This window comes from Paroedura picta, chromosome 9 (assembly GCF_049243985.1).
Source record: "Paroedura picta isolate Pp20150507F chromosome 9, Ppicta_v3.0, whole genome shotgun sequence".
In the NCBI taxonomy this organism is placed as follows: Eukaryota; Metazoa; Chordata; class Lepidosauria; order Squamata; family Gekkonidae; genus Paroedura; species Paroedura picta.
The window spans coordinates 80,769,630-80,841,518 of NC_135377.1; the positions used below are offsets into that span (position 1 = coordinate 80,769,630).

The 71,889-nt window shown below is 48.0% G+C and overlaps 2 long non-coding RNA genes across 2 annotated transcripts; one reads left to right on the top strand and one right to left on the bottom strand.

Moving 5' to 3' along the window:
* Positions 1-19,734: 19,734 nt before the first annotated feature.
* On the bottom strand, positions 19,735-35,962 carry LOC143844298 (uncharacterized). Its single transcript, XR_013233937.1, has 4 exons — positions 35,544-35,962; positions 34,720-34,808; positions 22,693-22,751; positions 19,735-21,104 (listed from the first exon to the last, which is right to left on the bottom strand). It is a non-coding gene; the product is annotated as an uncharacterized LOC143844298 (long non-coding RNA).
* A 6,157-nt stretch (positions 35,963-42,119) lies between these two features.
* LOC143844299 (uncharacterized) lies at positions 42,120-56,819 on the top strand. Its single transcript, XR_013233938.1, has 4 exons — positions 42,120-42,290; positions 50,545-50,685; positions 51,859-51,910; positions 56,722-56,819. It is a non-coding gene; the product is annotated as an uncharacterized LOC143844299 (long non-coding RNA).
* Positions 56,820-71,889: the final 15,070 nt, after the last annotated feature.

The window sequence follows — 71,889 nt, forward strand, 5'->3', positions numbered from 1 at the left end:
AGCTATCTTCTCCAGGTGCCTGGAGTTCAGTTGTTATTCCTGAAGATCTCCAAGCCCCCACCTAGTAGTTGGCAACCCAGCTAGCTGCATATGGAGGAGGGCTGGGGGATCAATCTGGGCTCTTGAGATTAGAGTCTCCTACTGTTTAATCAAGATGCTGGATCTCAACCTCTAGCGGGGAACCGGGGGGTGGGGGGTGGGTCAGCACCCAGGAAAGCCACAGGGCAGACATGTCTGTTAGTGTCCGTTGTATTCCTGAGTACAAATGGCTTTGTCCCTAGTTTCTATCATATTTTAAATAATTTCTTTAAATATACAATCTCAATTTGATTCACTTAGGCCACCCTGTCATCTCAAAGGAGAGCAGGGGGCTTTGTCTTACTGCCTTTGTTATCTTCAGAGGCGAAATAGGGTATCAAAGAGAACGAAACCCCTGTTAGAGACCACCTGACGTGATTGAACAAGAGACCTCACAGGATATCCTTTCATCTGCCTACAATTGGCCCACTCTTTGGCATGGCTTCATTAAATGGCAGCGTTTGAAATTTAAATGCCTCCACCAACTCTATTTTATGGCATTTCTAAGGAGTCAAAACATTTGAGTCACTGTTTTTGAAAAAAAAAACATGAAATACCTCAAATCATAGATCAATAAGGGTACCCCAAATATTTCCTTGTTAAGATTTTCAGATTAAAACTTCAGTAGAAAGGAAAATGAAAAAATGTTCCCACATTAAGGCTGCTACCCTCCAGGTGAGACCTGAAGATCTGATGCTTTTACAAATGATTTCATTATTATGGATATCTTTTTCCCTGGAGAAAACGGATCTTTTGGTGGGTGAACACAATGGGGGGGGGGGCTGGACTGGAGGGCTCCTGTGATCTCTTCCAGCTCTGTATGGTTCTTGTTCTGACTTTATACCATGCTGCGGTTCCTCTTCTCTCCAAAACCTTCCCTCCTTAGATTCCACCCCCAGAAACCTTCTACCCGAAAAAGTCTCAGAGTGGCTTACAGTCGCCTTCCCTTTCCTCTCCCCACAACAGACACCCTGTGAGGTGGGTGAGGCTGAGAGAGCCTTTTTATCAGTACTGTGATGTCCAAGGTCACCCAGCTGGCTGCATGTGAGGGAGTGCAGATTCGAACCTGGCATGCCAGATTAGAAGTCCACACTCCTAACCACTATGCCAAACTGGCTCTCTACACCAAACTGGGGCTCTCTCAGCCTCCCCTCCTTCACAGGGTGTCTGTTGTGGGGAGAGGAAAGGGAAGGTGATTGTAAGCCCCTTTGAGGCTCTTTCAGGTAGAGAAAAGCAGCAAATAAGAACCAACTCTAATTTTCTTCTTCCTGTAATGTTTATGGTGGGAATGACCTGGAAGTGAGTGGGGGGAGGCCCCTACATTTTAGTGGCTGTATTAGCTGGTGACTTGTTCTGGCCTCAACCAAACGTCTGGCTGAAGGGCACTGCTTTGCCGGCCCTGAGAAACTTCATTAGTTTCAGCTGGCAGCTTGTTGCACAAGACACACTTGTTAGGGGCCAGGCATTTGACAATGTTTGCATCCTCTTGGGGTCATCCTGGGAGAGTCGGTCCTTTTGATATGCAGGGCCCAGACCATGTATGGCCTTGAAGGTTAAAACCAAAACCTTAAGCCTGATCCAGAATTCAAGTGGCAACCAGTGCAGCTGATGGAGGGTACGTGGCTGGTCTTTTAGTAATGTTAGAACTGCCACTGACCCTGGACTAGAGAGGAAGAAATTGGACCCACATCAAAATAATCTTTTCTTTTCTAGATAAGATGCGACGTGCCTCTTAATAAAGGAGGGGGATCAGAAAAAGTCGTGGACGATAGGTCTTTTTGCGTCTGCTACATGATGGCCACCAAACCTCCATTGTCAAATGCTGAATAACCGGGAATTGGTGGTGCTGGAGGGAGAGAAAAAAGGACAGGGCAGCACCCCCATTTGCATACCTTCTTTTAAAAATGCGTTTGACAGGCCCCTGCTGTCCCCCTGGCCTGATCCACAAGACGATTATGTTCCTGCTGTAGAGCACCATGAAGATGCATGGCAGGGGTAGTCAAACTGCGGCCCTCCAGATGTCCATGGACCACAATTCCCAGAAGCCCCTGCCAGCATTCGCTGGCAGGGGCTTCTGGGAGTTGTAGTCCATGGACATCTGGAGGGCCGCAGTTTGACTACCCCTGGTGCATAGCATCTGAAAGAAGTGCAGCCATCTTATGGGGACCCCCCTGGGGCTTTTGGGTCAAGGGACATTCTGAGATGGCTAGCCATTGGCCGGCCGATGTGCAGTGATCCTGGGCTCCCTTGGGTGCCTCCCATCCGAATCCTAAGCAGGGGTGACCCTGCTTAGCTCCTGAGGTCAGGTGGAACTGGGCTATGTGGGTCTGAGCTCTTTAAAGAGGAGGCAGGCCGTTGAGGGGTTCACATCTCTCAGTGGCATCTCTGGCTATCGCTGGAGGATTCGTGTTTCCAAGCTGAACGGCAGCGTTTCGAAGCGGAGAACAACTTGTCAAAGAAAAAGAAAAAAAAACAAAACTCCACACACATTGTTTCACACCAAATATAGCTCAGCAGCAATAATGATGCTGAAAACATCTGTTAACTTCTCTGTGTGCTCGTGTTCCAATATCTGCAAATAGCAGAAGGCTGGGAATACACATTGGCGTATTGATTAAACGTTGCATGAAAACAAAGCCAGTATTTCTGGTATCCTCCTTTGTCTGCTGTAAAATTAAAGGGGGAGGGGGGGGGGAAAAACAACCCTCCGATGTTTATGACTTGGGGGATCCACTCTGCAAAGTTTGCAATTAGCAGTTTCTTATTTTCCAACTTGGAAAGAATTGTGTCGATGTAAATACACCTGGCTCCAGTGTGCGCTCTGGGGCGGAGGATTTATTCCCTGCATGCAGCCATTCCCACTGATTGAGAGACAGTGGCTCCCACGCCGTCCTCAGCTGAACAGCAGCAATTGCTATTGAAAGCAGGCTTGGCTGGGTATGTTTGGCCCCCCCCCCACCCTCTACGAATTTATTTAAAATAGGGATATGCTTGCCTTTCTTCCACGCACCTCCAGAGAGATGCAGTTCTCCAAATTTGTGGGACTCAAGTTTTCTTTCAAGATTATCTCCAGACAGGGCTAGTTCCAGATCCTATGGGGCCTTGGTCAGAAAGTACCTACAGCCCCCACTACACAGGCCTTCCTTTCCCCCCCAGCAGCCCCCATGCCTGTGCTTCCTGCCCTGCACCTCTCAGTACCTGCGCTCACAGGCCTTCCCCCCACACAACCCCCTGTGCTTGCTGGCCCTGACAGGGCAAACTGCAGGGAGCAGCAATGGGCAAGTCTTTGTGATCAAGGAGGTGGGGGAAGGGAAGGCAGGTGGACAGCTGGGGAGGCAGTAGGGATGCCAGCCTCCAGGTGGGACCTGGACATCCTCTGGAGCTACAACTTATCTCCAGACTACAGAGATCAGTTCCCCTGGAGAAAAGGGAAGCTTTGGAGGGTGGGCACTGTGGCCTTGGACCCCACTGAGGTCCTCTCCAGACTCCGTCCCCAAATCTCCAGGAGTTTCTCAGCCTGAATCTGGCAACTGCCCTTTGCTGGAGAGACCCGATGACTCTGGTGGCAGCCACCAGAAAGAGCAGGCCACAACACTCCCCGCCTCCCCCCCCCCCCCATCTATGAGCATGATGTGCTGATATGGACCCAGCTTCCTAACAAAATGCAGTTGGGGAAAAGATAAAAGGTAAAGGTATCCCCTGTGCAAGTACCGAGTCATGTCTGACCCTTGGGGTGAGGCCCTTCAGTGTTTTCATGGCAGACTCAATACGGGGTGGTTTACCAGTGCCTTCCCCAGTCATTACAGTTTACCCCCCCAGCAAGCTGGGTCCTCATTTTACCGACCTTGGAAGGATGGAAGGCTGAGTCAACCTTGAGCCGGCTGCTGGGATCGAACTCCCAGCCTCATGGGCAGAGCTTTCAGACAACATTTCTGCTGCCTTACCACTCTGCACCACAAAAGGCTCTTGGGAAAAAGATACATTACTATATTTATTACAGAGGCCTTTACTATATTTCTTATAAAATGTCTCTGTTTGTTTGGATTGCCAAGAAGCTGCGGTCTAGTGAGGTCTCTTTGACTGTTTATGCACTGGAGGTTTCATGCCGGGCTGCAGGCTGGAGTTTTAGTTGCGGCAGGTTGTCCCACGTCTTCCTGCACCCACGTGGGGGAGAATTTGGCCCTGTGCACCTTATCAGCCCCCGATTTGTGCTCCTGCACCGGAGCTGGGGCAGTGAGGTTCCCAGTGCATAAACGGTCTTTGGGTGGTGTTTCCCAAGGTTAGCTCTATTTCTTGTGTTGTCTTATAGATCCTGTACTGTTTTGTATTTCATTTTAAACTGTGATATTTGTCATTGTTTTGCAATAGTCTATGGCTTTATGCACATAAATTTCCTTCCTTCCTTCCTTCCTTCCTTCCTTCCTTCCTTCCTTCCTTCCTTCCTTCCTTCCTTCCTTCCTTCCTTCCTTCCTTCCTTCCTTCCTTCCTTCCTTCCTTCCTTCCTTCCTTCCAGTAAGTCCTATAGAATAGCGATCCCCAACCTGTGGGCAGCGGACCACATGTGGTCCGACTAATTTGAGGTGGGTCCCGAAGGATGCCTACTTTCCCCCCCCCCGGCCCTTTACTTCATCCCCCCCAGTCCTTCACAATACACTTCATTGTTGTTGTGTGTCTGTATCTTATTTTGAAGGGAGGTTTAAACATTACCATAGCGATCAGAGAGCGTTAGGGCAGTGGTTGAGAGTAGAGGAGTAAACTATCCCCCTCCCACATACACACACACACACACACACCGGGCCTCAGTAAAAGGCATTGAGTGGTCCCCGGTGAGTGGTCCCCGGCGTTGAGTGGTCCCCAGTGATAAAAAGGTTGGGGACCACTGCTATAGAAAATCTAATGTGTCAAATGAAAAGAGAAATGTCCCCATGATGCCTGCATCATCTGCTCTAACTCCGAGTTGCAGAGCTCAGAGGCCAAGAAGGGGGGAGAACTATTTGCAAATCCAAAAATCCTACCACTACCATGTGCATTCAGGAGTCCAGATAACTGTCTGTCACATTAGTGTGCTTCAAGTAATTTGCCTCCAATTTGCCTCAGCATAGGGATTCATTGCCAGATTTGCCTCCTGCATGAAGGACGTGTGTGTGTGTGTGTGTGTGTGTGTGTGTGTTTGTGACCAAGAGCTTTTGTAGATTTATTTAAGAAGTGCTTGTGAAATATCCTCCACTCACTTTCAAATGCAGGCCATTCAAATACATAATCAGCCGTGTCCTCTATTTGACCTTCCCCACAGATACAGTGGAATGAATATTGCTTCCATCCAATATTGCTGCAGGCAGTTTCCTGAAACCTGAGAAGACTACATGTTCCACTCAGTGGAAAGGTACCTTGCAAAAGCGCACATGGAATGCTTTGTAGGATTCCTTTCTTTATCAGAACTCCTATGCGGAGAAAAGCATGGCTCTTCCGTGTGAAATCGCATCTGTCTGTAGAACTGAAGAGCTGTCTCCTCTTACCGAAAGGGTCATTGTGTAGGACAAGGCTCGTTTTCCATCCCCACCTCACCTGCATAAGAATGAGTATTTGCATAGCCAATCAAGAGGGGCTCATCAAGACAGAGTGTCAGGTACAAGGTGTTCCCAGCACCATCCAGCTGGCAGAAGTGAAAATCTATACTGGGACCCCTGGGACATAAGGAGAGAACAAAATTGCTCTGTGCTTCTGGTATGTGCTGATGAACGACAGAATAAGAGAGGAGGGGAATCTCTCCGATACCTAGATGCAAAGTGAATGAAGTCCTTTTGAGGGAGGGGAGCGGAGTCACATTATTTAAATCTCCCAAATATTCCATGGACACAGGAGTTATTCGCATCTAATAGTGTGACAAGGAAAGAGACACATTATTATTTCTCACAGGCCCACTAGCTGTCTGGAGAGATTCAGAAGTATTTCTGTACAAGAAAAGACAATCTGAAAGGGGGATTGCTGGTGCCAGTTACAGAAGATAAGATTGCTCAAAGATTTCTGCAGGCAACAAGTGGTGCCATTTTGAATCTTGAATCCTAAGTTCTCTAGAAAAATTATTGGGGGATTTAGAAAGAGATCAAAAGAATTCCTATGATCATTTAGAACAGGGGTCGTCAAACTGCGGCCCTCCAGATGTCCATGGACTACAACTCGCAGGAGCCCCTGCCAGCATTCACTGGCAGGGGCTCCTGGGAATTGTAGTCCATGGACATCTGGAGGGCCGCAGTTTGACTACCCCCAATTTAGAATAAAGTTTGAGGTCTTCAAGATGCCCCTGGACTCAAACGTTGATCTGCAGCTTCTGACCAACATGGCGACCCACTTGAATCCATGAACATTTTGCCATGCCCCCCCTGACCCCCAGCAGGGGGTGGGGGGTAGAGTTGCCAGATACAGGTGGGAAAACAACTGGGGATTGGGGGATGGAGCCTGGGGAGGACAAGGATCTCAGGTGGACGCAAAGTCATGGAGTCCACCCTCCACCCTCCATCCTTTTTCTCCAGGGAAACTCATGTCAGTTATCTGAAGACGAGCCGTCATTCCAGGGGATCCTCAGATCCACCTGGAGTCTGGCATTCCTACAAACTTTTCTTGGTAAGACACACGAGTCATCAAAGCAATCTTTAATGACTGATGAACCCAATTTTTTTCCTGATTTTTTACACCCAAATCCAAGTTAGGCTATTCCACCAAATTTTAGTTTTGTGTTTTCTGTTTGTTTTATAACTGTTTGCACCTATTATATTTAAATAATATTTTAGCACTTTCTGCTTGTAATTTCCCTAGTGTTAACAATTAAGTCGATTTTTCCATAATTAATGATGAAATCGTTTGGAAAAGAATGCATTTGAAAACCCCAAACTTATTGCACATAGATTTGAATCATTAACTTTCGAAAGCCAGCAAAGTTACCTGGTAAAAGCTACTTTTCAGTTACATATTTTTCTCATGGTTCAACTAATTCTAAAAGGCTAGTAAACACTAAAACTCTTTTTTTTTTCAATAGCAGTTTATCCCCTGCTATAAGGCTTGAGAGAAACAATTTATAAGGCTTGAGAGAAACAATGAGGTAGCAAATTTGCAGGTGACAGCACACGATTTCAGGGGCAGCAAGCTCCTAGATAATTGCAAAGGATTAGATACAATCAGCTTTTCTCATGGTAAAATACGGAGTTAGGAGTCTCCTTCGACCATCAAAAGAGCCTGGACATGCATGGGTTCAACACATGAGATGGGGGCAGTAGCAAAGGGCAGAATTTACTGAGAATGTATTTTAAAAATCCCTAAGTTCTTTCTTTAAACTAACAATTTCCCCTTTTTAAAAAAAATCCTTTCCCTTCTTGGAACTTCAAATACTCATCTTTCAACCCAGGAGTCAGCAGCTGCTGCTGTTCGCCATTCTCCTTTTAATTGCTTGTGCATCCCTCTTCCCTGTTTTGCAGGGAAATATGCCCAACATGGAGATATAATATCAAACTGACCACTCGAGGCAGCAAAACACATGTAGACAAGTAAAACAACAATAACATCAAAGCAATAGGAACACACAAGCCATGAAAATGAGAACACAGAAGAGACCTGAGCATTTCAGGCCATCGACAAGAACAAAAAGAATGACCAGCAGCAGAAATACAGTTAAGGAAAAAAGCAACCCATTCCCAAATGCCCTCAAAAGTAACTGCTCATCATAATTTTACTAGTATACTGGACTACACATAAGGAAAATGTAAGAGCTGCACCCTTTCTGGAAGAATAATGCCATAATTGTTCACATCTTAGTGATGCCCATTTCAGACAACTGTAAGGAATTATACATGGGGATTTCTTTGAAAAGTTTGGAAATGAAGACTAGTTCAAAGTACAACTGCCAGGCTGTGCAGCCGCTGGAATCGTCAATAGTTTCTGCCTTGGAGGGCAGCTTGGTGTCGTGGTTAAGAGTGGCAGCTTCTAATCGGGCAAATAGGGTTTGATTCCACACTCCTCCACATGCAGCCAGCTGGGTGACCTTGGGCTAGTCACAGCTCTGATAGTGCTGCTCTCACAGAGGCCTGTCAGGACCCTCTCAGCTCCACCTACCTCACAGGGTGCTTGTTGTGGGGGAAAAAAAGGGAAGGCGATTGGAAGCTGCCTTCAGACTCCTTTTGGCAGAGAAAAGCAAAGTATAAAAACCAACTCCTCCTTCTCGTTCTCCTCTTTCTTCATGGGCCCAATTCAAAGTGTTGGATTTCACTTTTAAATGGTTGATATATGATTGCCAGCTTTGTGCTGGGAAATGCCTGGAGATTTAGGGGTGGAGCTGTGAGTGGGTGGGATTTGGGGTGGGGTACCTCAGTTGAGTGTCATGCTCCAAGGAGGCATTTTCTCCAGAGCAACTGATCTCTGCTGCCTGGAGATGTGCTGTAAAACTGAGGGATCCTCAGGTCCTCCCTGAGAACTGGCATCTCTAGGATGAGATCTGGGATATTTTTGCAGGTGGCTCCTTTCCTTCAGTCTTACTCATATACCAAGTTCTCCAAAGTCCATGCGGTGTGCCTTTACCACACAATAGACAAACAGGACTAGTCTGTGGCATAATCCAAAGAGGAAGGCTGTGCAGGAAGAAGAGAACGGCATGATATATATTTGACTTCCAGACTTGTCCTGCCACTGACCAGGCTGAAGACAAGCTTCAGTGATCTTTTTAGCTTCCCTGAGATATGTCTTCCTCTGGTGGCAGCAGGGGAGGTAGCAGAGTCTTGGCATCTGTTTGCAGTAGCTCTTGGGCTCTTCTGGAGCACCTGCTATTCCAGGGCCTTTTCTGCATGGCAATGGCAGAGCTGGGACTCCACTTCCTGGGTCAGATTCAGATTACCTTTATTGGCATAAAATGGCAAAGCATAAAGCTAAAATTTTAAACAATTCCAGTTACAGATTCCATCTTGGAAAGATTTTCATTTAAAATTGCCAGCAAAGACTTAGCTACTTTTACAATAATTGCTGAGTCCCTCACAGATAACATCATTTTAATCCAGTGTTTCTCATCAATGCAACAGGATCTCAGTGTCTTCAAAGAGTTAGCTAAAGGGCAAACCTAGGACATACCAATAATAGGTGGTATAACGTGTCGGGGACACTACACTCATGCAAACAGTATTTCTCCTGAGGAGGGATCTTGGCTTCCCAGGTCTTCATGGGGGAAGATTTTCCCTTCTGGACCCAGTCTGTCCTAGATTACTGCCTCCACAGGAAGCAGCCAGAGCAGAGCGGCACTGCTGCACTTCATGATGGGTGGGTGGGTGGGAGGGGGCTATTTTCATGAAAGTGGGATTGCCTTGTCATCTTCCTGAAATTTTTTCAGGAGAGCCAGACTTCTAATCTGGCAATCGGGGTTTGATTCTGCATTCCCCCACATGCAGCCAGCTGGGTGACCTTGGGCTTGTCACAGCCCTGATAAAACTGTTCTGACCGAGCAGTGAGGTAGGATCCACTCAGGCCTGCCCTGAGAGAGGCCCCATTGGTGCCCGTGGTGAAAAAGGGAACCCAGAAATATCCATGTTCCCTTGCCTATGGTGGGCTATGGTGGCCCAGGGCCAGGGTGGGCTGGCAATGCCGTCATGTGGAAGCAGGAATTGGCACCACTGCCATATGAACACCGGCCCAGCCGTTCCTTCCCTGCAACAAAGGTCTAGGGGTGTTTTCTGCTCTGGCCTAGAAAATTTCTGAAGATTTATAGGTGATGCCTGGGACAGGATTTCCGCTTCCCTACAGTCTATGGTACACCACAGAGTCTGTCCTCAGAAGCTTATAGTTACTTTAAGGAACTAAGCTCACTGGTCAGGACAAAAATTTACAGAAGACACACCTTGGAGGGACATGGAAGTGAAAAACATAGCAGAAGCCTTACTGGCAGTGTTCCTCAGGCTAGGTTTCCACAGGAGATGGTCATGGATTTGGATGCTTTTGGATGCTTTAGGATGCTTAGGGCTGATCCTGCGTAGAGCAGGGGGTTGGACTAGATGGCCTGTGTGGCCCTTCCAACTCTATGACTCTATGATTCTATGATTTGGGAACCACATTCATGTCCCAAATGGTGAGGGAATTGTTGCGGGCTTGTGGAATCAAACACCTCACTGACATCACTTATGGCCTACAAGCAAATAGGCTAAAAGAAAGGTTCAATGGCACCTGGAACCACATGCTGAAGACCTCTGCAGGGAAACATTCTAAATCCATATCATGATAGAGGTCATTTGGTCCTTGTGGCCACAGAAGGTTGAAAAAGAGGAAATGGCTTTCATGGGTTGGGAGAGGATAACCAAGGGAAGCATGGTTAGTGAAGCAAACTGAGCATCAACCCTAACCCAACCCAAACAATTGCACATTAAGGCTGTCTTACCTGTGCATCTGTCCATCTTTCTGAATTTTCCAGGGAGAACCCAGTTAGCTCAGTACAACATCAATGCAGGAGTTACCAGACCTTTTGCTCTCTCTCCTTATAGAATAACCAGCTCAAATGCCATCAGTATCAAAAGGGAGGCTAAAGAAATGTTGAACCTTGTATCCATGTGCTAAGTTGCTCAGTTCCCACTTAGACGCAGAACTGAACTCCGCTGCCCTTGGGGGTTGTCCTTGGAGGAGTAACTTAGTTCTCATGTATGTTCAACTGTTGCATTTGTATACCAGTTTGAAGCCATCCACAGGTCTTAATGACTGCTTTAATCCAATCTTAGCTATACTTATTTCCCGCTTACATATGCATCTTGACACTAACTAGCCCTTCCTGGAAACTACACCTCATCCTATCTTCTATCTATCGGGAAGGCTACAGGAAAACTGTTTCGCCTGTACCCGAAGAAGTATGCGTGCACATGAAAGCTAATCCTCACAATTAAACTGTGTCTTAAAGGTACCCCTGGAGTTCAACCTTGTCCTGAATGAAAGTGTGCTTTATCACGCATCCGTATTATCATGACTGTATCTAAAGAGGTACGCTTGCACACAAAAGTTTCTACCTTGAATTTAAAAGAAACGTTGGTCTTAGTCGCCACTGGACTCAAACTTTGCCCCATGTCCCATTCCCGTGAAACCTCCATTTGTCAGAGAATGGCCGGGGAGTTAGATGAGAGGAGTGGTGGGTTAAAAATCATTATTCATGTCTCCTGGGAATCTGTGTGGCCACTCGAGTAGAACCTCCCCGAAAGGGCAGTGCTCCAAAGCTGTACAGTAACCTTTCCCCAGCATCAGCATCTGTAGATGGGAAAATCTGTGAACAGGCAAATTACAGTGTTTTTCCTGTGGGCACCTATTGATAAAAATAACTTCAACCCCCCCCCCCCGCCCCCTTCATGTTGAACAGCTGAGATTATTCTTTCGGGGACTGAAAATGGACGTCTGAGATTTTGCATAACCCCAAGTCTCTTCTCAGTGTGCGTTTTATGATGATTGCTGTTTAGCTAATTGTGTGGGCTTTTATCTCCACATGTAAAATGATTTTGTTTGCTTTCTTACCAGGAAAAGCTGGATGAAAGAAACTCACAGACAAATGATAATTCAATGCCAAGACTGATAATGCAATTATTTACAAGAAAAAAAAATTATTTTTAAAACTTTGCTTTATCTGGAGCTCATAAGTAGGAGCCTTGAAACAGATGTTATGAAAAAAATGAATACTGGCTCATAGAACAGAGGCAAGAGTCCAATAGCACCTTAAGGACTAGCAAAAATGGGTGGTAGCATAGGAGCATTTGTGAATCATGCTCACTTTTTCAGACAAGAAGGATCCTGTTTCTTCAGGCATTTGACAAGTCACCAGTGACTCATGAACGCTGTTACAGATGTGTTAGTCTTTAAGGGACTACCTAGACCAGGGGTAGTCAAACTGCGGCCCTCCAGATGTCCATGGACTACAATTCCCAGAAGCCCCTGCCAGTGAATGCTGGCAGGGGCTTCTGGGAATTGTAGTCCATGGACATCTGGAGGGCCACAGTTTGACTACCCCTGGCCTAGACATTTTCTCAGTTCTACTACTAGAGACAGACTGACCAGGCTATCGATCTTGATCTGGTTCACAGAACATTCAAGAAGATACATCAGCGATGTGTGCCAATGAAATATTCCAGATCAGTAGACAACATTTTCATTCACTTTTCAGGAGGTTGTGGCTCCTTTAAAAACCCTAAGAAGTCATATTACTTATTCCATAGCTCCCTTGATGAGCCTATAGGTACGTGTGGAATGTTGAAGGTTATTTCCTTACTTTATTTACATCCTGCCTTTCACCCCAATGGGGACCCAAAGCCACTGACATCATTTCCCTCTCTTCCATTTTATCCTCACAACAACCCTGCGAGACAGGTAAAGCTGAGAACATGTGACTGCCCCCAAGGTCACCCGGTGAGCTCCAGTTCCATGAGTGGGGATTCAGTCCTCCATTTCCCATCCCTTTGCTCAACACTTTAACTACCGGACAACACTGGCTCTCAAAAGAAAGAGGGAATTGGCACAGACTCAAAATGGCCGCCAGCGTATTGACAAGTGGATGGAAGCCTGTGAATCCAGGAAACCCTGGATTCTGGGCGGGTGAGCCCTTTCAGTGACTCTAATAAGGCCTGATGGAAGAAGACTGGGCCTGGCTGTTTGCTTTGGGGGTTAGGTGTTTTGTGGAAGGAGCAGATGTGAACCAGGAAGCCTCTTGATCAGGGGTAGTCAAACTGTGGCCCTCCAGATGTCCATGGACTACAATTCCCAGGAGCCCCTGCCAGCGAATGCTGGCAGGGGCTCCTGGGAATTGTAGTCCATGGACATCTGGAGGGCCGCAGTTTGACTACCCCTGCTCTTGATGGTTGACATGGTGGGGAATTACTGATCTCCTTTAATGCAGGCCTGTCTGATTATTACGTTTGTGGTTTGTCATAAGGTTAAGGACCACTTGGTAATCTGCCTACTTTAGTAATCTACCCAGTCATGAAGCTCGCCATCAGAGGTACCGCTTTGTATTTCCCTATCTTCAAGGGAAAGACAGGCAGCTCCTCGAAACAGGGCCTTTTCTGTGCCTATCCAGAGGGAACAAGAGAAAATTTACTTACAAAAATAGACGCCCGTCATACAGGCCTTATTCACGTAGGTTCATTTAATTTATCGTGAACAGATTAACTTAAAAAAGGCTAACTTGCTACAACTCCAAGCCCAGGTAAGAGAGACCCTACATCAGTGGTCCCCAACGCCCGGTCCAGGGACCGGTACCAGTCCATGGATCAGTTGGTACCGGTCCGCAGCTTTTCCCCGGCTGCTGCCTCAGGGGCTGCCCTGCCACTATGCCGCCAGCTCACCTTCGGTGCTCTCCAGTGGCCGCCATGGTTGGTGCTCTCCCTCGGCATGGCACTGTGCAGTTGCTGCTGACCCCAGCGGACGGCGGTAAGTCAGGGGCGCCAGCGGGAAAGCAAGTGGAGCAGGGGCTCAGGTGGCAGCGGCGACGTCCCTCGGCAAAAGACTACCCCCCCCCCCGGGCCTCAGTAAAATTGTCAAGCGTTGACCGGTCCCCAGTGATAAAAAGGTTGGGGACCACTGACCTACATAATATGAAAAACAGAATACAGGTGACAGCTAAAAAGGCACAAAGTCTAACCCCTGAGCGGGTGGGGTCAGCTGCCGAGTGTACCCAACTCTCTTACCCCTTTCCCTCCCGGATCCTCTTGTAAACAAAGTTGCAAGTTCCAGCAGGAAATGATGGAGAAGGGTTTGTTTAACAGGAATGAGAATTCCCTCTCCTTGCACCTTCTCAAGATCCCTAGGGGAACCGTACTTCTGTGGGGCAGGTGGGAAATTGTGACAGCAGACATCCATTTAAAAAATGCCATAGAGAAGACTTCTAGCCTTGTCCTCACCCAGACACGGTCACCTGTATTGCTGAGGGCTCTTTTGGCTCCGGGAGCCCCTCATATTTGCATAGTCCCTGCCTGCATTCTGGAGGACAAGACAGTCTACTGCTTTCAAAAATCTGCTCTCAGAAGCCCAGGCCCCCTTATCTGCAGGCCCTGTGCTCTTTTCTTGCTTGGGCTCCTCTAAGCAAACAACAGCAACAAAACCCCCTGACTTGAGGCAATTTAAATGATGTATCAGAACATTCCCTTGTATGAAGCCGCTGCAGTCTGCCAGTCAGATCAAAGGTTTGCTCTATGGGGTGCCGTCAAACTACATTAGTTCCTCCTCATTGCCTCCTCATTCCCTTTCTTCCTTTACCAGGATCTCATTTTTTACCAGTTAAGGCTGATCTTAAATCAAGAAGCATAGTTTATCTTTCATATTCCTAAACAATATCCTCTTTGCTGTACACCTGTCTTCAGTGCAATATCACAGATGTATCTGGCCCTTTACTGAGATATAAGCAAAAAGAGGCATTGCCATATTGTGGGCAATTGTGACCTTGTTGGCATTTCCTTATTTTCTGGTATAGTTCAGGGCTGGCTATTTGCTCTCCAGATGTCCATGGACTACAATTCCCCATAGTAATGGTAGGCAATGAACCTCTAGAGAGCCACAGTTTGGCCATTCCTGGTCTAGTCATTTTGCTTTAGTTTCACTTTTCACTTGTTGATGTGGGACACATCCTCTGGCACACCTCGTCAAACGGAAATGTACATGGACAAAGCACAGCAGAAAATGGAGAGTACAGCCAGGGGCCACACAGCCCTCTGGGGCCTGGGCAGCCGCTGTGTGACCTGTGGGGGCCGAGGCATCCCTGAGGTTGAGGCAGCAAATGCACTAGCCCTGGGGGCTGAGGCAGCCTCTGCATGACCTGCGGAGGCCAAGGTAGCAGCCGCCCCGCCCCAAGGTGTTTGCAGCTGCTGCTCGGCCCCTGGTGCTTCGGCAGGTGCTGCACAACCCGCGGGGGCCAAGGCAGTGGGGGAGGAGCAGGTAAGAAGGAGGGGGGAAGAGAAGTGAATGTACATGTGTGCATACTCATGCACATGCACATGAAGAAGAAGAAGAGGAGGAGGAGGAGGAGTTGGTTCTTATATGCTGCTTTCCCCTACCTGAAGGAGGCTCAAAGTAGCTTACAGTCGCCTTCCCATTCCTCTCCCCACAACAGACACCCTGTGAGGTGGGTGAGGCTGAGAGAGCCCTGATATTCCTGCTCAGTCAGATCAGTTTTATCAGTGCTGTGGCGAGCCCAAGGTCACCCAGCTGGTTGCATGTGGGGGAGCGCAGAATCAAACCCGGCATGCCAGATTACAAGTCCGCAGTCCCAAACACTACACCAAACTGGCTCTCAGAGGTCCATGAGTGGTTATTAGCTACAACGTATAGATGGAACCCTCTGTCTGGGGCAGAGATGCTCTGCCTTCCTGGTGCTTTCGGGTGGGGCAATATTGGAAGAAGAGAGCCCTGATATCACGGCTCAGTCAGAACAGTTTTATCAGTGCTGTGATGAGCCCAAGGTCACCCAGCTGGCTGCATGTGGGGGAGCACAGAATCGAACACGGCTTGCCAGATTAGAAGTCCACACTCCTAACCACTACACCAAACTGGTTCTACACATGCATGAGTGTGCGCATGTACTCTTGTGCGTGTGCATGCGTGCGTACTCACGCGTGTGCGACCCATGTTGATTGAGGCAGCAGGAAAACAGGAGAGGGGAAGGGAGTGAATGTGTGCGCATGTGCTTGTGTTTGTTTGCTTGGCGGGAAGGAGGTTGGGAGGTCATTAGGTAAGGGGAGAAATGGGAGGGGTAGGGAAGTGAGTCTTGTTCGTGTGTGTGTGTTTGGGAGGGAGGAAGGGAGGGAAGGAAGGCAGCAGGTTGGCTCTGACTAAGTTGCTCCAGACCAGGTATGTGTCCTATATACCTTCTGAGAGTCAGACTGTCAGGACAATTTTTTATTGTTGTTGGTTACACGCTGTGGCTTAGGGTTACCAGCCTGTAATTAAAACTGGGCTCCAGGTTACAGAGATCAGTTACTCTGGAGTAAATGGCTACTTTGCAAGGTGAACTCTATGGTCACTGAAGTCTCCCCAGAGTTCTATCCTATCCCTCCCCCCAAAACAGTTTCCCAGCCTAGAGCTGGCACCCCCCCCCCCCCCCATGTGGCTGATGATGCCCTAGCAGGGCCCAGGCCATGTTTTGCTTACGTTCTCTTTTCCTTGGTCTCTAGGTGCTGTGGAGTAGTTACGGAGAGTTTACAGTCCAAGCGAGGGAAGGGAGAGGGGGAAAGTAAAAGGGGGGGGGGACTTGGGGGAAGGGAAGAACACATGTGAATGAAGCTAATGTGCAGACTTGGGCTCAGTTCTGTAAGGGGGAGGAATTCTCAGGGAGGAGGGATCACAATTAATCAGTGCCTTCATTTCCACTGTAGGAAATTCCTGAGTTACTCTTGCCTCCTAATCATTTTATTTCAGAGCTAAGTTATTCTGTTATATGGTTACAACCACTGTTATTAATTACTGTATGTTTTAACGAAGACTGTTTCATGTATCGTTGACTAGTTTTAATGTAAACCGCCCTGAGCCTTCGGGGAGGGCGGTATATAAATCTAAATAAATAAATAAATAACATTTTGTCCAACTTAAGTCCAGGTTGGTGGATTCATTTGGTTGTTCTCAGACGGGAGGGGGGAAAGCTCTCTGTACTTTCCAAAGGGGCACCTGATCTTGGTCTTCACAAAAGGGCTTATTCTTGGCTCAGATTTATAGAGCTATCATTTATTTATTTGGAGAATTTATATGCCACTTCTCTAGAGATTTGCCTGAGGTGTCTCGCGGAATTAAATAATGCAGTGTAACCATAAAGTGGCATAAATTTAATTTTAAAAATCATAGTCTAGTCAGGGTGTTAAACATCCTAAAAGCATTGAAGCTAAAACATTCACAGCATTGAAGCCAGAGATAGATTTACTTGAGTGTCTCTTCAAATGAGGCACGAGGCTCCAGTTGGATGGTTGATTGGGAGGCTGTCCTGTAGGGAGGCACACTGGGAAGGGGCTATGTAGGCAAGTGTAGCCCCTAGTTCAGGGGTAGTCAAACTGCGGCCCTCCAGATGTCCATGGACTACAATTCCCAGGAGCCCCCTGCCAGCAAACGCTGGCAGGGGGCTCCTGGGAATTGTAGTCCATGGACATCTGGAGGGCCGCAGTTTGACTACCCCTGAGGGGTGGAGCCTCTAGCTGCAGAAGGGTGCACCAGGAGTGGAAAGCAGAGGGGGGAAAACAAGATGCCCCTGCTGAGGAGTTTCAACCTGGATCCGAGGCTCTTAGCATCTTGCTTAAGGTAAGTATGAGCTGAGAATGGGACCTGATAAGGGAGAGGGACTTTGGATCTGCCTTACAAATTATGAATGATTATTTCAGGGCTAAGTTATCTAACGGGGAGTTCATTTGGGACCCTCATCCTGGAGGCTTCTGGGGCCACCAACAAGAGGAAAGAGAGGGACTTGGTGGGGGGGGGGTGAAGCTGTTACTGAGGGGAAAGTGAATTGTTTGCACTTTAATGATGGCATATCTAGAATGTGGCAACAGGCCACCTGCCCTGGGTACCACTTGTTGTGAGCCTCCCCACCGCCCACTATGGCTCTCCACCCACTGCAGCTCTCTGCTCAACAGGATGCTGGACTTGGACACCAGGCAAGGCTCAGCCGGGCAGGAGAGCGTTGGCACTGGGCTTGCAGCGAACTGGGGGAGGGGAGGGGGCGGTGGCGGCATGAGGGTAAAGCAGTCAGGCACATGCTCCGCCAACTGCAGAGTATCTGGGTAAGCCTCCACACCCCACATCACCAAACCCAACCCTGAGTGCTTCTGCTTCCGTGTTACCAAGCACCCCACCTTGCCACCCTCTGTGTCACCAAGACCTGCCCACCCATCTTCCCTAGGCCCCAAATATCCCAGGTATGCCACCAAACTTTAAGCTATCTGCTCTGTTACTAAAATAGTGGGAGATCTCCAGGCCACTCCTGGAGACTGGTAGCTCTAATCTAAACTTTTTTTGGGGGGGGAGGAGGTTGTGCCCTGCTTTTAGTGTTTTTTCCTGCCCTGTACAGCTTTTCCGCACTCCGGTTGCAAGCTGATTGGCCTGGAGAGGTACTTCATTCCCTCTAAGCATTAGGCCCCTTTCCAGAGCCCTTGCTGCCCCAAGGCATTCGCCTGAAAGCAAGAGCAGGCAAACATTCTGCTCACACCTGCTTCTAAGGAGACCAGGGAGGGCAATAACAGCAGAGGCTTCAAGTTGCCAAGATGCAGCCCTCACAGAAAAGAGGCAGAGGCTTTGCTTGTATCCTCTGACAGGTGGGAAGGCCTCCTGGATGAATTCGTAGCTGAGAGACACTGAGAACAGAGCAAAGGCCGACAGAAAAAGGAACAAAGTGGGACCAGGTGTCACCTACTGCTCTCCAGAATGTCCCATTTGCCCCACTGGGCCATGCTGAAGTCTCACTCAATAGCCTCACTGAAATGGTTTATTGAGACACAGTGCTCAACAGACCATAAAAGAAACCAAAATATGCACGTAAACATTGGGCATTATGATTGTAGTGATCCTAAACACTCCTCTAAGGCCGCCCCCAGATGGAGAGCTGGTGGAGATCTTCTGCCTGGTCTACACATTCACTGGACTTGGGAGAACTGTCATCTCTCTTGCTTCTAGGCATGGCATTATCTCCCATGCTAAGATTCATCTTGTTCGGCCAATTCCTTCCCAAATGTGTGTGTGTTACATGCCCCCAAGCCACTTCCAACTTGCAGTAACCCTATGAATTAACGACCTTCAAAACATCCTATTATTGACAGCCTTGAGGCCTGTGGTTTCCTTGATTGGCTCAATCCATCTCATGCTGGGCTTTCCTCTGTTCCTGCTACCTCCCACTTTCCTAGCATGATTGTCTTTTCCAGTGACTCTTGCCTTCTCCTAATGTGACCAAAGGACACAAGTACAACAGAATTCAGAGTTGATATAAAACAGGACTCACTGATTTCTCTTTTTGATTGTCCACAGTATCCATCAAACACTCCCCCAGCGCCACATTTCAGATGAATTAATGTTCTTCCCATCCAATTTCTTCATTATCCAACCTTCATACTTATGGATAGTAGTGGTACAAATGACCAAATCACTATGACACAAATTACTGTATCTTGATCTTGGTCGCAAGTGGCAGTCCTTATACTTAAGAATCTTTTCTAGCTCCTTCCTAGTTGCTCTTCCCAGTCTCAGCCTCAAACATTGTTCTGTTTTCCCGTATTTGTTGACATAATCTTGTTAAGCATTTGATGGACTCCATTTTTGTGGCTGGGAATACTTCTACTGATACCCTAACTACCCTTGAAGAATTTTTTCTCCTGGATATCAGTGTGCCTTCCACTTCACTGTCAAAATTGAAGTAGGCTTTTCCTCAAAACTTTCTTCTTAGAAAGAATCTCTCATCCTTTCATCTCTTTAATATAGTTTTCAGTGTACCATTTCAATCTTCTTTATTTTCTGTTCAGTTGATATTAGAGGCGTGCAGTTTATTTTTCACCATATTTCTTTGTTCCAGTCTATTGGAACAGGAGACATGTCAGGATTCCTGGGGATGAGGGACACATTTCAATACTGGAAGAGCATTCAGATCCTGGATTTTTCAGAAATCTTGATTGTTCTTTCTTGGTCCAATAGACATGAACTGAAAAACACGGAGAAAACATAAAACCAGTGGCAAAGCTGCTAAAACCAGCCAAGAGATGGCTCAGCTGGGGTTCTTGCGGGCCATCCCTTTAAACTGGATTTCCCAAAAGAACTCAGCAAGCAGCTGATCCTGTGGGGATGACACTCTCTACAGACTCTGTGGGGCTCCAGGTGAATGTGGGTGTGGCTGAATACCACTGGCCTTTATCACCATCTAAAGACTCTTGTCCTATATTGGCTGCATTAGTGCTTTCTTTCTAGATTCCTGGTGGCAATGTGAGCATACTCAGAAAAACATCTGAAAACTCCTGCAAGCCCCATTCACCAGACTTTTCTGTGTGCACCACCTCTCATTAAGCAGAGGTAGCTAGAAGTATGGTCTCCTCTTCTAACAACAAAAACTCAAGAGGGCTTTGTTCATACTGGGGAATCTGATTTCCCTGCTGGTGCATCACTTGATGGCCCCTGGGATTTGCCCACTGTGTGACACAGAGTGTTGGATTGGATGGGCCATCGGAACCACTGTTGGCTTACTGTTGACATGTTATTTTATGACTGTGTTATATATTTAGACTGTTCCATGCATTACCCCTGCAATGTTTTATTTTAACCATCCTGAGCCATATGGGAGGGGGGTATAAAAAACTAATAAATAATCTAGCATCATCTCTGGTTTGTTTGCCATGCAATAATTCACTGGACTGTCACGCTACAACAGGAAACAAGCTTCCCTGGGAACTTAAGTCCCATTAGCATCACTGAAAGAGACATCCTTAAGTGGGGTGAGAAACGGCCAGTTAGCATTGTGTCTGTGGGTGTACACTTCAATTTGTCATGCCCATGTCGCCATTACAGCAGCTGCAGAAATATGGATGAGACTGATTTCTGGGAAAGACCAAGCACTGGCAAGGGCTCTGCTGTTTTGCCTCAACTCATCTCTCCCGTTCCTGTTCCATTTGATTATCCACAAAAGTGTGGAATCCGCAAGCCCAAGACATCCCACAATTTATTTTTAGTGTATACAAGGCAATGACTCGAAGCCACTGATTTATCGTCCAGAATGTAGGCCAGCGAGAGGAATTATGATTGAAATAATGAATAAGGGATAATGAATTAGCCAATAAATTATTAGACACAGGTAGCCTTCTCTGGATTATTAGATGGGACGATAAGGAAGCCTTTTAAAAAAACGGACAGATGATACTTTGCCTGTCCATGAAACAAAGGGAGGAAGGTGGTGAAGCCCAGATTCTTTGGTTTCTGTGTTGGACGACATAGAGCTGATGGACACAATTTCTGGTTGGTTCTGGAGTTCTATTTGGTGTTTATCGGGTGTCCCATTCTGTTGATGGCATTGACTCACTCTGTGAAATCTGCTGTGATTCCAAATGAGAAAGGCAAAGTATAAATGAGGCAAATCAAAATAAACACATAAGTTCTCTATTGTAAGACTGGTTCCCCTGGAGAAAATGGGTGCTTTGAAAGATGGACTGTATTGCATTGTACGCTGCTGAGGCTGCTCTAGCCTGAGGACCCATCAGCCTCAGCTGGTCACCCTTTCTCCTCCACTGGCCTCTTCTTCTCCACCAGACTCCTAGATGAGTCCCTATTGGGAGATTCAGGTGTTGGAGGCATCCTCAGGTGATGTGGGGGTGAGCTCTCCTCGGCTGCCTCACAAGAAGGATCGAAACAGACTTTACAAGAAAGAACAAAACATTTAAGTGGCTAGGAGCACCCCCAGTCACTCTGGTTTTGTACCTTTCTGTTGGAGTAGAAATCCGGGGTTCACAGACCCTTTAAATTATTGCTTTCTGCTCTGCCCATGAACTGGCATAAATCTCACTAACTGCCTGGAAAGTTCATAGAAATGCATGATAATATGAACTTTGGTTTTCCATCTACAAACAGGGGAAAATTCATTGCAAGAGTTCAATTTGTGCCCATCCTTAATCATGGCTAGTAGTCACTGATAAACCTATCCTCCATTTAAAGCTGTTTATTCCTGTGGCCATCACTACATCACTACATCTGCTTTTCCCTACCCAAAGGAGGCTCAAAGTGGCCTTCCCATTCCTCTCCCCACAGCAGACACCCTGTGAGGTGGGTGAGGCTGAGAGAGCCCTGATATCACTGCTTGGTCAGAACAGTTTTATCAGTGCCATGGCGAGCCCAGGGTCACCCAGCTGGTTGCATGTGGGGGAGTGCAGAATCAAACCCGGCATGCCAGATTAGAAGTCTGCACTCCTAACCACTACACCAAACTGGCTCTCTGTATTTAGTATTTACTCATACTAATGAGTAAATAATGAAAATTGTATTTTCTGTCAAAAATACTTATTGCATCTTATGAATCCCACGACTAAGTTCCACCCAGCACTTGTGCATGGCCTCTCGATCAAGTAACTAGCCGTTGTTCTGAGGCAGGAGTCCTGACTGTTGCCCATCACTTCTGTTGTTGCGGTGTTGATTTTGTCCACTGTTGTGGGGCATTTTGCATGATTATAGTGTGTTCTTCATCAAAGGGATGCCAGCCTCGAGGTGGAATTCCAGCTCCTCTCTAGACTACAGAGCTCAGTTTCCCTGGAGAAAACGGATGCTTTGGACGGGGGACTCTGACATTGGACCCCACCACTGGCAACTTCTTGTTTAAATCTGAGCTGTCCTTGAATCCCCCCCCCCACACACACATGGAGTTCCTCTTGATTGACAATGCTGCCTGCCCTCTGGCTGATCTCTGAGAGGCCAGGATCCCCATCCGCATTTCTGGCCTCTCTGAAAGCCAAACTGCAAGCTACCCCCCTTGCCCAAGGCATTTAATCTAATCTGATCATTATTCTGATTGACTGTAATAAACGGAGAACTTGTCAACATCTCCCATGGAAGGGGTCAGACAAGTTGATAATGTGCAAGGCTGCTTCCCGGGACCCTGGGGAGACTCTGCCAGCCAGGAGTGGTGCGACTGACCTTGATGTACCTGCGGCAGCTGAGCATAAGGCAACAGCACGTGTTCATGCAGCGGGTGTCTGCAGTAAAAACCAGGCAAAAGAATCGAGAATTAAAAGCATTAACAAAAATCTAAACAAATTCCAGCGAGCAACGCCGATCATCGTTAGAGGTGAGACAAAGAGTCATTCCACACACGTTCACTGTGCTTTTGCAGCTGGATTTTCCTGTGCAAAACAAGAATGTCTACTCCTGAAGTGCATTAAAAGTGCATCATCCAATCCCTGTCCCCCAAAGCGTAATTTTATCTCAGTTAGCAGCCTCCGTGGAAATCTGGATCAAGGCAATGCATTAGGTAGGGGAGGCAAGTAATGTTCTTACTCTGTCGCCTCTGTGCACCACTCCATTAAGGCTTTCTGCATCTGTGCAGAGAAACACTTTGGGGATTCTTAGAGCAAGCTTTTTCTCCATGAGAACCTCCTACGAAACACTGCCTCACACTGAGCATGCTCTAAGAAGCAGGATTCGCATAACCATTTCCCCTTTATCCTCTTTGGTCAACAAAATGGGACACTCAGGAACTAAATGTATTAGGATATTAGAAATCTGGAACCACCAGATAGAGCTGAAGCAGAACAGAAGTGCTCTCATGACTCATGAAGTGACACAGAAATGACATAACTGAATCCTACCGTGCAATGGTACCCACCAAAGTCTCAATCATTTAGCCAAGTAAGTTTGTGAACCATTTTGTGCACTGCAGTGCAGAAAAGCCATATTGAATAGTTACAGAAGCCTGGGAGAGTGGGCTTATTTCCTGAACTCCTCAAGCTCCTCCAGAGGCAGAGCTCAGACAACTGAGAGCACGTGGAGAGAGCTACTAGGGAGAGTTGCTGCTGACCAGGTGAGGCTATTGTGCTGCCTGGGTGAGGTGATTGCTGGGTAATTGTTGGGAGGATTAAAAAGGGCTGCTCCTCACCAGAGGGCGAGAGACAAAGGGCTCTTGGCCTGTGGCTCTTAGCCTGGGGTTCTTGGCCGAGCAGTTAGAATCAGTAGATTATATTTCCCTAGTACTTGCACTGCCTAGACATTACAATGGACCTCCAGGACACTCATCCCATCATCTGCAGTGAGTGTGACATGATTGCCTTCCTCCCAGAAGACAAGATGGACTACAGCTGCCCCAAGTGTAAGCTGGTAAGACTTTTGGAGGAAAAGATTAGGGGACTAGAAAATAGAATTATTACTCTGACCCAAAGTAAGAAAGGGGAGGAGTTCATAGTCCAGAGCTCTGCAACTTGGAATAAAGAGAATACAACCAGTCTTGAAGAAGATAAGGAGATTGACCACAATAGGGAGCCTCTGCAGGCAGTTCGGAAAAAGACTGAACGGCGAAGGGCGAGACAGTTCTCGGGGCCTTTGGAGCTCCAGAATAGATTTCAGGCCCTTGCAGAGGAGGTGCAAGGGTCAACAAGGGAAGAGGTCCCAAAACAAACTCTAAGACAAAGGGAAGAGACCACGGGGACAGAAGGAAATGGAGTTGAGAAGAAAAAAAAAGAAGAGTACTGGTAATTGGAGACTGCTAAGAGGAATGGATTGCCATGTGGCTGGGCCCAACCCCCTAACCCAAGAGGTGTGTTGCTTGCCAGGGGCAAAAATTAAAGATGTTTCAGAAAGGCTGCCCAAACTCCTCAAATCTACGGATCGCTACCCATTTGTGATGGTCCATGTGGGAACGAATGACATGTCCCTGAATACCATCGCTCCTATTAAAAAAGATTATCAAGATCTGGGGAGGAAGCTCAAGCAAATGGGGGCACAAGTGGTATTCTCTTCAATCTTGCCTGTCAAGGGAAGAGGAGTACGTTGGGAAAGGAAGATAATGGAGGTGAATCACTGGCTGCGTAGTTGGTGCCGGCAGGAGAGATTTGGTTTCTGGGACCATGGGATAGGCTTTCTTGAGGAAGGCCTACTAGCACCTGATGGACTGCACTTACCGAAATTGGGGAAGAATGTGTTTGGCAGGAACCTGGGGAGATTCATCAGGAGAGCTTTAAACTAAAGCCACTAGGGGAAGGACACGATCAACATAGGGAGTGTATGGAAGGAAAACGATCGGAGGCAGCCCAACCGGCAAGGCCAGCTCATAGGGAACCAAAAGTAAAAGGATTCAGATGTCTTTATACTAACGCCCGAAGCATGGGCAATAAAAAGGAAGAGCTGGAACTTCTCATGCTGATGGAAAGGTATGATCTAGTAGGCATCACAGAAACTTGGTGGAATGATTCTCATGACTGAAATGTAATAGTGGATGGATATGAACTGTTCAGAAAAAACAGAATAGATCGAAGAGGTGGAGGAGTGGCACTGTACGTGAGGAAAGGGCTTACCTGTCAGGAAATTCTAGTGAAGGAGAGCATATCTACAGTGGAAAGCATCTGGGTGAAAATAAGCGAGGGGAAAACAAACAGTGTGGTGGTTGGTGTCTGCTATCGACCGCCTGACCAACGAGAGGATGTGGATGCTGCACTTTGTGAGCAGCTTGAAAAAATATCCAAGCGGCAGGACCTTGTCATCATGGGTGACTTCAATTTCCCAGATGTGTGCTGGGAAACAAACTCTGCGAAGCGTCCTCAGTCATGCAACTTTCTGACCTGCCTGGCTGACAACTTGATTTATCAAATGGTAGATGAACCCACAAGAGGTTCAGCCATACTGGACTTAATACTGACCAACAGGCAAGAGTTGGTAGATGAGGTGAAGGAGGTGGGGACCCTAGGGGGACGTGACCATGTCCTCATAGAATTCCTTTTGAGATGGGGAGCCAAGGAAGCTTGTAGCCAGACGCGGATGTTGGATTTTCGTAGGGCAAACTTTAATAAACTCAGAGAAATGATGAGTGTCATACCATGGACGAGAATGCTGGAAGGGAAGGGAGCATGTGAAGGGTGGGCGCTACTCAAACAAGAGCTATTGCATGCTCAATCAATGACTATCCCAGAAAGACGAAAACACTGCAGGAGCTCTAAGAAGCCTATTTGGATGAACAGAGAACTTCAAGAGGAACTAAGAAAGAAAAGGAAAATGTTCAGGAAATGGAGGGAAGGACAGAGCTCTAAAGAAGAGTACCTACAGGTTACTAGGCACTGTAGATCAATCATCAGAAAGGCCAAAGCTGAGAGTGAGCTAAGATTGGCCAGGGAAGCTCATTGTAACAAGAAAAGATTTTTCAGTTATGTGAGGAGCAAACGTAAAGTAAAGGAGGCAATAGGCCCACTGTTGGGTGCGGATGGACAAACTCTAACGAAAGATGCAGAGAAAGCAGAAAGGCTTAGTGCCTATTTTACATCTGTTTTTTCCCACAGGTCAAAGTGTTTAGGCACATCTAGAGATGGCTGTAACCAAAGGATAGTGTCTGGGTGGCAGGTTAACATGGATAGAGAGGTTGTCGAGAGGCATTTAGCTGCACTGGATGAGTTCAAATCCCCTGGTCCGGATGAAATGCACCTGAGAGTACTCAAAGAACTTTCCAGAGAACTTGCACAGCCCTTGTCCATCATCTTCAGAACCTCTTTAAGGACTGGAGATGTTCCGGAGGACTGGAAAAGAGCAAACGTTATTCCGATCTTCAAAAAAGGGAGGAAGGATGACCCGGGAAACTACAGACCAGTGAGTCTGACCTCTGTTGTGGGGAAGATAATGGAGCAGATAGTAAAGGGAGCGATCTGCAAACATCTGGAGGACAATTTGGTGATCCAAGGAAGTCAGCATGGATTTGTCTTCAACAGGTCCTGCCAGACCAACCTAGTTTCCTTTTTTGACCAAGTAACAGGTTTGCTGGATTGGGGAAATTCAGTTGATGTCATTTACTTGGATTTTAGTAAAGCTTTTGACAAGGTTCCCCATGATGTTCTGATGGATAAGTTGAAGGACTGCAATCTGGATTTTCAGATAGTTAGGTGGATAGGGAACTGGTTAGAGAACCGCACTCAAAGAGTTGTTGTCAATGGTGTTTCATCAGACTGGAGAGAGGTGAGTAGCAGGGTACCTTAGGGCTCGGTGCTCGGCCCGGTACTTTTTAACATATTTATTAATGATCTAGATGAGGGGGTGGAGGGACTACTCATCAGGTTTGCAGATGACACCAAATTGGGAGGACTGGCAAATACTCCGGAAGATAGAGACAGAGTTCAACGAGATTTGAACACAATGGAAAAATGGGCAAATGAGAACAAGATGCAATTTAATAAAGATAAGTGTAAAGTTCTGCATCTGGGTCAGAAAAATGAAAAGCATGTCTACTGGATGGAGGATACGCTTCTAGGTAGCAGTGTGTGTGAATGAGACCTTGGGGTACTTGTGGATTGTAAACTAAACATGAGCAGGCAGTGTGATGCAGCGGTAAAAAAGGCAAATGCCATTTTGGGCTGTATCAACAGAGGCATCACATCAAAATCACAAGATGTCATAGTCCCTGGTCAGACCACACCTGGAGTGCTGTGTGTAGTTCTGGAGGCCTCACTTCAAGAAGGACATCGATAAAATTGAAAGGGTACAGAGGAGAGCGACGAAGATGATCTGGGGCCAAGGGACCAAGCCCTATGAAGATAGGTTGAGGGACTTGGGAATGTTCAGCCTGGAGAAAAGGAGGTTGAGAGGGGACATGATAGCCCTCTTTAAGTATTTGAAAGGTTGTCATTTGGAGGAGGGCAGGATGCTGTTCCCGTTGGCTGCAGAGGAGAGGACACGCAGTAATGGGTTTAAACTACAAGTACAACGATATAGGCTAGATATCAGGAAAAAGTTTTTCACAGTCAGAGTAGTTCAGCAGTGGAATAGGCTGCCTAAGGAGGTGGTGAGCTCCCCCTCACTGGCAGTCTTCAAGCAAAGGTTGAATACACACTTTTCTTGGATGCTTTAGGATGCTTAGTGCTAATCCTGCGTTGAGCAGGGGGTTGGACTAGATGGCCTGTATGGCCCCTTCCAACTCTATGATTCTATGATTCTATGATTCTAAGCTATTCCACAAGATAGGGAAGGAAATTCAGAAAACATCTGGATGGGCAGATGTTGATATTGCCCATTTACAGGTTGGATCCCCTGCCAACATGAGTGGAAGTAGTGGCAGAACATAGAGTAGGGATAGTCAAACTGTGGCCCTCCAGGTGTCCATGGACTACAATTCCCAGGAGCCCCTGCCAGCGAATGCTGGCAGGGGGCTCCTGGGAATTGTAGTCCACGGACATCTGGAGAGCCGCAGTTTGACTACCCCTGGCATAGCGGGAGAGGTCGTTCCACAAGTGAGGGGGAAGCCAAGGCCATGAATGGTTTTGTATGATTGCCAATACCTCACACTAAGCTTGGTCAGAAAGGTCCTTCACAATCTCTGCCTTCTCCAACCATTGTTACCATTGCCTTTTCAGGGTCAAGTATTAATGTGTTCAACTCTTAGCCAGTGACCGACCCATGGCCGGGCAGTGAGTGATTCAGGACCTCTACTGAATCACCAGGAGATTTGGATAAGCCTATATAAAGCTGCGTGGTATCAGCATATGGATGACAATCAACACTCAAGCCACAAATGATCGGGCCTAAGGGTGTTGTCAGAAGCTGGTGATTCTGCCATGTATTCATGCATTCCATTTCTTGGGCCCTTCTGCTTTGATATGCATCGAGCCATTTGACTGCGCCTGTCTGAATCCCCCTGGAATTTCTGCCATGCATAATGCTTGTCCTGTGATGCTGCCCAGATGCCTGCTTTTGACACCTCAAGGTTGCATCCCGTTGTTTGGTTTATAACTGCTAGCTTTCTCACAGTAATTCCCTACCTCCCTTTCTCTTCCCACTTCTCCCCCGCGCACTCTTAGTTTCCCCTTTGTAGTTAGGTTATCTGGAGTGTTTCGTCTTCCTTTGAAATGCATTTTGTCACTTCCCACGGGAGGGGGGGAGAAGCATTCTCCTGTTCTCCTGAGCCCCTGGGGAGGGTGGTATATAAATATAATAAATAAATAAAATAAATATATACACAGCCCAGGAGCCAAGAGCCTAAGTTCTGTCAATGCATTTGTACCGGATGTCTTCATTCCTTAATAAAGAAACTTTCTTATACAGACGTTTGGCTTACTGGGAAACTGAGCACTCTGACATCTGACAGCACCCTGCCACTTGTTTAATTTTCAACCCTGTACCTGTCCCCATTTGTCATGCCAAGTGATGTTAGTGGGCACTTGGGAGGAGGGGAGTCCTGGGGATTGTGGGGTTGGTGTGAAACGTCCTTGGTATCCACTGCCTTTGCTATAAGGTCTAATCTGGCTTTTTCACAGGGAATTATATCTTTGATCCTGCATATTCTGTTTCCTCACTCATGGGATTCGGGGGGGGGTGGGCAGGAGAAAGGGGTATAAGCACCCCGATGCTAATGTTCTTTAGTCTTGGCAACATACCAGTCAGGCCTACTTGCATTCTTCCAATAAAGTAGCCTTTGCACCAAGTCAAGGTCTCTTATTGTGACAATCAGTAGAAACCTTGTGGATGTTTTTTCTCTTATTTCACTTGTATGGCAGCTCTAATCACGCTTAAGAAATGTAAGTCGTGTGACAAGACAATTTTGTCAACTCATTTCCACCAGCACAGTCTTGTGTGAGGTTTGAGCGGATTGCTTTCAAAAAGAAAACTCCATTTGTAGGAAAGCTTCTTTACTGTAAAGTACAATGATGCTTCATCCCCAACAGTCCTTGCTAGGACTAAGTCAGATGACTCTAGCCCCCCCCCCCCCCTTGTTCCCCACACTAGTCTTTTTGGGCATGAAGAATTGTGACGGTGTTTTTTTGCTAGCCACATTCCACATTGATAGTGTTGTCATAGTGATTGGATGAGCAAAGAGTCCCCACAACTAACTTTTTACTTTAAAAATTCACACCTAAGACTTCTCAGGTAATCAATTGGGAACAGAACCAGCCTAAAATGACAGAGTGAGATACTTGGCAAAACAGATGTTAAATGAAGGCAAATAGCAAAGACAGGCATATTTTGATATCCGGATCCCCCAACCCCTCATTCAACCAGGAGAAGATTTGCTAAGGTATGCTGAGTGAAAATCCTGGACCAGCTTGGGATCCTGCACATCTTGTACATTTGGACAAACACCACAAAGTGGATTTCTGTCCACATTGTCAGAAACTCATAAAGGAAAACTCATAAAGGGAAACCAGGGGCTCTTGCCTCCATAGCCTCAAAATAGGAAAGGCTCCCATTATGCTACCTCTCAGCCTCCTGTTCTGACTTCTGAAGGCCAAGCTCTGTCTACCCTGTTGGATGATTGCACAACCCACTCTCCAACCTGAGCAAAGAAGGAGGACAGGAGAAAGGGAGACCAAAGTTTTCTTATGTCTGAAAGACGAACAAAATTTATGGCGGGGTGTGAGCTTCCATGAGTCCAGCTAAAAGTGCATCTTCAGCTGCTCCTGCAAGGATTTGAATGTTGGTACCAACCCTAGCTGTTACTTGTGTGCCAACTTTGTCAGCTGCGCATACCAGCACCATCTTAGCAGATTGTGTGCGCCGAGCTCATCTTCCTAAAGAAACCTGTCTTACGGTCTTCTCAATCTAGAGCAGGGGTAGTCAACCTGTGGTCCTCCAGACGTCCATGGACTACAATTCCCATGAGCCCTTGCCAGCAAATGCTGGCAGGGGCTCATGGGAATTGTAGTCCATGGACGTCTGGAGGACCACAGGTTGACTACCCCTGCTCTAGAGCACTCCACTGCATTTCGAGGAAGAGCAGCTAGAAGTCAATGGTAACCACAAAATTCAGCATTAAACACAGGGCTGGCATCAGCATAACCTGATGTGGGGCAGCTGCTGGGGGAGGACTTACTGGGAGAAGTAGGGAGGCCCAGTCAATCTAAAACAACATGTCTACATCATTGCTCACGTGACCTGCCACCATCAGGTCTGAGAAGTCGAGGCAACATTCTGGTATTTGGTGAAAACACTATGATAAAGTTTGCTTCTTTTGTAGGGTTTTTGCCCAAATACCAGAGCAGTGCCTTGATGCTCCCCAATGTGATGATGTCACTTCCAGGTCTTATGAGCTGTGATGTGGACACATGGCTGGATGTTGGATTGTTCTCCCTCTTTTGGGAGTGGGAGTTGGGGAGTTATTTTTGTTTTTTTTTGTCCGCCATCTTTTTTTTTTGTCCGCCATCAGGAATAGGCTGCCTAAGGAGGTGGTGAGCTTCCCCTCACAGGCAGTCTTCAAGAAAAGGTTGGATACACACTTTTCTTGGATGCTTCGGGCTGATCCTGCGTTGAGCAGGGGGTTGGACTAGATGGCCTGTATGGCCCCTTCCACCTCTATGATTCTGTGATTCTATGATCTTGCTATTGTTTTGGGTTGACTGTTTTATGTTTTAATGGGGGGGAGTATTGGTTTTATTGTTTTATTGCACTAACTATTGTAAAGGCCACTTGCCTTTTTATTTGTAAGGGAGGGGTGGGGTGTAAACCTAATAATAAATAAAGGGGGGCTGGCAGCAAAGGACCTCTGCCTCCACTGGGTGTGGGGCTGGCAAACCTACATATAGGAGTTGAATGTAGCAACTAGTTTGGCTGTTATGAACCTTGAAATATACAGGAGGGGCTGAAGGTAGCTCACCTACAGCCATTGGGATAGCTTCAAGCTAAGGAAAGCCTTGAATCTGGTACTTCCCAGCACTAGTTCCCCCTTCTTAGCCACTCTTCCACAGCAGTTCTCAATACGCAGGTTAGTACATATTTAAAAGCAATTACTTTTCAGAGGCCGATAGTGTAGCTAAACTGTGGTGAGAAAAGTATTTTGGGGGGGGGGGGATTTCAAATGGCATGCATTTTATGGTGTGCAGTACCAAGGCACACGGCGTGGCCTGATACATTAAAGTGTTTCTTGCATGGTCTTGTGCGGTGTTACCAATTTGAAATGAAATAGGTGACACTTGGCCAGCTCCCACAAATTGCAAGAAGCAGAAAATCAATAGAAACCAATGGCAGAAAATGAGAAAAAGTCTTTAAATAAATGCTGAATTATGTATGTGTAGTGGTACTAATCTTTTTGGGTCAAGGTTGAGCATACCAATAGGGCACCGAAAGGGAAATCACACGTCCACTCCAATACTTTCTACAGCTGTTAGCCCGTTGCTCAATTATCTACCACATTATCTACCTTTCCTATTCCCTCTGTTGTCGTTCACCATGCACGGTTAAAAAAAATCATTTGTAAGTTCCTTGTAGAAGGAACCCTTCCTCTTGATTCTATTATTTTCTAAAGGCTCTGGTCTGGATGGCCCAGAGCCAAGAAGCCAAGCAGGGTCTATCCGGATTAGTCCTTGGGATGGGAGACCAGCAGCAGTAGAAGATCCAGTGGTGCAGGGGTAGTCAAACTGCGGCCCTCCAGATGTCCATGGACCACAATTCCCAGAAGCCCCTGCCAGCGAATGCTGGCAGGGGCTTCTGGGAATTGTAGTCCATGGACATCTGGAGGGCTGCAGTTTGACTACCCCTGCAGTGTTGTGTGCATATCAAAACTGTCCGTGTATACACAAAGCACAAGTTCTTGCCATGCCAGATTTTTTTTTGATTCCGCTGTGTGCTGTACTGTTATTTTAGAGTTAGCTTTTCTTGCCTTTCACACTTTTACTTGACCAAAGGGGATGCCTACTGGTTTCTTTCTGGTGCCCTCCCACAGGGGGCAGTAAATTTCCAAGCACCACAGGGGGTGGGTGGGTGGGTGGGGGCTCTGGGGATCATATAGGTGGGCAGGGTAGGGGCGAATTTCAGTTTCACGTTGTGTACACCTGTTTCATTACTTTTCTTCAATAAAGATTTTTTTTCCCCCACTGAAAGACGGGGCACTCAAATAGGCATGCTGTTCAAAGAACAGGGGGATGACACGTATAAGAATGATCTATCTATTGCTACTGGGGTCCCAGTATGTGAAGAAGAAGATTGGTTCTTATGCCCCGATTTTCTCTAGCTGAAGTAGTCTCAAAGCGGCTTGCAGCCGCCTTCCCTTCCTCTCCCCACAACAGACACCCTGTGAGGGAGATGAGGTTGAGAGAGCCCTGATATTACTGAAGAAGAAGAAGAGTTGGTTCTTAGATTATGCTTTTCTCGACCCGAAGGAGTCTCAAAGAACCTTACATTGGCCTTCCCTTTCCTCTCCCCACAACAGACACCCTGGAGGAGGGGAAGAAGAGGAAGAGGAAGAGGAGTTGGTTCTTATACGCCACTTTTCTCTACCCGAAGGAGTCTCCTGTAGTTAATCTTCCCCCGTAGTTAAATGGCCCGATTCACTGTTGGCCAAATTGCCAAGCCTTGATTCGAATATGATTTGTCCACGTGGAGATTGGGCAGTTTAATGTTTAAAGAGACCGAAATTCCCCTTTTCCATCTATTGCATGTCTGGGGGGGGGGGGGGGCTGAATCCAAAATGGTCCGGGTTTTTATTGCACGTGCCTAGTTGTAGCATTGAATCAACCACTGGAGGAAGCAAAACACATGCAGAGCAGGACTTGAATCTGGAGCAGCAGGACCACCCTGATCACAGGAGGAATTCCGAATGGCCTTTCTCCCTCTCACCCTTTCATGCAGGCCCTCGTTTTCTATCCTTTTTAGAGCTAAAGAGAACTCAAAGCCCGTCCCTTGCATTCCGGCATCCCCCAGCCTGACCAAGAAACAAGAGCAGAGGTTAAAGCTCTGATGTTTGGGTGATGCTTAATTCTGGAGCTATCAGAATCACCAAGGGATTCCACCTACTCATCAAATTCAGACCCTGCAGTTTAGCCACAAGATCTGGCATAGCTCAGCCTTCCTCAGCTTTTTTACATTTGAGGAACCCCTGGAACATCCTTCAGGCTTTGAGAAACCCCAGGAGTGGTGCAATCAGGCAGAATATGGTTGGGAAGCAGAGCTGTGGACACGCCTACCCGAGGCCCCCGCCTCTTCCCACCAACTCCAGGCCGATCATTGGTCATTTGAGTGGGGGGCAGGTTGACATGACCCTATATCAGGGGTAGTAAAACTGCAGCCCTCCAGATGTCCATGGACTACAATTCCCATGAGCCCCTGCACTGTTTAAAAATTGAACACATATTAAAAGTATATAAGAATTAATGAATTCCCGCCCATTCAGGAATCCCTTCCAGGGCCATCAGGAAACCCCAGGGCTTCACAAAACCCTGGTTGAGAAAGCCTCCTCTATAGTCCATTCTCATCAGACCTCGGAAGCTGAGTAGGGCTGGCAGGGCAACGACAGACCACCTCTGCTTCTCACTTCCCACAGACGCTGCTTTTTGGGACCGCTATGCATTGGCCGTGACGCGGTGGCACATGCCTGCACTGTCCATCCATAGTCCCAACCCTGCTAAGTGCTGGCATCGATTCAGTTTGACCACATAAATGTTGTCCTGCACCGGCAATCCCAAGCTAGTGCCTAATCTCCCGCAGCTCATAAAAGGGCGCTGGGTTAGAAGGTAAATAAAAACCCTGTTCAAAGAACTGATGCTATCACCTCTGAGGACAGCAATTTTTCTGGCCAAAAGTTATCAGAGTGGAAAGAAGCAGAGACAATATGCAGGGCTTCTGTTGAGAAATGAGTGGAAGCTACAGTCCGCCAGATGCCCAAATTATACACAGGTAGTTCAACACGTCTCTAGATAAAAATTACTGTGGTTCCTGGAGAGACAGGGACATTTGTCAAACTATAACCAAACTCCCACCCCCCTTTACATTAGTAAAGTTATGAAGCCGAACTTTGGCAGCTGTTCACACTAGTCTATTTGTTAAGGGAAAGAGTTGTGGAGCACGACACGCTAGTTTATAGCCCTCTCTATCTATAACCAGATGTGTATAACCAGGAATATCTTTTAAGCATCCTTAATACCCGTACAGAAAGGTTCTGCCATCATCCTCAATCACGCCAAGTTTTATTGACATGCTCTGGCCAGACGATCTTCTGCATGCTCCGAACATGCATCTCTCTTGGAGAAAAGGGTCTGAATTTTCATTCCTCACCTGGATGAGGTGCAGAGAGCTGTTTCCTTCCATAACCACAGGGTGTGTGCATGCAATTTTTTTTCTTGGACTTTTTCTATCTGGGTCTACTGGATCAAAAAAACAAAAAACATTAGAATCCCCCCGTCAAAAATCAAAACAAAACAAAAAAACCCTTAAACACCAATACCTGTATAGTATTAGGATTTGGGATTTTTCAAAAATCCTGAATTTTTTTTTATCCAATACAACCAAACCGAAAAGACTGAGAAATAAAATATCAATAAATAAAGAGAGACTGCCTGAAAGAGCTCACCTGGGGCTATTTTGGGTGGTCCCTTTAAACTGGACTGCCCAACGGAGCCCGCCAAGGAGCTGATCCTGTTAGAACTCTTTCTACAGGCTGTGCTGGGGCTCAGCTGGGCAGCCCTGTTTAAACTGGATTGTCCAACAGACCCCAAAAAGTTCTCCTGACAGTCTAACTCTCAGAGGGTATGTGGGCCACATACCTGCTTTGGGGCTACTTGGTCAGGGCCCCCTCCCTCCCCTGTAAACACACACACACATATACACACAGAGAGACTCCCTCCTTACCTGTTGGTTTCCCAACCCCTTCTCCTCCTTCCCTCTCTCCCAAGCAAACACACAGATACACAGAGACTCCCTTCCCTCCCCCCTCCCAGTTAGTTTCCCAACTCCCTCCCTGGCTTTCCTTCCCTTCCTCCCAAGCAAGCACACAAACACAGACTCCCTCTCCTCCTTAGCAAGCATGCGCAAACACACGCACACACATGCACTTGCAAGCACACCCCCCCTTCCCTTCCCTTCTCTATTTAATTTTTTACCCTGGGGCTGCCTCTGCCACTTCCTCCGTCCTTGCTGGCATTGCAGAGGCTGGCTGGGCTCCCAGGGGGTGGGGCAGCCTCTGCCTCATAGGGAACATGAGCGCTTCCTCAATCCCCCATTAGCATTGCAGTCACTGTCTGGGTCCCCAGGGGTGTGCTGCAGTCTCTGCCTCAGCCTCCTGAGCTTGCTTGGCCTCTTCTGAACACTTCCTGGGGTGGGACTATAGATGTCCATATTCATAAAGTACTCATGGGAATAGTCCATATTCATATCCATTTCAGGAGGTGCACCATAAGATGTGTCTCACATCAACAAGCAGCTGGTCCTATGGGTAGAAGTCACCCCCATGAGCTTCTCTGGCGTTCTCTTTTATAGTTCCATAAAACAGGCCAAAACAGCCTCAGCTGACATGGCAGGAAGAGTGTCCCCTCTCAGCTGTTTTGCAGGCTTCCTTTCTGCAGCCCCTTGAAACAACACCTATTTAAAGAGACTGCAGAAGCAAGTCCCTAAACAGCTGAGCAACTGAAGCAATCTGCTCCAGCCTCTCAGCTGTTGCTCAGGTTTGCCAGTAATTCCTGAATATATGCAGGATTTTCTACCAGTTCTCCTTAAAAATCCCAGATATATTTGGGATCCTGCAATACATCCAAAAACTACCAATTAGGTATTTTCCAGGTACATTTTCAATTAGGGCACCCCCCCTACTAATCACAGACATCCCAATCTTTTTTAGTAAATTAATAAACAGCATCACAACAAATATGTGGTATGATGATGAAGAGTGGCTAGTTCCTTGCTAGAATAACAAAATTTGTCCTTTGGATTCAGTTGTCATTCACAAAAACATGGGGGGTATTGCATGCATGTTTTTTGTTCTTTAAATATTGTAAGCCACTCCAAGTCGCCTTGTGAGGTGTCTGTCTGTCTGTCTATCTCTAGTTTGCTATCATCTATCTCAGAAACATTAACGGGATTTGGTCCACTGAAGTCTCTTTAAAACAAATAGCTTATAAAAGCTTATACACTCCATAAGTTGCTCGGCCCCAGAGCACAATGATGGACTGTTCACAGATGGAAGACTTTAATCCTGATATTCCCCAGTACACCAGAACCAGCTTGTCTGCAAGATGAAAAGGGACATTTGTCCTTGGTGTCAGTACTACAGATGACACTTAAGCAGCCAGCTGCCAGGCATAGAAGCTCAACTGCTAGTCACCATCCATTATATGTATGTCCAGTTCCACCTCCAGCGCACTCAGCTAGTAAAGTACAGTGAACAGGTTTCAAGCATTCTAGCCACTCTGTGAGCCTGGCGAAATGACCATGCAAAGGCCAAGAAAAGCGATGCCTGACATATGCAATACTGACCAAGTCCGAAATGGGCAAGGAAGATGGAGATTAGGGTAAGTCATAAGAGGTGCCATCTTGGGCCAGGCCAATGGACCATCCAGTCCAACACTCTGTGTCCCACAGTGGTCCACACCCAGGAGGTCTACCAGCAGGGCCAGAACTCTAGAACACTGTTGCCCCCCAAGCACCAAGAATGTATATGAGGAAGCACATTCAGGACTGAACTTTGGCCTTGGACAAGTGGTTCTTGAGTATGCTGGTTTTTGATTGTGAGCTCCACATCTGAAATTATCTGTAAACCGCTTGGGGAGCGGTATAAATAATTTACTAAGGGGATGGGCCGAGACCAGGATACAAAACAGGGGCCAATGGGATTGGCCCCTTGGCCCTGGACTGACAACAGCGCCTTCCGATTGGCCAGTTACCTGACTGCCTGGAGTTCGCCACAGCCCAGGAACTCGGCAGGTAGGTGGTCGGCCTGGGGAGGCTTCCCTGCAGACCTCAGAGAAGGCCCAACATGTCCCCGATGCTGTGGGCCTGCTCTGAGGCCCACAGGGAAGCAGGGGGTGGCCGGGGAGGGGGGTGGCCGGGGAAGGCTTTCCTGTGGGCCTCGGAGTGGGCCTACCACATCGCGAACGTGGCTGGCCCACTCCGAGGCCCACAGCAAAGCCAAGGAGCGGGTGAGGAGGGGGCTGGGCGGGTGGGGGGGTTCCCACGTGGTTAATACATATTGTTGGGAGCTTTACGTTTGATATTCTTATGCCACCAGCCAGGTCTTATTACTATACTGTATTATATGTGTGGATATAGTAACCCTAACTAGTGATGAAGACCATCTGGGTGGAAACAAATTTGGTCTATTATCATACCATGCATATTGAGACGTCTGTGCAATATTGTGCTTATATTTTAATGTTGTTTTTTATCTGCATAATGGGCACTTCATAATAAATATTTGTATTTTAATATTTATATATATTTGTCGCTAAGGCTTCAGGTTCCTCATTCAGTAGCCAACCGGTTCCTCTGGGCAGCCATCAACAGGACATAGAGGCCAAGACCTTTCTAAGAACATAAGAATTGCTCTGCTGGGTCAGACCAGTGGTTCATCTAGCCCAACATCCTGTCTCACACTGTAGCCAACCAGTTCCTCTGGAGGACCAATAGGGCACAGAGGCCAAGGCCTTCATTAAAACCTAAGAGCCCTGCTCAGTCAAACCAGGAGACAACCTGAGGGGAAGGCCTCAGGCTCTATGGCCTACTGCTGGCTGTCCAGGGGAACTGGTTGGCCATGTTGTGACACAGGATGCTGGACCAGATGGACCATTGGTCTGACCCAGCAGGGCTCTTCTTATGTTCTTATGAAGGCCTCAGCCTCCCTGCCCTGTTGCTGACTCTTCAGAGGAACTGGCTGGCCTTTGTGTGAGATAGGATGCTGGACTAAATGGACCCCGGTCTGATCCAGCTGTACAAGTCAGAAATCACACAAGTGGCACTGCCATGTTGCCATGTCACTATCCTATTTCCCTCTCCCCATTCAATGGAACTCATAGGGTGCAGAGAGGGTGGGATGGGGTTGGAGAAACCAGACACCCTCCTGTGTCAAATGGAATACACAACAAACCAAGGTCACTATGCAAAATGACCCAACTTACTTAAATCAGACATACACTCAAAAGTCTTACCATAAATAATGTGTATAATAATGGAATATAATATGTCAAATGTCAACTCTACAGTGATGCTAGCCTTCAACGTGGGACCTGGGGATCCCTTGGAATTTCAGCTCATCTCTGGACTACAGAGATCAGTTCTCCTAGAGAAAATGTATGCTTTGGAGAGGGGACGTTGTACACCACTGAGGTTCCAGATCTCCAGAGGTTTCCCAGCCTAGATCCGACAACTCTACCCCCCTACCCCCTGCCTATGGCCAGGGAGGACATGGCAACTCTGCTCCTCACTGAATAGTGTAGCCAAAAAAGCACTCTGAGTGATAATGATGTTGCTAATTTGTACTTAAGATGAAGACACAATCAAGCTAATTCAAAACCATCTGGCTTTTACGCAGAAAGAGATTAATCCGGTAAAAAGGACAAAGAACCAGCAGGGCTGTCTCCTCTCTGCCCACAGTCCATTGACGACCCTATAAAAATAATTGCTGGGCAGCCCCCGAGTCACTGGAAATTCCTGGAAATGGTTGAGAGTACACGGCTTCCATTTCATTAAGCGAGCCCAAGTCGTCATGAGAAACCTACAGTATCGCCCTGATAAAGAGCATGGTTTATTATGGCGGGACAGTGAAATGAATCAAGGCTGACGTGCTATGTTTGATGTATGCAGAGAAGCCTTTCAGCACTTCTATTTTACTTTGTCACGGGTTCCTGGTAGCGATGCCCGGTCTGCGTTGGGAAATACCTGGAAATCTGGGGGGTGGAGTCTAGAAAGGGTGGGATTTGTGGAGGGGGGAGCTCTGCAGGATATAATGGTGTAGACCAGGGGTAGTCAACCTGTGGTCCTCCAGATGTTCATGGACTACATTTCCCATGAGCCCTTGCCAGCATTCGCTGGCAGGGGCTCATGGGAATTGTAGTCCATGAACATCTGGAGGACCACAGGTTGGCTACCCCTGCTGTAGACTCCATCCTCCAAAGCAGCCATTCTCCCCCCCCCCCCACCACCAGGAGATACTGGTCTACTCTCATAGCAGATCTCCAGGTGCCACCCAGAGGTTAGCAGCTTGGGGACTTGTGCTGGTAACTTAAGCATTATGGCACCTTGTGCCCAGTGTGGTGCGGTGGTTAAGAGCAGTGGCTTCTCATCTGGCGAGCTAGGTCAAGGTAAGCTTCCCTGAAACCACTCTGGAAGCCCCCTTCTCTTTCTCTGTTTCATATCAGTTATGTTTTTTTTACCTATCCAGAACTCACACCAGAGAGAGGGTTCCAGGTTGACCTTTGCTTGGACACGCTTATTTTGTAGGACATATTTTCTGTGGAAACACAGTCAAGCTTTTTGCTCCTCCATAGGGGTGCCAGCCTCCAGGCGGGGTCTGGAGATCTCCCAGAAGTACAGCTCATATCTGGACTACAGAGATCCATTTCCCAGTTGGCGGGGAATAGATAATTTGGAAGGTGAACTCTGGCATTATCACCCACTGAAGATTTTTTCCGTCTCCGGGCTCTACATCCAAATCTCCAGAAGTTTCCCAAAGTATAGGTCGCAACCCTATGCCCCTGGCCCCACACTAATGGACAGGAGTGGGTGGGAGTGGACCTGGAATCCTGATGCAAAATGGTACAACCACAGTCAAAATGTGTTTTGTGATATTTTTAATGTATTTCAAGGATCTGCCAAAACAGAGGGCAGATTTATATAGCTTGTGGCTCTCTGAGCTTAACACAGGCAACCAACAATATCACCACACAACACATATTCATTAAACTTTATATCTGTGCCATTCTTCCAGTGCTGCAAAAAACTAAGACAGCAGAAAGCACACTAGAAAACTCACTCACGTGCCTGTTAGACTAAGGCTGTAATACTCCTTTCCTGGGAGTAAGCCCCTTGGAATCACATGGTACTTACTTTCGAGTACACCTGCCTAGAGTGGGTCCTGAAATTTAGCTTTGTAGGTTACAGTTCAATGCCAAGCTGGGTTCTTCCTTTCGAAAGCCAATGAAGCAACAGGACGGTATTGCTCTTCTGAAAAGGAAAAAAAAAAAACATTCTGGGGTGCAATGGCTCTTTTATCCTGATGTACAAACATGAAATGCGACATGTTTTTTTCTTGTGATGGAGAAATTACTTGTCCACGTTTCATAGCTTGCTTTGCTGGAAAAGACTTTTGCACTACTGTCGACCACTTTGTCAAATCCTTAGGCAATTAAAAAAAGATCAAGGCAATTGTTAAACCAAAATGCTGCACAACAACACGGACAACAAAAGCATACAAGGAACCAATATTGTCTTTGAGGACTAGGAGCATTTCACTTTAAATGAACACCGCCTCGAGGATTAAGAGTGTGCACCATCAAATATTTAAGGCAAACTATCGGCTTTCAGAGTTCTGTCTTTCATGAAGAGAGCGGAAGAAAACAAGCAGATGGTCGCTCTTGTTCATGAAAATGGGAACTTGTGGCTACTCTTTGTGTGTGTGTGTGTGTGACTTTTGGATTTGGTCTTCATGTGTGCTGAACAGCTGAGCTTGTGAAGTAGGAAAACATAATGGAAATAAATTAGAACGGATCCAGAAATCTTAGAGCAGGGCTTTGTTAAGTCTCCTGCCTTAATTTATGGACAGGCTTACCAATAAACAATTATTCCTAATAACTGGTAATATCAGGCTACATACAAACAAATTCATTAAAAGGAGCTTTACCAACTAATTAGTTCTGAATGTCATTATTCCGGTGATGTAGCCTTTCTTTGCGCTTAGATGGCTGCATGGATTCCAGGAGATCCGCAAGGATTATGCAGCAGCGCGACATCCGGTGTTAAGGGCAGAGCAACTTTAAAATGGCAAGCTGTTGAAAGCAAGAAATATAATGCAATTCCCCCTGCCCCCAAAGCGCTGAGAACTTACGCCATTCCCCGTTTTTAGATGTGTAGATTATGCCTCGTGAAATGTCACGGCAAATGAAATTTTTAAACAGGGTCTGAGGTTTCATTTCATCTGGTCAGTGTTTGCATGATCAAAAAGCTAGACAGACAGACTCCTTCAGAAGCACTAGGAGCCAAGAGACAGTTCTTACTTTTAATATTTTTTCTAGCTGTTGTAGGGAAACTGGCAGGGATCGGGAGTCAAGTGCCTGCCCAGCTGCTGCTGGCTCAGAGGTGAAGGATAAGTATGCAGGATACAACCCTTGTAATGACAGGAACTTTGGGCAATAAGCAGCTTCCGAGGGTGGAGGTTGACCTTTCCCCCCAGACTCCGAATGGTCTTTTGCCTCTGGCAAAACAAGCTGCTGAGCATGCTTGTTAGAATATAACAAAGCCTCCCAAACTTCCAGCATGGAAATGGAAAAAGAAATTGCTGGAAATCAGAAAGCCTCTGAAATTTCCCACATCTGAATTCCTACCTGGATTCTGGAGAGCTTCCATTTCAGGGATGCACAACTTTCCAGGATCTGCATGGCACCCTCAACCTGTAGTTCCATCTCTGTTGTAAGTCTCTTCAAAGTAATAATCAAAACCTTGAACCTGCACCAGTATAGAGAGTACTGGTTGTTATGTGCTCTCCGTTGAGTTCCAGTTAGGAACTGCACTGCTGCATTGTGGACTAACTAAAGTTTCCAAAGCAGCTTCAAGGACAGCCCTGGACAGAATGAGTTACAGTAATCTAGCCTATAGGTGACTGCTTCATGGATCACAATGAGCAGACCGGAACTGGATGTCTACAGGTAAGGTGCCAATTGGCATTCTTGACAGAGATGATAGGATGCCACTTTTGTAACCTTGGCCTCCAGTTGCCTTGCTTGGAGCACTAATTTCATGGCCTAATTTTTAAATTGTGGCTGGGGGGGGGACACAATTCAACAGTAATGTTGCTTACCTACCAAGTAGTGGTGGATTCAGAATTAAGGCTTTTCTGTATTTTCATTTTCTTCACTAGTGTGTCACTATTGCTTTAGGGTTTTTTTCTTTTCTTTTCTGCATTTGCATCCCTGTATGCTTGACATAACTCCTTGCAGATTTTAACTGCAAGTTTTTATGCCAGACATACAGCAATGCAATATTGAACTGGCCACTAGAGGGAGCAAAACATGCAAAGAACAACAAGGATAAGAAGTAAAAGAGATGTACAAATGGAGAAAACGAGAATGAGGGCTCTGTGGATTCTCTTCCTCCCTCTATTTTGAACTGTTTACATTTTTTTAAAAAAACCTCAGGAGACATAATATTCCCCTTCATATTCTCTCAAGGGGAGTGCTTATGTATGATTCTATAAAGAAAGTTCAGATAGAAATGACTTAATAAAATAAACAGTAATAGCAATAGTTGAAAAGAAAGGAATTTTTGCTTTTAGCTTGCACAGCCAGTACACGGTTATTTTTTTTTTTACCATAATTATCAGGCAAAATTAGAACTCTGCCAGCAGTATTGAAGCTCTTTAGGAATAAAGGCTATCCCTGCCTTCAAGAAAGGGGATGTAAGAGCACATAGTGTTAGATCCAGGGAGCTTTCCCATTCAGACTTGTCTAATTCCCTTCTTTATTACAGCCTTCATTCCACGTGTTTTTTGCCCCTGCAAGTCCTCTGATTCCCAGCACTGCCTTTTAGGTGCACAAAAGCCACAATGATAGAAGCACTTCCCCAGAGAGGTATGCCTGCCACCAGCATTGTCAACCTTCCCGAAGCGGTTGGAGACAATTTATTTAGGACTGCATTTTGATGGGTTTTGTTTTTCTTATTGGCAAGCCTGATTGGGGTTTTTATTTGTATTATCATTGTTGTTCTAAAATGGTGTTCTGTAGGGGTTTTTTAAATATTTATATTGTAAGCCACCTTTAGTTCCACAAGGGAGAAGAATAGTAAGAAGGAAGGAAGGAAGGAAGGAAGGAAGGAAGGAAGGAAGGAAGGAAGGAAGGAAGGAAGGAGAATAGGAATCAGGGCTAAGGGAAGGAAGGAAGGAAGGAAGGAAGGAAGGAAGGAAGGAAGGAAGGAAGGAAGGAAGGAAGGAAGGAAGGAAGGAAGGAAGGAAGGAAGGAAGATGATCCCTTGTTTCTTTTCTTCACTGGCAGAGACACTGCTTGAATCCAACTGGTTTACCCTTTCTCTTTGAGCTTTGAAAGAAATAAAAAGGTTGGGCCATGTTACCAAAACGCCTTTATTCACAAGAGCTGCTTAAGAAGAGTTTGGGGAATCTCTGACTCTTTATTGGCAGATGTCTCACACTCAAGAGTGAAGAGCTTCTGTTACCAGAAATGTGCACATGTGTCCAAGACACATTTCTATAAGCAATGGGGAATTGCTTTACGAGAGATTGGTAACATAGCATTTGGATCATTTGCCAATGTTTATGAGATGATTACACACTTTGGAACTCCAAGCAGACAACGGGTAGTTGTAGTAAAATAGTAACAGCCTTTATTGGAAAAAAAATAATAAAAGCAATAGACAAACATATATCTGGCACACTAACAGTCAAGCAGATAGGAAAATAAAAGGGGGGGAAAGGGTTGGCAGTAGGTATATTTACCAGTCCTAGAAAGCAAAGAGGCAGAAGGTGACATGACCATCCAGTGGCATAAAGGGTGTTCCGAATGGATCCAAATCAGATGCACACTTTGACCTTGCCTAAGCCACTGTTTAAGCCTCTTGTGGCGCAGAGTGGTAAGGCAGCAGACATGCAGACTGAAGCTCTGCCCATGAGGCTGGGAGTTCAGTCCCAGCAGCCAGCTCAAGGGTGACTAAGCCTTCCATCCTTCCGAGGTGGGTAAAATGAGTACCTGGCTTGCTGGGGGGTAAACGGTAATGACTGGGGAAGGCACTGGCAAACCACCCCGTATTGAGTCTGCCAAGAAAACGCTAGAGGGCGTCACCCCAAGGGTCAAACATGACTCGGTGCTTGCACAGGGGATACCTTTACTTTTACCTTTTAAGCCACTTTTTATATATGTTTGGGGGGGGGGGGTGCCAGGCTATGGATGTAACTAAGACCAGATGAACACCTGATAGAAGTTTCCATAGGGCAGGATATTGGGAAATGGCCAGGAGATGGCTGTTAATGGGCAACCCATCATGTCTCAATTGTTCTCCAGTTTCAACAAAGGGAGCCATCATGTCAGTGGGTCTATCTATGGAGTGTGTGTGGGTGGGGGGGGGGAAGCACTGGTCATTGGGAACAGCATGCCATACGGTAGGGCAGGGTCCTGCCATGCATAACACTATCTCCTGATTTTGCATGCCCTTGAGCAACCTCAGTGGACCCTGAAAATTCTGGAAGAGGTAAAGTTTGGAAGCAAGAAATTCTCTGACACCGCCTTTGTTTTTATGGATGCTCCATGCAAACTGAGGAAGGAATCATTACATAAGAGAAGCCATGTTGGAACAGGTCAATGGCCCATCTAGTCCAACACTCAGTGTCACACAGTGGCCAAAACCCAAGTGACATCAGGAGGTTCATCAGTGGGGTCCAGAAGCCCTCTCCCCCACTGTGGCTTCCAAACACCGAGAATATAGAATATCACTTCCCCACAGTGTTCTATCTATACCAGGGGTAGCCAAACTGCGGCCCTCCAGATGTCCATGGACTACAATTCCCATGAGCCCCTGCCAGCATTTGCTGGCAGGGGCTCATGGGAATTGTAGTCCATGGACATCTGGAGGGCCGCAGTTTGACTACCCCTGATCTATACCTTGTGGGTAATATCCACTGATGGACCTCTACTCCAGATGTTTATCCGGTTGTTATAACAGTGTACACTTGCTGAACTTGGGTGGTCCTTGGAAGATGCTTCCCCTTTGAAAAAAAAAAGCCAATCATTCAATTATTTAGCAATATTTATATATGGGCCTCAGCTTAGTTAGTACTTATCCTGCTGCCTTGGCTCCAAGGTCACTCTGAGCAGATGGCTTGTGGCAATGACATGGCGTCATGGGGGGGGGGGACTGTCGGTTTACCCCTTCAAGACAATGTTTTGTAATGTCTTCTATGGTTTCAGTAAACATTATGAAAAAGCTCTCCGAAGGACCTTTTTAATTTCATGGAGGTCGTGTCATCAGCACTCGTGTTGGAATCCCGTATTAAGCTGACATTGCATGTATTTATGTCCGGAGGGGATTGCATCCGAGAAATGCTGTGGCCTGCACCATTGACTAATTATGGGATCTTTCGGGCATTTTAATAGCCAAGGCTTTCGAACTGCTGAGTTCTTCCTCAAGAACCATGACAGTGTTCGCAGCTCTCAATGGGATCAGTAGGAGAAAATCCAGAAATATATCTATCTATCATGCACTCAGCAGAACACACAAGAACTGAAGTTTCTACCCCCCCCCCAAAAAAAATAAAACGTTTCCTATGAGCATTGTTCTATTTCCTCAAGAATTCAAAATTGAGATGTGGTGCCGTTCTAAGAACTGGGGCGATAATACCACTAGACTAGAGGGTGTGCTGTCTGGCAATTCAAATTCTGCCCTTAGCTTTGGCGTGAAGGGCAATTCTATCATTCTTCCCACTACTTCAGACCACATAAAATGGTTCCTGAAGAGCATATTTATCTGTGATCAGATCAGTCACTGTATGCATAGACTATTGCTATAAACAAATTAGCATATGTTCTGGTTATTATTCATCTATTTATTTAAACATTTGTACCCCACTCTTTGTTTCCAAGGCACCCTATAAATCAACTGACTTAGTAATAAAAATGTGAAGTAGGCACCAAGGACAACAATAAACACTGCGGGAGCACCCTCCTTGGAAGGCAAGGACGGTCTGGCCACAAGGCAGGCTGAGCAGCTTATGCCCCCCCCCTTAACAGTGCTACCACTAGGCTACCTGGTGTTCCTGCTGGTGGCTGGGCTGACAGCTCCGCAGTCAGTTGGCCTGTCACAGCCGCTGGGGCCCAGGGAGATCAGCGGCTGAGGCAGGGTACCACAGGAGCGCCCGCGTCGGCTTGCAGGCACGGTCTGGGCACAAGGCTGCCTGAGCGCCAACTTCAGGCGCTCCAAGGGCCAGCCCAATCCAGGTGCACCCAGCTGTGCAGGCAGAAGCACAGGCTGGACACCTGGATGTGTCCCAGACAGCACTGCTCTCACAGGGCCATTTTAAAAATGTTAGAGCCACTAATGGTTAAAACCAAAAGTACCTAATTCAGCAAAAACAGCCAAATAAAACAATATTGTTCATGCAGCAGCAGGGTAAAGCAGCAGAGACCAAGAACTTACTAATCAATAGAGATGGGCTTGGACCACATTTTTGTTGTTCAGTTCACTTTATTATTTGTGGTTGAACCACAAAATGAACCATGGACCCATGCAAACTGGGAGGCTGGTTTGCATTGGTTCAGGAACCATTTTAAGTTTAACCTCCTTTTTTCTGCTCTCCACAGTTTTTCATGGGAAGCAAAAAGAAGGGGTTTAAATGGCTGAGAGCCATTTAAACTAAATGGCTTTGAGCCATTTAAACTAAATGGCTGAGTTTTCTGCTCTTCATTAACTACCACGGACATTTATGAACTGCACCAAAATTTGTGGAAGCTCATGGTGGCTCTTCAGTTCACGAAAAAAAAACAACTTTGTGAACCACAAACTGGCCCAAATTTGTTATGAACTTTAGTTTGTCAGCTAGCTTGTGTCTATCCCTATTAGCAGGTTTAGAACTTATGGGGTAAACAGGGAACAGAAATGAGATAACTTTTGTATAAAAATAAACCAGATAATTTGTGACAAACTAGTAGCTGTTTCTGTTATCCAGATAGGTCTTTACAACTTGAGGAAAGAGATTTCTTGGCACTCTCTCCTTGCATAAACAAGCATAAGTGTCTTGGTCTCACAGGCACTGAAGTTGGTGAAGACAGAAATATTCACACTAGTTCTAGTCACCTTCCTTAGCCAATGACAAAGGATCAACCCCTTCTTCTTCTTCTTCTTCTTCTTCTTCTTCTTCTTCTTCTTCTTCTTCTTCAAGCTTCTAAGAGCTCTTCTTCTTCTTCTAAGAGCGATTTCCCTCAGTTCTGATAGGGATGGGTTATGTGTTCCATTTTCCTAACTCAGGGTCCTTCCTTTTTATATACAACTTTTGTTCAAGATTTAAAATATAACATGGACAAGAAATAAGATATAATAACAAAGGAGAGTACCGAATAAGAAAAAGAAAAGAGAAGAAAGAAAAGAAGAGGCTTTCAATTTTATCTATGATCATTATGAATCAAGTTATTACTTGCTAAACTATGCTAGCATATAAGGGGATTTAAAGCCACTATTCCCCCCCCCCTGTACATTCGTATTTGCTCCCTTAGTCCTCCAAACCATAAACCACAATTTCATTTTTGTTCCTATCATGCAGAAAGTCCGTAAACATTTTCCAGATCACTACAAATACTGTAATTTTCTTTTCTCTAATTAAAGCAGTAAGTTTGGCCATTTCAGTTAATTCTACCATCTTTATCAAACATTCTTCAGTTGTGGGTAATAATAAACGTTTCCATTTTGGGGCATATAACATTCTTGCTGTTGTAATCATACAAAGAAACAACCCTTGATCCTCTCACCATCTGCTTCCCTCTCTTGCTGTTTACTGTTAACTTTCAATTGCCACTTCTGACTATCAATTGGAGAATTCTATTTGAATGCCCTGTCACTCAAGGTTCTCAGGCCTGCTTAAAGCATTAATCATTTACTGTCTGCCACAGCTTTCTAAACAAAAACAAAAATTCTGTACCTAGATAATTGATATCCTGCACTACAGAATTTTAATTCTGTAGCCTGTATACAGAGTGGCAGAGTGGCACAAGAGTGGCAGAGTGGCGCAGAGTGGTAAGCGGCAGAAATGCTGTCTGAAGCTGTCTGTCCATGAGTTTGGCAGTACGATCCCAGCAGCCGGCTCAAGGTTGACTCAGCCTTCCATCCTTCCATGGTTGGTAAAATGAGTACTCAGCTTGCTGGGGGGTAAAGGGTAATGACTGGGGAAGGCACTGGCAAACCACCCCGTATTGAGTCTGCCATGAAACGCTGGAGGGCGTCACCCCAAGGGTCAGACTCGGTGCTTGCTGGTAGCTGCTCCCTCCGCATCACTGATCAGAAAGGAAGGGGATGTTCTCTTGATTGATTTATTATATTTATATATTGAGCCTCTTGTGGTGCAGAGTGGTAAGCAGCAGAAATGCTGTCTGAAACTGTCTGTCCATGAGGTTGGGAGTTTGATCCCAGCAACGTTGACTCAGACTTCCATCCTTCCAAGGTTGGTAAAATGAGTACCCAGCTTGCTAGGGGGTAAAACGGTAATGACTGGGGAGGAGAACGGCAAACCACCCTGTATTGAGTCTGCCAAGAAAACGCTAGAGGGCATCACCCCAAGGGTCAGATATGACTTGGTGCTTGCACAGGGGATACCTTTACCTTTTAAGCCTGTATACATTACACAAGTTTAACAATTTGAAATAGTTCTTACAATTGCACCATTTATTCTGTAATGTTTATTGCAATGGATTGCCTGGTTTTGCTAAGTACATGGAACTATGTGGTGGTGGAAAGTGTCACCAAGTCAGAGCTGACAGTCCTTTGGGATTTTCTCCCCAGAAACATTTGCCAGTTGTTTGGAAGCGGTGGCTGGATGGATCAGGAAGAGTCACCTGAAACTCAACCCCTCCAAAACAAAGGTCCTGTGACTGGGAAGGAAGGGGCAGGAGCAGGAAGCGTGCTTACCTTACCTGGATGGGGTGCAATTAACAGCTGCACCATCAGCCAGGAATTTGGGGGTGATGCCTCCCTTATCGTGGAGGGTCAGATTGCAAAGGAGCCCAGGCAGTGGTTTTCCATCTACGCTAAGCGCCGCTACTAGCCCCCTACCTGTCCCCCGAACATCTATCCATGGTCACTTCCAGATTAGACTTCTGTAACTCGCTCTATACGGGCCTTCCCTTGTCTTTGATCCAGAAATTGCAACTGGTTCAGAATGCAGCTGCATGGGTCCTCACTAAGTTGTCTTGGAGGACCTATGTTCAGCCTCTACTGAGGCAGCTGCACTAGTTGCCAGTTTATTTCCAGATCCAGTTCAATGTTTTAGTTTTGACCTTTAAGGCTATACGTAGCTTGGATCCTACTTACTTTTAGCAGCACTTACCTCCCTATGCCCCTGCAGGGCACTTCGCTCAGTGGGAATGAATTTGCTGATGGGAAGCATGCCTGGCTTCGATCAGGGCCAGGGCCTTCTCTGTCCTTGCACCGAGCAGGTAGAACGAGCTCCCAGAAGAGCTGCAGGCTCTTTCAGAACTCTCTGGGTGCTTCAGGGCCTGCAAGACGGAGCTCTTCCACTAGGCGGTGTTCTGAAGCCAGCCACAATGTGTACTAGGGTTGTGCAGGGAGGCCCCGATTCGGACTGTTTGGGATCCAAATCAGCCCGATTCGGATCCGAATCAGCCAATTCAGACCTGTTCAAATCGATTCAGGGCCAATGCAGGGCATTGACTTGCATTGGAAAGCCTCCCGAATCGTTTCGGACAATTTGGGGCCAATGTTCAATGTTCAAATCGATTCAGGGCCAATGCAGGCCATTGACTTGCACTGGAAAGCCTCCAGAATCGATTCGGAGCTGTCCAAATCGATTCGGGACCAATGCAAGTCAATGGAGGCCATTGACTTGCATTGGAAAGCCTCCCGAAACGTTTCAGACGATTTGGGGCCAATGCAAGTCAATGGTCAATTGACTTGCATTGGAAATCCTTCCTCTGCCTCCCCTGGGGGCTGGGGGGAGGGGGTGTAAGTTGCACCCCTGAAACTTCTTGGGGAGGTCAGGGAGGTTCTTCCCTGAGTCCCCTGAAAGTTTCAAGAAGATTAGACCAAGGGGTCCCATCCTAGGGGCTCCCAAAAGCGTGAGAAAAAAATTATTTCAGAACAAGGAAATTGCCAATTTACCTGCTGAAATCATCCTCATTGTTCTCCTCTGCACCCTCTCAATGTGGTCCATGTCCTTTTTTGAATTGTGGCCTCCAGGTGTAATCTGACCATTGTGGCATCCAGCAGGACATTCATACTTGTAGAAGGAATGGTAAATTTCTACTGAGAACCTAAGATGATCTTCCCTTGAAGAAGCTTGACGTGAAATGCGTGGCCCTTTTCTTCTTTCAGTGCCATGTAAGTTATTAACTCTGCTACCAACTACTGCCAATCCTGCTTAGCCACTCTTATGCCTTCTGAGATTTCACTAAGTGCTGTACGAAAAAAGTGGACAATTCCGAAATTGTGACAAAGGAGATTTCTGAGATGCCTTCTGAGATTTCACAGCATGCACTCTCCATTAATTTCAAGGACATTGGCATAGGCACGGGGATTAGGAAACTGATTTTTTTTAAAGCCATCTCTCTTTCCGCATGATGCCACATTCAATACCACTATAGAAGTGTTGTCATCACACTGGGAGAAATGCTATAGAGCAGTTGTCCGCAAGCTTTTGGCCGCTGCGGACCGCTGCTCCGCGTTGGGGGGAGAGGGCGGCCCGGGGGCCCGCGCACGCGTGGCAGCCCCAGCACCAACACGCATGCGTGGACTGCCGCGCACGCGCATTTGCGCCCAACAGGGGCGCGAACGCGCGTGTGCGGCAGTCCGCGCATGCGTGTTTGCGCCGCCACCATGCCGGCGGCCGCGGCTCTCCCCCCCCGGCCCCTCTGGGTCGCCAGCAAATCGGCCGCTAAAGCAGCTGATTAGCTTGCGGCTCAGCAAGCTTCTCTTCTCTTCCCTCCCCTCCCGAAACAAGAAGCTTGCCGGGCCGCAAGCTAATCGATTTGCTCGTGGCCTGGTGAGCTTCTCGCTACGGGGGAGGAGGGAAGAAGGAGCTGCGGCCCGGCGCCGAGGCCTTCGCAGCCCGGCACTGGGCCGCAGCCCGCGGGTTGGGGACCACTGCTATAGAGTTCTACTGATACACTATGGTAAAACCAAAGAGTTTCAGTGGAATTCTGGAGAATCAGGCCAATCTTATGACCTTTCTTCTGGGGTGCTACTGGAAGTAACAGTGACAAATGGTGACTTGTCCCTCACCCCAGCTTCCCACTGGTTGCTAGCCCTTGGCTGGCAACCATATAGGGACACCACAGTGTCACTGTGCACATTTAAAATTTCTGAAGGATATAACAGGACCAAGCTATATTGCCATCTGTAGCCATTTAAAAGTTTCTTGTGATTTCTTTTCCTGCACAGAAATGTCTGTCCCCATTCACACAACCCCCCCCCCCCGGTTGATATTAGCAATTTTGAAAGACTTGTCTCTCACATAACTCTTAAAACTGGCTTTTGTTCTTCTGTCATTTTCAGATTCCTTCATCTTCAAAAAGAGGGTGAAACTGCATTGGAAAGGTGGGAGAAGGTGGGTGGCAAAAGTTCAATATTGTGTGCTTTAAGTGAAATCTCAAGATAATTAGGGGGGGATCCAAACCCCTGGTAACTCCTAAAATGGGTTAGCATCAACCTCTTTGTTTTCCAGGGAGATTGACAGAGGGCTTTGAGTCTCCTTTTTTAAAGCCACCTTTCTATATCTCTTGGAAGAATATGATGAACTCTTAGCTCATAAATTACTGTTTTCCAGCAGTGAATGACAATTGATTCCTTTACCAAGCAGCAGGTTTATGAACACTGTCATGGGGTGGGGGCTGTACTGGAGCATCTCTGCAAGGTGTTCCCTTAGTAACAGGACAAGGGGAGACCTGGCAGATTTCCTTTGAGGAGGAAATGGTGTGAGCAGACGATTTGGGGAACCAGCAAGGACATCTTTGGAGGAGGCTTTCAGCTGAAGTGAAAGGGGCAGTCATCCCAAAGAAAAGTACATGGTTGAGATGGCATCTGTAGAGACATTCTAGTGTGGCCCCCAATCCCCCCCCCAGTCCTTCAATGGCTATTCTGTTATTGGGATGAAAGGCTGGTGCAGGAGTCTTCAAGAAGAAATGCATTTGTGTCCCATTTCATTGGTGCTTGAACCCCCCCCCCCCCGGTGATATAGGAAAGTATCCTCCATGTTGTTGTAATAAGACTATTATTGCATATCCATACTTTGGCTTTGAGACTGTTGGGTGGCCGTTTGATTCTGATGCATCACTGTTTCATAGAATTTGTAACTGCTCCGCAGGAGCAATATAAATAAAACATAAAGGGCCCTTGAGGTGGGCCCTGTTGGGGATGGGGAAGGGTAGCCATTGGCTCCTTCCCCCTGGAATGGCAAGCCGAACTGATGAGTCAGGAGGCATGAAGCGCCTCTCGACACGCCCCCCCCAACTCTGCCGCCTTCCACCCACGCCACCAGTACCACGCTGACCGCCGCGCCAGCCAGCCACCCGCCATGGGCATCCTGCTAGAGGTGCCAGCAGGTGGAGGCGGCGACAGGACGATGCTTGCGACCAGGCAGGGCCGTGCACCCCGCCTGGAGCCAGCCCAGCTCCGGGAGCCTTTGGGCGCAGCCAAGGAACAGCCTTGCTGTGTTAGTGGCACGCCGGGCCTGTCCCTTCGCTCCTGAAGGCCAGAAGCCGCCTACAGCCAGTCCGCAGCAGCCAGCCTTTGTGCCAACCAAAGGGACAGCCTCGCCTCGGTAACCTAACGTCTCCTTTGCCCCTCGGGGTGGCCCGCGCTCCGCCACCGCTTCCCCCACACCCACCCACCAACGCGCTCTTCCGACACCCCCCACCACCCACAATCCCCCACTGCTCCATAGCCGCTTCCCTGCACACAACCTGCACACACACCCAGCCAATCAATCAACACGTTCTTCCCCAGCCAAACCCCCCTCGCCCCCCCCCAACCACGACCGCTCCGCCAATGCTTCCCCGCATACAACCACACACACACACATACATACCTGCCCACCCCCTCGCCCCCGTGATTCCCCACCGTTCCGCTGATGCTTCCCCGCCCACAACCACACACACACACACACCACCATCTCCCCCCTTGCCACCACAACCACCCCTGTGACACACATCCCTATCCCATTCCATTCCACCTACCTACCTCCCTGCCTTCCTTCTGACTTCCTGACTTCCTCTCTTTCTCAATCTCCTTCCTGTTTCTCTGTCTCTCCCTCTCACTTGTTTCCTGTCTTTCTGCCTTATTTCCTTTCTCCCTTCTATACATCCCTTCAACCACCCCTTGCCCTCCATTCCCCCTCCCATTCCTCCTTCCCTCTTCTACCTTCCTTTCCTACATTCTTCCTCCCCATTCACTAGCGCCCACTGTATTTTTTATACAGTGGGCTTAATTTCTAGTCATAGAATAATAGAGTTGGAAGGGACCTTCTGGGTCATCTAGTCAAACCCCCCACAAAATGCAGGACACTCACCAACCCTATTGCTAACCCACTGTAACCTGCCACCCCCTTGAACTTTCACAGAATCAGCCTCTCCATCAGATGGCTATCCAGCCTTGTTTTAAAATTTCCAAAGATGGAGAACCCACCACCTCCTGAGGAAGCCTGTTCCACTGAGAAACCACTCTAACTGTCAGTAACTTCTTCTGGATGTTTAGATGAAATTTCTTTTGTATTAATTTGATCCCATTGGTTCTGGTCCGTCCCTCTGGGGCAAGAGAGAACAACTCTGCTCCATCCATGTGTCACCCTTTTAAATACTTGAAGATGGTTATCAGATCCCCTCTCAGTCGTCTCCTCTCCAGGCTAAACAGACCAAGCTCCCCCAACCTTTCTTCATATGTCTTGGTCTCCAAAGATAGTGAGTTTCTTGGTTGCCCTCCTCTGGACATGCTCCAGTTTGTCTACATCCCTCTTCAACGGTGTTGCCCAAAACTGAACCCAATGCACCAAGTGAGGCTGAACCAGAACAAAGTGGTACCACCACCTCCTGGTATCTGAACAGACCCGATACTCCGTTTGATACAGCCCAAAGTACCATTTCCATTTTAGCCACCGAGTCACACTGTTGACTCATGTTCAATGTATGGTCTACTAAGAGTCCTTGATCCTTTTTGCACATAGAATCATAGAATCATAGAATCATAGAGTTGGAAGGGGCCATACAGGCCATCTAGTCCAACCCCCTGCTCTACGCAGGATCAGCCCTAAGCCTCCTAAAGCATCCAAGAAAAGTGCTTGAAGACTGCCAGTGAGGAGGAGCTCACCACCTCCTTAGGCAGCCTATTCCACTGCTGAACTACTCTGACTGTGAAAATTTTTTTCCTGATATCTAGCCTATATCGTTGTACTTGAAGTTTAAACCCATTACTGCGTGTCCTCTCCTCTGCAGCCAACGGAAACAGCATCCTGCCCTCCTCCAAGTGACAACCTTTCAAATACTTAAAGAGGGCTATCATGTCCCCTCTCAACCTCCTTTTCTCCAGGCTGAACATTCCCAAGTCCCTCAACCTATCTTCATAAGGCTTGGTCCCTTGGCCCCAGATCATCTTCGTCGCTCTCCTCTGTACCCTTTCAATTTTATCGACGTCCTTCTTGAAGTGAGGCCTCCAGAACTGCACACAGTACTCCAGGTGTGGTCTGACCAGTGCCGTATACAATGGGACTATGACATCTTGTGATTTTGATGTGATGCCCCTGTTGATACAGCCCAAAATGGCATTTGCCTTTTTTACCGCTGCATCACACTGCCTGCTCATGTTTAGTTTACAATCCACAAGTACCCCAAGGTCTCGTTCACACACAGTGTTACCTAGAAGCGTATCCCCCATCCAGTAGGCATGCTTTTCATTTTTCTGACCCAGATGCAGAACTTTACACTTATCTTTATTAAATTGCATCTTGTTCTCATTTGCCCATTTTTCCATTGTGTTCAGATCTCGTTGAACTCTGTCTCTATCTTCTGGAGTATTTGCCAGTCCTCCCACATACTACTGCCAACTGTTTAAGTGTTAGCAGCATATCTCAATTAAAATTCTAGCTAGCATCCCTTCCTCTTAATGCAGGTAGAAGCTCTTCCCCCGTCCCTAAATTGTTCAATAGGTTGACACTGCATTCATTGGGGCATGTTTGGATGTTCAAGAAGGGGAGTCCCAATCTTCTGGTACTCAAATGGGATCCATCAATGCCACAATTTCACTTCCAGCTGTGTAACTGGAAGTGATGGTGGTGCTCTAGGATTCACTTGAAACTCTGTGGTAAAACCCATAAAGTTCTAAGTGAATCCTAGAACATCCCATTATGTGGTTTCATTACCTCTGGTTACACAGCCTTGATGGACATCTTGCTTTCCCCATTTTTCTCCTGCTGCCCTATGGAGTGGTGACAGGAGACAGAGGCAACTGGCCTACCTAGGAGCAGCAGTCTGGAGAACATCTTGTGCTGCTGCTGAAAGGAGAGGGGGAGTCAGTATCCAGGAATTGCCTTCCCTTGTAGCAGATCCAGGACACAGACTAGGATCAATAATCCCTGACTACAGCTACAAGAGAAGAATGTGGTGAAACAGATCCAGATTTGATTGCTCCTTAACAGTAAAAATTCCCTGCCAACACAGCAAGGAGAAGCCTTTTAGTCCGTCCTTTTACTACCCATGCTGGCTCTCTGTATACATGAGGAAGCATTCCAAAACATGATGTTCCACCTGGCTAGGAAGTGCTGCAGTTTCGTTCCACCACCAGGAGCTTCTGCCAAGTCATTCCCTTGCATGTATGAATAGGGCTTAGGGTTGCCACCGGCAGGGATGGGGGGGCTGGGTTGCCAGATCAGGATTGGGTATCTCCTGGACCCTTTGGGATGGAGCCTGGGGAGAACAGGCACCTCAGTTGGGTAGCGGGCTCTGGTGCCCACCTCCAAAGTATCCATTCTTTCCCCAGGGAAATTGATCTCTGTAGTCTGGAAATCAGCGGTAATTCTGGGGGATTCCCAGTTCCCAGCTGAAGGTTGGGATCCCTGAGAAGGTTTCAAATAGGGATGGGGTTTGTTCTAAGCTGACCCGGAGGTAGCATATCCTCCTCCCCCCACTTTAGGGCATAACCTGGACTTCTCTCGTGTCGTTTTGGTGGAAAGACTCACGTACATCGATCCAAAACCGGCCAAGGATAGAAAAAACAGACTCCTGCAACTGTGGTTGCTCTTTTAAACGTATGCCACAACACAGCCTGCCTGAAATGAGACCATACCAATATGACACATGGTTGGTTTGCTGTAACAGTGCTGGATTATGCATTATTTAATAACTGCACCCTTAATTTGATTATTTTTTTCAGATTCACTGGAAGAAAAGCATGTAAAGAAAGAAAAGGAAGGCTCTTTGTTGGGCTATTATCTTTATCCCTATTTGTTATAGGAAGGATACAAAATCTGTTAGTGGAAAGACAGCCGTGCATGAGAAGGGCCAGGACAGGTTGGGATGGGAATGGTGATTCTGTGCTGCAGCCCACTTGAGCTGGCAGGTGACACGAGGGTTCCCGGATTCTGATGCTGGGTCCTAGTAGGGTGGCACGGGGTTTGGCTTCTGGGCACTAGTGAATTGATTGCACTGCTTCTGCTGTCCTTGCAGACATGGTTGACTTCAGTCCTGTTGGGATTGGGCACTGGTCCTGCAGGGCGGCATTGCACTGGTCCTGCTGCGGGGCTGGCCTTGCAAAACCCCCCCCCCCCCTTTCACTGCAGAGATTCTCTGGGACATCCTGCTGGGCTGGCACTTCTGCCGACTCCAAACTATTTCCCCCCATGGAAACAATGGAGAATGGCACACCTTTTGGGGGTACCCACAGAATCAGACCCCTTGTCCCAATCTTTTTGAAACTTGGGACTCTTTTGAGAAGAAGCTTCAGCAGCTACCCGGAAAATCTGGTACCTCTACCTCATACCTTGCCCCCACCAAAACCACTGATGAAGCTAGATTTGCCATTGACTTTAAGAGCCCATAGGGTACAATGGAGCTGAAAATATTTAGTATTCCCGAATATTTTTGGGTTGTTCAAGTTTGCGATAGAAGATCCCAGTAAGGATATTTGGGGGGAGTGGATGGGGTGGGGTCTGCTAAATAAATGCATATGCCTACCCCTGAATCCCGGTGCTGGGAGGGGAAACCCTTGGCCTCTCTCCCTGATTCGTTGGCCCTGCAGAGCAAATGAGCAGCCATTGAGTGGCAGAGAATGCAGGGCGACAGACGCCTTCCTGTGTTCTTCTGCTTAAGTCCGCTAGCCAAGAAGACAGCAGGGTGTCTAGGGTGACTTCCAAAGCAAGGTTACTCTCTGGGAAGCCCATTGATTTTCAATGAACTTTCCTGCTTAGGATTGCCTCATTAGTGAGCTCCAAGCGGAAACGAGATTTAAATGGGGGTAGTGGGGATCGCCTTGCTCGGGTCCCCAAGGGGGTCTTCCGTCTTGTCCACGGCTGAGTGAGTCTGCTGGATTCCACCCCTGCCGTTTCCCACGTTCCCTTTTGGGAGCGTGCTTCGTGGCTGTTTCATCCAATTGCTTTTGGCCCCCCAAATGAAATGGCATCCGCCATAACCATAGTGACGGCCATGTCGACAAGCGGGACTGGAGATGGGGAAACGGAACTGAATTCCATAAAGGGAGGGAAATGGAACCATTTGCCTGGCATTGTAAAAAATGTAAATGCCACAGTCGTGGGACGGGGGACAGGAAACTGGGATATGGGTTTTCAACGGTGTACGCCTTTGTTCACATTTCAACCATTTGTATGCAAAAGTCCTAGGAGATTAGCACAACTGCCAGGGAAGCTGGCATTAACTGCTGCAGCAATGTCAACCCCTGACTCTGCAAATTTCTGTTTCCAGACATAAGAACATTAACATTTTGGAAGGACTCTGGAGAGAGGGAGAGGTTGGGGAAAAGGAAAGGGAGAATATGCAGGCACGGGGTTCAGGATCATAATTTCGGGCAGACCTTCCTGAAGGGCTTTGAAAAGGGGATTTTAGGTACCTGTCACTTGTTTTACTTCTGTATGTTAACCATTTGCACCTGTCAAAATACCTTTCTTCTTTGCGGTGGTTGCAGGTACAATGAACCTACGGAGCCTTGTGATTGGTTCTTTCACAGTCTCAGTTTCCTTGCTTCCTATTGATTCATCCCCCCATATAGGTTTGGCTCCCTCTAGTGGTCAATTCAACAGTAAATTGTTGTATGTCTGGCATAAAACTCTTTTGAGCGAAAATGTGGTGGAGGAGTTAGAGTGGTGGACTAAGATCTCGGTGACCCAGATCCAGATTCCCCCTCTCCCATGGAAGCTGGCTGGGCCAGTCACAAACTCTCAGACCAACTTAACTCACAGGGATGCTGTGAGGATAAAACAGCAGAGAGGATTACAATTTAAACTGCTTTTGAGTTCCTCATTGAGAAAGGTGGGTATAAATAAACTGATTAAATAGAGAAGAGAGCGTGGAAGAGAACGTATATATCGCTGTCATCACAATTTAACCATTTACATTCTGATCTCTGTATATTTGTTCTTGTTAGGTGTGAAGTCGTGTCTGACCCATCGCGACCCCATGGACATTGACCCTCCAGGCCTTCCTGTCCTCTACCATTCCCCAGATTCCATTTAAGTTTGCACCTACTGCTTCAGTGACTCCATCCAGCCACCTCATTCTCTGTCGTCCCCTTCTTCTTTTGCCCTCGATCGCTCCCAGCATTAGGCTCTTCTCCAGGGAGTCCTTCCTCATGAGGTGGCCAAAGTATTTGAGATTCATCTTCAGGATCTGGCCTTCTAAGGAGCAGTCAGGGCTGATCTCCTCTAGGACTGATCAGTTTGTTCGCGTTGCAGTCCAAGGGACTCACAAGAGTCTTCTCCAGCACCAGAGTTCAAAAGCCTCAGTCCTTTGACGCTCGGCCTTCCTTATAGTCCAACTTTCGCAGCCATACATTGCAACTGGGAAGACCATAGCCTTGACTAGATGCACTTTTGTTGGCAGGGTGATGTCTCTGCTTTTTAGGATGTGTCTAGATTTGCCATAGCGTTCCTCCCCAGGAGCGTCTTTTAATTTCTTTGCTGCAGTTCCCATCTGCAGCGATCTTGGAACCCAGGAAAATAAAATCTGTCACTACCTCAATTTCTTCCAGATCTATTTGCCAGGAATTGAGAGGGCCAGATGCCATGATCTTTGTTTTCTTGATGTTGAGTTTCAAGCCAACTTTTGCACTCTCCTCCTTTACCCACATCAAGAGGCTCTTTAGTTTCTCTTCACTTTCTGCCATTAGAGTGGTATCATCTGCATATCTGAGGCTGATATTTCTCCCTGAAATCTTGATCCCAATTTGTAACTCATCTAACCCTGCCTTTCTCATAATGTGCTCTGCATACAAGTTAAATAGGCAAGGTAACAGTATACAGCCTTGCCGAACTCCTTTCTCAATTTTGAACCAATCAGTGATTCCATGTTCAGTTCTCACTGTTGCTTCTTGACCAGCATATAGATTTCTCAAGAGACAGATAAGATGCTCTGGTATTCCCATCTCTTTAAGAACTTGCCACAATCGGTTGTGCTCCACACAATCAAAGGATTTAGCATAGTCAATGAAGCAGAAGTAAATGTTTTTCTGGAACTCCCTAGCTTTCTCCATGATCCAGTGTATGTTGGCAATTTGATCTCTAGTTCCTCTCCCTGTTCGAAATCCTGGCTGTACTTCTGGAAATTCTCGGTCCACATATTGCTGGAGCCTAGCTTGTAGGATTTTGAGCATAACTTTGCTAGCCTGAGAAATGGGTGCGGTAGTTTGAGTATTCTTTGGCATTGCCCTTCTTTGGGATTGGAATGTAAACTGACCTTTTCTAATCCTGTGGCCACTGTATTCCAAATTTGCTGGCATATTAAGTGTAGCACTTTTATTGCATCGTCTTTTAAGGTTTTGAATATACAAACATAAACTCCCTAGATGTGATTGGGACTTCCTTCAATATAAATACCCATCATCATCATCTGTAACAATGAGTGTTTAAATAAAAGAAGAAGAAGAGTTGGTTCTTATATGCCGCTTTTCCCTACCCGAAGGAGGCTCAAAGCGGCTTACAGTCGCCTTCCCATTCCTCTCCCCACAACAGACACCCTGTGAGGTGGGTGAGGCTGAGAGAGCCCTGATATCACTGCTCGGTCAGAACAGTTTTATCAGTGCCGTGGCGAGCCCAAGGTCACCCAGCTGGATGCATGTGGGGGAGCGCAGAATTGAACCCGGCTTGCCAGATTAGAAGTCTGCACTCCTAACCACTACACCAAACTGGCTCTCTAAAAGGGATAAGGGGTCCTGGGAGGAATTTGGTGTTAAGGGTTATGGGCCAATCAGGACCAGCATTGGTGCATGTATGACTCTTTGGCCATTGATAGACTGGCTGCCCAATCATATAATCATAGAATAATACATTAGGAAGGGACCTCATGGGTCATCTAGTCCAACCCTCTGCACTATGCAGGGCACTTACAACCCTATCATTAATTACTGTAACCTGCCACCCCCTTGAGTCTTCACAGAATCAGCCTCTCTGTCATATGGCTATCTAGCCTCTGCTCTTTTTTCCTGTTCAGACATTCTGAAAAGAAAATGTGTGAAGATTACTTCAGACAACATAGCTGCAGGATATCACACAAGGGAACAGGGAGGCACAAGGTCTACCACACTGTGTCGGCAAGCTACCAGAATTGGGAAGTGGGCTCTATTTTCTGCAATTTACATTGCAGGGAAACCAAACAACTGGGTGGATGCCTTAAGCTGAAGAATGCGAATATATAGGGTAAACCAGGTCCAGGAATGGTCACTATCAACAGTATTCCTGCTCCTCATTTTTCAACTGTGTGGATATCCCAAGAGAGAACTCTTTGTCACTGCCGACAACCCAGGGGAGGTCTCTGGATCCCGCTTCCCTGGGGGACGCTTTAATCAGGAGATGGAAAGAGCCCATTTCTATGCCTTCCCTCCCTTCAGACTCATTAGCAGAAGGATGACCAAGTAAAGCACAGACAATCCAGACAGCATAGCAATAACACCCTTTGGGCCCCAAAAAACTTGGTTCCCGTCTCTTTTTCACCTTGCTTGAGGAAGGTACATTCCCCTCTCCAGCAAGAGGACCTCCTGCATTGGGAGGGTCACCTGTCCCCCAACCCCATCCCCTCCACCTCACAGCCTGGCAAATAGGCCACTGATGCAGACAGGGTTGGTCAGATTTTGGAGGCTGCAAGGCATCCTGCTACAAGACCCTCATATGCTGCAAAGTGGCTAATGTTGGCGGAGTGGTCAGCAACACCTGGCGTCACTCTGGAATCCTGCTCACTCCATTAGATGTTTACTTATTTGCCTGCCTGAACTCCTCTCTGACTCCTGACTCCTCCTGGCAGCAATATCAGCCTCGCATGAGCCCGTAGAGGGCAAACCAGTTTTCTCACACCGTTTGACTGCTATGTTGCTCAAGGGATGACGAATTTTATTTCTGCCTGTTTCACCTGGGAAAAAGATGCACACCTTAGACCTTCGTAGAATGAGTTTTTTTTATTTAGACAAACAGAAGGGCTTCAGAAAGAACAAGGCATTCTTTGTCTGTTCCAGAGGTGTGAAGAAGGGCAAGGCTGCGTCATCACGATCCACTTCCACAGGACTTCCACAGTTTACTAATTTAACAGGATTAACTTTTGCCTTATTTTCCCACTGTCATGATGGTAGTTCATAGTCTGAGGAAGAGTGCTTGGTCTCGAAAGCTCACGCCTGGAATAAATTCTTGTTGGTCTTAAAGGTGCTCCTGGACTCTGATTATGTTGTGCACACCAATACCTAGGAGAGAAGGGAGGCTGCTTGGGCATCTGCCGTGGCAAAGGGCTCTTTAAGACGCCACATGTGGGACAGAAACCGGACTGGGCAAAGCAAACTCCTTGATGGAGTAGTTCCAACAAAATGTAGTACCTACCCAGGAGGGCCCCCACCTGCTCCCGTTGAAGCCTGACTGTCCTAATGTCTTCTAGGTGCTAAGGCAAAAAATCTGGGTTTCCTTTCTGTCCCTTGTTCTTGGTCCGGCCTTCTGGAGCTGCTGCCCCCTGAACGGAAGGACTGCCCCACCCCCAGCGCTTCCCATGTTGCCCACTCCCGTCCCCACCACCCACCCTCCCAGCTGAAAGTACTTACCTCATCCCGCCTAGCACCTCTTTCTCCTCCCCGGAAGCGGAGCTCCCTGCCACGGCTGGAGGGAGCCGTTCTTCCCCCGCAGGCCCTGGTGTCATCACACTAGGGGGGTGTTCTTCGCTGGGGGGAAGAGCGGAGGTCTTGTCATCAATTTTTGGTGTTCCTGGCTGCCTCTGGAAATTAAAAACAGGAACAGGGTCACTGGGGGAGAATGAGCCTCCCAAGCTCTCCCGGGGGCTCTTCTCTTGGGCACAGTCAGAATCCCCGAGCGGCCTCAACCCTCTGCCTTTCGGGTGCTGAAATCTCAGCAGTCCATATGGGGCCTTGTCAGAGTCCGTTCCTATTGCTAAGCCCCCATGGAGCAGCAGGAGGACCTCAGGCTGGATTAAGGCCTTGGAGGGAACTGGTGGCTCTGGCCAGCTGAAAGAACTTACCTCCTCCCGTCTACCTCCTCTCTTTCCTCCCCGGAAGCGGAGCTCCCTGCCGCGGATGGAGGGTGCCGCTCTTCCCCCTCAGGCCCTGGTGTCGAGCCACCAGGGCGGTGTTGTCCAGTGGGGGGAAGAGCGGAGGTCTTCCTTGGGGTGTGGCTGCTGCTGGAGGGGGGGCGGGGGGCCCTGGCTCGCGGTCGAGCTGTAGAAAACAGACCCGCTTTGAGCCAGGGCCCGCCTTCCCACCCCCCGCCAGCTTAGTGCAGTCCACACCCCGATCCTCCATCCGCGGGGTGTTGTTCTTCCTGGTCGCCACTGGAAATTAAAAACAAGAACACCAAAATTAACGGGGTCCCTGGACAAAATGAGCCTCCCGAGCTCTTCCAAGGGCTGTTCCCTTGGGCACAGTCAAGAAACCCCGAGTGGCCCCCACCCTCTGCCTTTTGCACTGCGGAAATCTCAGCAGCCCCTGCAGGTCCTTGTGACATCCCGTTCTTGTTGCTGAGCCCCTGTGGGGCAGCGGGAGGACCTCAGGCTGAGTTAGGGCCTCAGAGGGAGCTTGTGGCTCTGGCCAGCTCCAGACCCCAGATCTCCTCTCATTTGGGGCACACCCCCTCCCTGGTGTCCTGCTCATGTGGGGGGTGGAAAGAGAACCCTTTGGGGTTTCCTGGGGCCACTCTGAGCTCTCCCTCTCCCCCTCCCCTCCAGGGGAAGTGCTGGCCCCTTTCCTGGGTGCGCTCTTGAGAGGTCATCTCTACAGGGAGACCATGTGGGTCTTTGGCTGCAGGTGTCTATTGGCTCTAAGCATGTCAAGCTAAGCCTGTCTGCTCTTTCAGTCCTCAGCTGAACCCCCCCCCCCCTTCCTCAGGGATCCATCCTCGGTCACAATCCATCATGGACCCATTTGGGGGGGGTTCTTGTGCTGGGGCAGGTGCTCTGAAAAGTTCACTCCCCAGGGCATGGGGTTCCCGGTGTGTCTATGGCAGCTGGAAACGCTTACCGTTGGTCTTTAAAATTGGGGGTAGGCGGCCAGGTGCTCCTTCCGGGGGGGTATTCACTCCATAAATGTAACATTTCCTTCCTTCAAGAAGGAACTGTATATTTTCTGGAAAAAGAGTGGAGTTGGATGAGAACTGAGCTTGCTAATGATCCCACACCGGCTAGGGGGAGACCTCCCTCTCGGAGTCCCCCTTCTTCCTCCGCTAGGGAGTTCCCTTCTTCCTTCCAGTCCCTCAACCTCCCGGGAACTGCCAGCCAAGGAGCTGGCTTATCTCTCGGGCACCTTTAGGCTCCCACATGGAGCCCCTCAGGGCTCAGGGCTCTCCCCCACACTGTTTAACATCCTTATGTGCCCTCTGGCCCAGCTGGGACGGAGATTGGGGCTGGGTTGCCATCAGTACGCTGATGATACCCAGCTCTATCTCCTCATGGACGGCTGCCCGGTCTCCCCACCCCCCGGATCCATTTGCCAGATGTTTGGAAGCCGTGGCAGAATGGCTTGAGCAGAGTGGCCTTAAACTCAACCCCTCCAAGACGGAGGTCCTGTGGTTCAGCCATAGGGGCCAGGAGAGGAAGCGCGCTTACCCTCCCTGGCAGGGACACAACAAGCCAGGGATTTGGGGGTGACTCTTGATGCCTCCTTAACAGTCGAGGCTCAGGTCAAGCAGGTAGCCAGCCAGGCCTTTCTCCATCTGTGGCAAGCTCGGCTACTACCGCCCTACCTGTCCACTGAACACCTGGCCACAGTGATCCATGTGACGGTCCCCTCCAGAATAGATTTCTGTCACTCGCTCTAGTCTGGCCTGCCTATGGGCCTGATCCGGAACTTCCACTGGTACAGAATGCAGCTGCTAGGGTCCTCACGGGCACATCTTGGGGGTCCCATATCCAGCCAGTGCTGAGGCAACTGCACTGGTTGCCAGTTAGTTTCCGGATCTGGTTCAAGGTTTGGATCCCGACCTTTAAGGCCTTACGCTGTCTGGACCCAGTGTCCCTGAGGGACTGCCTGTCACCCTATGCCCCCCGCAGGGCTTGACCCTCTGCGGACTCAAACTTACTGGTCATTCCCGGCCCCAGAGAAGCGTGCCAAGCCTCGAGCTGGGCCAGGGCCTTTTCGGTCCTGGCCCCCACCTGGTGGAATGAGCTCCTGGAGGAGCTACGGGCTTTGAGGGAGCTGTCAGCGTTCAGCAGGGCCTGTAAAACGGAGCTCTTCCGCCAGGTTGTTGGATGAGGCTGGGCCGCAAGGAAGATCGCCCCCCGCCCCCAAAACAGCGTGGCAGCAGAAGCAGGGGAGAGACCTGCCCCTCAACGTCTGGCCTTCCCAGGAACGGAGTGTGCCCGTGGGCAGAGTACGCAACACAAGGCTGTCCATCCCCTGAGCGCCTTACTCAGAAGGAGAGACATGACCTCCACAGAACCCCTTCACAGACCGAATCAGATTCTGAAAGACTGCAGTGGAACAGGCTTCCCCGGGAGGTGGTGGGTTCTCCATCTTTGGAAATTTTTAAACAGAGGCTGGACAGCCATCTGACGGAGAGGCTGATTCTGTGAAGGTTTAAGGGGGTGGCAGGTGACAGTGGATGAGCAAGAGGGTTGTGAGTGTCCTGCAGGAGGCTGGACTGCTGGGGGTTGGACTAGATGACCCAGGAGGTCCCTTCGCACTCTAGGATTCTAAATTCCATCTAAACCTTCAAAAAAAGTTCCTGACAGAACGGTTTCTCAGTGGCACAGGCTTCCCCGGGAGGTGGTGGGTTCTCCATCTCTGGAAATTTTTAAACAGAGGCTGGACAGCCATCTGACGGAGAGGCTGATTCTGTGAAGGTTTAAGGGGGTGGCAGGTGACAGTGGATGAGCAAGAGGGCTGTGAGTGTCCTGCAGGAGGCTGGACTGCTGGGGGTTGGACTAGATGACCCAGGAGGTCCCTTCGCACTCTAGGATTCTAAATTCCATCTAAACCTTCAAAAAAAGTTCCTGACAGAACGGTTTCTCAGTGGCACAGGCTTCCCCGGGAGGTGGTGGGTTCTCCATTTCTGGAAATTTTTAAACAGAGGCTGGACAGCCATCTGACGGGGAGGCTGATTCTGTGAAGGTTTAAGGGGGTGGCAGGTGACAGTGGATGAGCAAGAGGGTTGTGAGTGTCCTGCAGGAGGCTGGACTGCTGGGGGTTGGACTAGATGACCCAGGAGGTCCCTTCGCACTCTAGGATTCTAAATTCCATCTAAACCTTCAAAAAAAGTTCCTGACAGAACGGTTTCTCAGTGGAACAGGCTTCCCTGGGAGGTGGTGGGTTCTCCATCTTTGGAAATTTTTAAACAGAGGCTGGACAGCCATCTGACGGAGAGGCTGATTCTGTGAAGGTTTAAGGGGGTGGCAGGTGACAGTGGATGAGCAAGAGGGTTGTGAGTGTCCTGCAGGAGGCTGGACTGCTGGGGGTTGGACTAGATGACCCAGGAGGTCCCTTCCCACTCTAGGATTCTAAATTCCATCTAAACCTTCAAAAAAAGTTCCTGACAGAACGGTTTCTCAGTGGAACAGGCTTCCCCGGGAGGTGGTGGGTTCTCCATCTTTGGAAATTTTTAAACAGAGGCTGGACAGCCATCTGACGGAGAGGCTGATTCTGTGAAGGTTTAAGTGGGTGGCAGGTGACAGTGGATGAGCAAGAGGGTTGTGAGTGTCCTGCAGGAGGCTGGACTGCTGGGGGTTGGACTAGATGACCCAGGAGGTCCCTTCGCACTCTAGGATTCTAAATTCCATCTAAACCTTCAAAAAAAGTTCCTGACAGAACGGTTTCTCAGTGGAACAGGCTTCCCTGGGAGGTGGTGGGTTCTCCATCTCTGGAAATTTTTAAACAGAGGCTGGACAGCCATCTGACGGAGAGGCTGATTCTGTGAAGGCTTAAGGGGATGGCTGGTGACAGTGGATGAGCAAGAGGGTTGAGAGTGTCCTGCATAGTGCAGGGGGTTGGACTAGATGAACCATGAGGTCCCTTCCAACTCTCTCATTCTACAATTCTACAATTATGTGATTCGGAAATCTTCCAAGCTGGACTCACCATTCGTCTGAAATCTCCACATCGCTGCAGAATACTGCTGCAAATGCCCCCACCAGTTTTGGGAGGCAGGATGTCCCTCCTGACGGATTGTGATGCGAGGCTGGTTTGGGCCATCCCCATGGCAACCCTGCAGCCCGTGAGGCAGAGGCAGGAAGGAGCCTTGGAGAGGCCTGTGCTGAGGACAGGAGAGGTCCTCAGGGCAGGCAGAAGGAGTCACCAACCAGGAGCTGTTGGCCTGAGATGGAAGAGGGGTGGGGTGGAGAGAAGAAGTTAGGGGTGATTAGGGGAATTCGGCAGGGATTTGTTCCCCCTGCCTGGGAGACACTTCTTGGTTGCCGGCCTCCGTGGGCAGCCTGGAGAACTCCTTGAATTCCAATTGCTCTCTGGCTTCAGTGCCCCTGGAGAACCAAGCCGTTTTGAAGGGCAGGCCCTGTGGCATCGTCCCGAGCATCAGGGTCCCAACATGCCAGCCCCCTCTCCCCGGTTGGGCCTGCCAGTTCCCCAAGTCCTGATCCTGCATCCCCTCAAGAGCTCTCTCCTACAGTCCAGCAGGCTCTGGCTTCATGGCATGACGGAGGGGATAGTGGCCTAGCCAGGGTTCTTCTCCCATTCCCTCTTCACACCCTGCAGTGAGTCAGGAGAGAACAGTTATCTGCAACTCATCCTTCCTGCTGTGCCTGCCAGGTGGGGCAGATGTTTCTGTGAGCGCACCTTGGCATCTTCTGGGCATGTTCTCCAAATCCTTCAAGCGAGGAAGGGACTTCCTTGTTCAGCAGGGCTCACATTCCCCCTGCCTGTCTAGCCCCAGGAGGCTGCTGTGGCTGCGCTGGAGTTCCACGCAAAAAGGACAAGAAACAATTTTCTTCAGTGCAGTGAAGATAATCTCTTTCTTTTATACCTTCCATTCCATTCCTTATCACCCTGTCTCCCTGGATTGGTTGCAAAAACATGGCATAACCCCAGGTGTAACCCAGGTTAACTACACATGTGTGATTTCAAGGTGTGAGGGTTTGTGTGCATGGACGCTTCCTCAGCCAGGCTTCCCCCTTGTCCCGTATAAGAATTCCAAGGCCCCCGCAGGGTCAGAAAGGATAGGGACTCCCGGCCTACACATCACTATCCCACACCGGGAAGGTTGGGGCTGCTTAGCGTCATTTCAGCTTAGGCAGATAATTTAATTTCTACTTTATTTCATTATTGAGAGCCAGTTTGGTGTAGTGGTTAGGAGTGCGGACTTCTAATATGGCATGCTGGGTTCGATTCTTCACTCCCCCACATGCAGCCAGCTGGGTGACCTTGGGCTCGCCACGGCACTGATAAAACTGTTCTGACCGGGCAGTGATATCAGAGCTCTCTCTGCCTCACCCACCTCACAGGGTGTCTGTTGTGGGGAGAGGAAAGAGAAGGCGACTATAAGCCACTTTGAAACTCCTTCAGGTAGAGAAAAGCGGCATCTAAGAACCAAACTCTTCTTCTTCTTCTTCTTCTTCTTCTTCTTCTTCTTCTTCTTCTTCTTCTTCTTCTTGTGTTTACACCAAAGATCTTCTTAATTCTGACAATGCTCTTCACCTTCGAAATAATATAATTGGTGGCGGGCATCCTGATACCATCTTGGAACACTCTATTCAAATAATTAAAGTCTGGCAAGATCTCTTTAACAGGGAAGTAAAGAACCCCCAAGAATAAGGGGTTCCTCATTTGATTGCCAAGTGTATATAATTTAAACAGACAAATATGGGAATGATTTCACCAGAGCTTCATGCTTTAGAGCAGTGCTTCTCAACCTTCCTAATGCCGTGACCCTTTAGTACAGGTTCTCATGTTGGGGTGACCCCCAACCATACAATTATGCAAGTGTTCTTGCACAGAAATTAAACCAAAGCTGACCAGTGGTGTAAAGATCCATTGTTCATGATTGTATATAAATTATTTCCCCCCCCCCCCGGAGTTTCTCAGTTCATTCCTGCCTCTTGTCTGACCATGGTGATCTCTCTCTTTTCCACTGCTCCAGACAGATGTACATTCTATCTCGTTCTACCCCACAAGGCTGTTGTGTAGATGGCACCCCCCTCTCGGCCAAGCTGCTTGCCCTGCATGCATTTCAGAAACTGTGCCATTGAGGGGAAATTGTTACTTTTGTCTGTTTAGCCTGCCTTTTATTCAACTGTAATTAAAAGCAAAGAAGGATTAATGAGGACAGAAAGCAGGAACAAAAGAGGTAGCAGGCATCTGACGTGGCTCAGTTATTTCTCAGGAGTTTGGCATGTTTCCTATTCTGTACTCCCACGCATCCAGGCCAGTCCGACAGACCAAAGCCTACATGGGCAGCTGTGGGAGCACAATGGGACCATAACCATCAGGCTGATGTTTCTTGCGGGGAGGGGTAATGGTCCCATTGTGTTCCCACAGCTGCCCATATAGGCTTTAGTCTGTTGGACTGGCCTAGAAGAAACGGAGAAGGAAGGAATTCTCCCTCCTTTTCTAGAAATCTCACACAAGATGGAGTCCATCCTGAACTCCTTGACCAAGAAAGGAATCCAGTAACTTTCCATATCAAGCAGCTGTCAGTCTGGTTCCTGTGTACACATTCTGCGCAGTGCCCAATGTGCACCAGGCATGTGGTAGTGTCTTCCTGAAGACTGCCTTCTATTATGGGGGCTTATACCACGTAACACCCCTGTGTGACCCAGAGTGGATGGGTCTTTGGCCTCACTCTCATGTTCTTTTGACAGGGGCAGGGATGTTCTGTCTTGTTGGTGTTTGGGGAGGCAACTGTGAGAGGGCTCATGGAGATGGGGTCCCACTGGTGGACCTCCTGATGGCACCTGGGTCTTGGCCACCGTGTGATAAGGAGTGTTGGACTGGATGGACCATTGGCCTGATGCAACATGGCTTCTCCCAGGTTCTCCTGCTCTTATTCCCCCCTCGGGAGCTCCATTTTCTTCTCTTCACTCCTTGTACTTTCCTTTTCCTGCTTTCTCATCCACACCACATCCTGGTATGAATAGTCTCTCTTCGGCTTTTATTTTTTGGCTTTTTTTTTACTCACTTGCTTTGTGTATGTGTATTTATGTGCAATTGATAACACCGTCTATGTTCCCAACATGTAAATGCTGATTAAGCATTGCCTTTTGGCAGAGGCATTGAGACATTATTAACAGGTTGCCACAGTATGTTATTGCAGGGGTAGTCAAACTGCGGCCCTCCAGATGTCCATGGACTACAATTCCCATGAGCCCCTGTCAGCAATTGCTGGCAGGGGCTCATGGGAATTGTAGTCCATGGACATCTGGAGGGCCGCAGTTTGACTACCCCTGATTTACAGTGTGACTTAATGCAGAGTTGCTCCAGTCTAAACCCACTGGAATGAACTGTCTCTTTCTTTACATCAAGCCTTTTACCCCAACGGGGGCATCTTTCTCTTCTCCTTTGTTTTGTCATCACAAACAGCCAGGGAGGGAGGTTAGGCTGAGCGAGTGTGACCGGCCCGAGGTCGGCCAATGAGATCCCATGCCATGAGTAGTGACTCGAACCCGGGCCTCCAGTGCATGAAGCTCTATGCCACACTGGATCTTTCACATGGTTGGGATCCAGGCTTCTGCAGTCATGCCCCATCATGTAGCCTGTAGACCAGAACAGCTCAGAAGAAGAAGAGCTGGTTTTTATACCCCACTTGTCACTACCTGAAGGAGCCCCAAAGCGGCTACCAAACAGCTTTCCCTTCCTCTCCCTGCAGCAGACACCTTGTGACATTCATGGAGCTGAGAGAGCTCTGAGAGAACTGCCTAAAGTCACCGAGCTGGCTGCATGTGGAGAAGGAGTTGAGAATCAAACCCAGTTCTCAAGATTACAGGCCACTGCTCTTAATCACGACACCATGCTGGCTCACAAAACTGTTCCCTCTATCCCATCCCCATAAAACTTATCCTGAGCAGAACAGAACTGCTGTCCTCTTCAAATGGGCCATGGACGGTGCCAGATCCTACGCTGCTCAAGATGGCTGCTGAGCAGGTGCTCAACCCACACAGCTGTCAGGGAGCTCTGCTCACCAGCGCCAGACTTGCATGTCCAGCCCAGGGCCTTGGCCAGAGACTGCTGTGTCCTGACCCCCTTCTTTTGCCCTTTATGGGGGGGGGGCTTGTCAGTCACTGGATGACTTGAGAAGAAGGCCTTTGCTCTTGACATAAAGTCCTGGGAGGCGGGCATCAGTTTCAAATCCCGGTGTCTGGATGGCTGTCCGGACTGCCCTCCATGGGGGACCTCTGCACACGCACAGAGGACAGGACGGAGGGTGGAATCACCTCTGGGGAGGGGAGGGACGACTCCCAGGCCATTTGCCAGACGGAGGGGGAGTCTCTGCCGGCAACGAGGCAGCGGGAGCCTCCCTCGCCAGGTGAAGGGAATGAGCAGAACCACTGGGGAATGGGGAGCAAAGAGGGGGACAAGGAAAAGGGGCGGAAAGAGACAGGTGGGGGAAGCAGGAAGCCTGGCCTGGGGAAGAATGCAGGCAGGACGGGTGCTGACTCTTGAGAGGCAGCCCCACAGGAGGGGAGGGGAGGGGGGAGAGGAACGGCAATTAGGGGAGGCTGGAAAGGAGGCCTGGCAGAGGCTGGGAAGGAGAAGGACGGTGGAAACAGGTCCGGCAGGAGCCGGGAGAGAGGAGATGGTCCTAACAGATCTGGCGGATGAGAGACTCTCAAGTTGTTGGGAATATAAACTTACAGGGAGCACAGCAGTTCCCTTTCTTCTTCCACTCCACAACTTGGGACTGCCGTTGTACCTAAGAAACCTGCTTCAATAAATTCGTTGAATCTATCTTGGGTC